At 33.5% G+C, this 72,089-nt stretch overlaps 3 protein-coding genes and 1 long non-coding RNA gene across 16 annotated transcripts; 1 reads left to right on the plus strand and 3 right to left on the minus strand.

The window, feature by feature from the left end:
• Positions 1-3,425: 3,425 nt before the first annotated feature.
• Positions 3,426-12,716, minus strand: LOC105787008 (polygalacturonase At1g48100). The gene is given in 10 exon segments (XM_052621685.1): positions 3,426-3,626; positions 3,628-3,831; positions 3,909-4,059; positions 9,007-9,049; positions 9,164-9,371; positions 9,610-9,816; positions 9,933-10,064; positions 10,156-10,335; positions 12,231-12,421; positions 12,623-12,716. Coding segments are annotated over 10 exon segments (1,611 nt in total).
• A 3,441-nt stretch (positions 12,717-16,157) lies between these two features.
• LOC128042447 (uncharacterized) lies at positions 16,158-16,878 on the plus strand. Its single transcript, XR_008197940.1, has 2 exons — positions 16,158-16,402; positions 16,552-16,878. It is a non-coding gene; the product is annotated as an uncharacterized LOC128042447 (long non-coding RNA).
• Positions 16,607-19,345, minus strand: LOC105785785 (prefoldin subunit 6). Of its 2 annotated transcripts, none has more exons than XM_052633694.1 (6): positions 19,199-19,345; positions 18,793-18,926; positions 18,600-18,670; positions 18,364-18,488; positions 17,799-17,859; positions 16,607-16,828 (listed from the first exon to the last, which is right to left on the minus strand). In XM_052633694.1, exons 2-6 carry the CDS (start codon positions 18,875-18,877, stop codon positions 16,772-16,774), a joined length of 399 nt encoding a protein of 132 aa, XP_052489654.1. In that variant the 5' UTR covers positions 18,878-18,926; positions 19,199-19,345; the 3' UTR covers positions 16,607-16,771. The 2 variants fall into 2 exon arrangements, with proteins under 2 accessions (XP_052489654.1, XP_012467397.1); XM_012611943.2 differs by having other exon boundaries at positions 18,793-18,931; positions 19,199-19,338.
• A 5,847-nt stretch (positions 19,346-25,192) lies between these two features.
• On the minus strand, positions 25,193-30,487 carry LOC105785784 (probable polygalacturonase At1g80170). Of its 12 annotated transcripts, none has more exons than XM_052633730.1 (12): positions 30,228-30,487; positions 29,145-29,278; positions 29,005-29,056; positions 28,097-28,287; positions 27,667-27,795; positions 27,306-27,476; positions 27,181-27,201; positions 26,856-27,063; positions 26,534-26,615; positions 26,276-26,384; positions 25,890-26,006; positions 25,193-25,765 (listed from the first exon to the last, which is right to left on the minus strand). In XM_052633730.1, the coding sequence occupies exons 4-12, from the start codon at positions 28,223-28,225 to the stop codon at positions 25,451-25,453; spliced, it is 1,281 nt and encodes a 426-aa protein (XP_052489690.1). In that variant the 5' UTR covers positions 28,226-28,287; positions 29,005-29,056; positions 29,145-29,278; positions 30,228-30,487; the 3' UTR covers positions 25,193-25,450. The 12 variants fall into 12 exon arrangements, with proteins under 12 accessions (XP_052489690.1, XP_052489682.1, XP_052489678.1 ...); XM_052633722.1 differs by having other exon boundaries at positions 29,145-30,126; XM_052633718.1 differs by having other exon boundaries at positions 29,145-30,136.
• Between the last annotated feature and the right edge of the window lie 41,602 nt (positions 30,488-72,089).

Raw genomic sequence — 72,089 nt, forward strand, 5'->3', positions numbered from 1 at the left:
TTTTCAATATCGACTAAAGTCGAGTCGTTACATGTCGTCCATTCATTTGTTCTCGGCTTTCCATTACATTTGGGTTATTGGTTCATTATACTTTTTTGGGTTTTGTTGAAAAATTCTAGAACTACAAAAAATACCTTGTCAACTTCCGGCTCACATGAATTTTTTACTTAATTTTAAATAAAATTAAAACTCTACATGAAGATGATACTCTACACTCTAATTACAAACTAAAAAATTTAAAACATAAATACAACCAATCTATCACCGTAACTTTTGGCAAATTTAATTTATAATAAAATATAAAATAATGTAGATACATTCATTCACATGCATAATATCCAAAACATGCATATAACTAAAGAATGTCACATCTTATCAATTTTAATTAAACAACAAGAAAAGAGATAAATTTGATATTCGGTTTAGAAAAATTCAGTTTAGAAATTGATTTTGTTGCATAGCAAAAATAAAAAAATCTAAAACAAAGAAATTGTGTTATTTATAAAAAATAAACCCTAACCAAATTTATACCTATGCTTTGAAGTAGGCGGTTTGATTTATTTCTTGGCTTTCGACCAATACGATCTTCTTCACTATTCTTGAACTCTAGTTTGCTTAGAATGTGACCTCTATCTCCAAGAACCAATTGCACAAAATGAAAACTTTATTAAATTTCCAGTGGGGAAAATTAATTATTTGTTCCAAGAACAAAAACCAATAAATTGAACTCTTAAGAAAATATAATTTAACTTAGAATAAATTTAAACTATTTTTTCGGTAGAGTAGCTAGTTTGTATGTTTATGGCTTGAGCTATGCCCCATTATATAGATAAAAAAATACAAGAGTTCTAGTTGAATAAATAATATTATTTTAATAGAAAAATACAAATATTCCTTACAAGGAATACCTACCTAGTCTCTAAGACTAGAGTTGCCGTCCACTATATGCCAGATAGCCTCCAAGCTCATCTCTTGTATTTGGTACAATTTAATCGATTCAATTGCAAACAATTAAGAGCTGTACTGAGCTAGTAGAGGGGTCATTTGAACATATATAATTAGGGCTCAAATAATTTGTAATTAAATTTTGACTCTTCGCCTATTAATTACAATATTATTTAGTCATGAAGTCATTGCACTAAAGTATCATGACAGGCTCTTTCTTATTATATATTGTTATGGAAGTAACTAATCAAGTGCTTGTTTAATGACCTCGTCATGAGTGTGTTACCCTCACAGGATATCTTTAATCTCTTTGGGTTAAAATCGTCTACCCAATATGATCATATTTTGTCTCATGGTAATCATTACATTTTCTTATATGAAAAGTCAATTACTAACATATAGTAATTAAATCATTTGTGCTAGACAGATGACCCGCGACCATATTAGTTTCTTATCTATCATGTAATGTCAATGAGAGGATATCATTTTCCCTTTATTGGGCTATGAATTACACTACTGTAAGTGAATCTATGTCATGTTCAATTTTTATACCCAATATACCAAATTTGACTCTATAAACCATTGAAATCAGGCTTTCAATACATCAAAATATACGATTCACGCACACATAGTTTACCACTTACTTAGGATTGAGGTAAGTCACACTATGAATATTACAAGTGAAAAAATACATAGTGAATTTAGGGTTTATTCTACTTACGTCATGTCTGATGTACTATTAGTCCAGAAAATCACATTTATGTCTCTATCTTCTAGGATTATCCACTCCGATACGCAAGATAAAGTATCTCTCTAATTGGACTTGATAGACGACGTAATAGTCTTTTAATTGATTTTTTCAATTTTGATTAAACTATGAACCATTTAGATTTCCTACTAATATAAGTTGTCTTCTTCCATTATGATTCTACCGCATAATGCAACTTAATCTTAGTTAAATGCTAGAAAATTATTGAGCTAAAATTTGTATTTTTCTTTGTGTGAAAAAATTATTGAGGATATTATATAAAATATATTAATGTGCATAATGAAATATTATTAAACCAATTTGTTTAAAAAATTACAAGTACATTTAACGATATCACTACACTAAGGGCGCTAGATCCCAACGGACCTAGATGATATTATGGGCATGTGTTGACCCATATTGAAGATTGATCTTATGAACCAACAAATCCTTAAAGATTGGATCAAATTGAATCAAATCAAATTGAATCAAGTAACAAGAATTCCTGATTTAAGGAGATTGGGTTGGACAACATGGAAACAAATCTTAAAGATTCATGACTTATCCTAGACTTAATGAATATATTCTTATTGATAATTGTGTTTCTATTTTTATTGGGCTTTCATTGTAGTTGATCTTTATCTTAACTAGCTTTAAACTATTACATATTGAAAAGCTTGTGTAAGCAAAAGAGTGTGGAGAATTTTAACACATATTCTATTCATTAGGAATTTATTTTTTAGATGTGCATTTTGTAAGTAAACGAGTGAACCACTTGGTTTACACATTAAGTTTTCAGGGGGAAAATTATAAGAGAGTGATCTAAATCTTAATTGCAAAACTAAGGTTACGATACCAGTGCGTGATAGGACTTAAATCATTATTTGTACGACATTGAAATATAGTGAATTCTCTCCCTAGTAAAGTCCTTTAAATGTAAAGAAATCAAACTGTATAAACAATTGCATTGTGTTCATCATTCTTCTTTCACAATAACAAAAGTAGAGAGTACCACTCGTAGCAATACTTCCTATTCTTGCAAATTTTGACTGGTTTCATCAAGTTCTATGTTAAAAGACTAGCACAATAAAAGGAAGCAATAAAGCTTTGCTTCATTAGACTAGCAAATATCGAGTTGCAGACAAGTAGGTCTTCATCTTTTTTTGAGAACCACTGGTCATGGTTAAAAGGCTATTAGAAGAGAAAACTTTAAGGACTGTAGTAGAGTAAAAATGATGGTATAATTGGCAAGTCTTTCATTTCATTCTTTTACTAAAAAGACCCAATCTTTTGAAATTGAGTAGGAACAATTCTCATTCATCTATATGTAGATGTAGTGATGCCCCTACTCATAATATATATAATTTTATTTTGTTGTTTTGTTTTTTTCCTAGCTTGTACCTTTTCTATTATAATCTCTTTCAAATTTTCTTTCCACATCTCAACAAATACTGGATTTTGTGAATTGATAGTTACACCAGAAGAAGAAAAGAAATATATTATATATTGATGTATTGCACATGTAGTGGATAACAAATACATTTGTATAATATGTCACAAATTTGTATTAATATATATGGTTTAACAAACAAGCCAGTATTGACTCTAGTACAATGATCCCATCCTATGAAAGAAGAATGTAAATAAATATACACTTGGTACCTAATAAACCAATGGTGCGAAAGAGCTGAGTGAGAAGCATGGATCACGTCACCCACACTAAGCTCAGCAATCAGCACATATCACGATTAGATTGGGCTCTGTTATTTAATGGCTTGTCAGTCTTTAAACACCCGATTGGTGGCACCGTAGGGGTGGTAAATTCAACAAAAGCTTGCCAATAGAATGTATCATCCGTACGGGTCCGTTCATTGGGCACTAGGGTTAGCTCAATGGCCGATAATGTTATACCCCTATATGGAACATTATCGCCTGCAACCTATTTCCATAGCTTTGTCTTTATACGTTCCTCTTATTTTTTCAAAGGTGATTCCTGATAGAGCCACGGCTGTTGTTTGGTTTTTGCATTCTGTTTTCTGTTTTTCGCCACAGTAGAATTTATTTATCACAATTGGACGAACTACCTCAAATACTTGTATGTTTGAGAACACAACACCCTGAACCGAACCGCGTCCACCCTGCATGAAAATATAATATCAGAAAAGTTACTAAGAATGTCAAGCAGTCATACAAGAAGCCTTCCGTAACATATTACCTGCCATGTCTTTATTCAGTCACCATTCGTTGTGTTATGCATAACTATATCCCGGATAGTGATGTTCGAGACACGGGCTTTACAGATGTAATTCCTTCCCAAGCCTCCAATGTTGATCCCATGCCCTGGTCCACAGCTTACGTTGAAAATGGATACATTTTGTTGGTGTAAAGAACAAATGAAAGACAAAAAACAGCTTGTGGCTTCTACAACAAGGCTCGATACTTGCGGAAGAAACAACCGAATTTGAAAAACAAAAGAAAGAAAAAAAACAAGATAAAATGGAGAGTATGTGGAAGAAAACAAACTGATTTCATTCAAATCTGAACAATGGCGTAATACCAATACATAAACTAAGCACTAAGCTTGTCAAAAAACAGTAAGTGGTCACCTAATCAACACCTACTACCACTAATACATTGAAACTTGAAAAACAAAGCTTGTACACATAGACAAAGCTGAGTTAACAACTCATTCACTATTAAATTACATCAATCATTAACCTAACATAGTTCAAAATGAACTAGATTATATACATCATCCTAAGCTTACAAAATGAACAAAAATGAATAGCTGCATTAACTTCAGCAGCTCCTACATGGCCCGATCTTCATGGTCTGCTTGACTGCTTTGTTACATGCTAACCAAACTTCAACACTCCTCCTTGGTTAGCATGTTACAAAATCCTAGTCTTTTACTCAAATGCTCAAATCTTGTTACACAAAGAGGCTTGGTTAAAATGTCAGCAAATTGATCCTCTGAATTGCAATGAACTAGTTTCACTTCTTGAGCTTGCTCCATTTCTCTAACAACATAGAGTTTAATGCTGAAATTTTTTGTTCTTCGATGGAAAACTGGATTTTTGGCAATTGCAATAGCAGATTGATTGTCACAAAAGATCTTTGTTGCTTCCCTTTGTTGTACATTCAAGTCAGCCATAATTTTTTTTAGCCAAATGGCTTGGTTGACACCACTTGCTGCTGCAACATATTTGGCTTCAGCAGTGGATTGAGCAACTAGTGTTTGCTTTTGAGCTCCAACAGAACATGGCTAAACCAAGATTGAAAGCATACCTAGAGGTGCTTTTCATGTCATCCATCGAACCAGCCCAGTCATTGCCAGTATAGCCAACCAACTTCAGGCTTTTAGCTTTGCTGTACATCAAGTCATGGCTCAATGTACCCTTGACATACCTGAGCACTCTTTTTCCAGCTTGAAGATCCTTCTCATTGCTGCAATACAGGAACCTTTGAGAGAATCTCAGGTCTAGTGGCTGTTAAATACAACAAACAACCAACTAAAATTCTATAGGTTGTTTCACAAACCCTTTCAAAATCACCATGGCTCGATAGCTTTTCTCCAACAGCAACTAGAGTATTTGTTGCTTTGCTATTTTTGCATTGAGAAATTGGTCAGAATCTTGGAAGCAAAAGCTCTCTGACTTAGGAATATCCCATGGTGTGTTTGTGTCACTTCCATGCCAAGGAAATAGTTCATCCTTCCTAGATCAAACATCTCAAACATCTACTGCATTTTGGTTTTGAAATCAGTCAGCATTGTTTGGTCTGCTCCTGTCACTACGAGGTCATCAACATACAGAGATACAATGAGCTGAGTTTGTGCACCTTCCTTCTTGACATACAAAGTTGGCTCACTCTTGCTTCTTTCAAATCCCAAACTAACCAGGTAGCTATCGATCCTGCTATACAAGGCCCTTGGAGCCTGTTTCAAGCCATACAAGGCTTTCTTCAGTTTGTAGACCATATGTTCTTTACTGGCTACTTCAAAGCCCTGTGGTTGTTCAACATAGATTTCTTCCTCAAGAAATCCATTGGGGAAGGCTGACTTCACATCGAGTTGGTGGATTTTCAACTGTATTTGTGCTGCTAAGGCAATCAGCAATCTGATGGTGTCTAGCCTGGCCACTGGTGCAAAGGTCTCCAGGTAATCTAGACCATACTTCTGGCTAAACCCCTTAACAACCAGCCTTGATTTTAGCTTATTCAAGCTCCTATCAGCATTGTACTTGGCTCGATAGACCCATTTCACCCCAATGATCTTCCTTTTGGCTGGTCTTTCAACCAGTTCCCAAGTCTGATTCTTCTCAATCATGTTGATTTCATCAGCCATTGCTTGCTTCCACCCTTGCCGAGCTTCAGCATCTTTAAAATAGCTTGGTTCAGCTATGGCTACTTGAGCTCTTTCATAAATCTTAGCCAATGGTCTAGTACCCCTGACTGCTTCATCATTAATGTCCATTTCAAGACCATTTTGATCTGGCTCAGTTTAGTCTGTTACTAGGTCTTCAGAAACTACCTGTGGCTCATTCTTTTCCCAATTCTAGCATGACTTCTCATCAAACACTACATCTCTGCTTATAGACACTTTGCTTGTTGAAGGATCCAAGATCCTATAGCCCTTTTTCACTGTGCTGTAGCCAACAAAAATACCAAGTCGAGCTCTTTTAGCCAGCTTATCCCTTTTAAAAGCAAGCACATGTGCATAGCAGATGCAACTAAAGACCTTTAGGTGAGCCAATGATGGTTTGAATCCAAACCAGGCCTTAAAAGGAGTTTTGTGATCCAAAGCCTTGGTAGGAAGCTTATTTTGGATGTACACAGCAGTGTTAACTGCCTCAGCCCACGAGGTTTTAGGCAAATTCTTCTCAAATAGTAGGCATCTAGTCATATCCATCAAACTCTTGTTCTTCCTTTCACTTACACCATTTTGTTGAGGAGTATAGGTGTTGGTAAGCTGGTGTTTGATGCCTGCCTCATCACAAAGGGCCTGGAACTGAACTGAGGTGTACTCAGTCCCATTGTCAGACCTTATGGTCTTGAGCTTGCAACTTGTTTTAGTTTTAGTAGTAATCTTAAACTTTGAAAACATTGAGCCTACCTCTGATTTCTGTTTCAAAAAATAAGTCCAGCAAAATCTTAAAAAATCATCAATATACAGAATGAAGTACCTGCTTCCATTCAGTGACTTAGTCTTCATAGGGCCATACACATCAGTGTGCACGAGCTGCAGCCTTTTAGAGGCTCTCCAGGCTTGATTTGAAGGAAATGGGAGCCTAGCTTGCTTTCCTAGCTAGCATACTTCACAAACTTTCTATTTTTCAACAGAACCAATGAAGTTTTCAGCCAAGTCTTCTTTGGATAGTTGATCCATTGATCTGTAGTTAACTTGACCAAGTCTTTGATGCCAAAGCTTGGATTCATCAGTTATGGCTGTATAGGCAGTGTCTGATTCATTTGTCCAATCAACAACAAAGCTCTTATCAGCCATAGTGACTGCCATGAGCTTGGATCTACTTGGATCACTGATTTGGCACTCCTTACCCTTGAACACTACAGAATACCCTTTCTCTAGCAACTGAGTTATTCTAAGCAGGTTACTATCAATTTCAGGTACAAACAACACATTCAAAATGAGCTTGTTACCTGTAAGAGTGCATATCAACACATCTCTTTTACCTTCTGCCTTTATAAAATAACCATTACCAATCTTAACTTTGGTTCTGTAGCTTCTGTCTAAGGACTTGAAAATGGCAGCATATGGTGTCATGTGGTTTGTACAACCACTATCCAAGAGCCAGCCATTTGTAAGCTTCTCCTGAGCAACTGAGCATGACACAACAAAAACTTGCTCCTCATGGTCACTACCTTCTTTTGCTACTCGAGCCTCAGCCTTTGGCTGCTGGGGTTGGTTCTGCCTTGGCTTGCCCTTCTTTTTGTAGACTTTTTCAACATGCCTCATCTTGGTCTAAACCAGCAATTTACTTCTGGATGACCAGGTCTTTTGCAATGCATGCAGGGTTGGTCCCTTCTTTTTGCAGCATCAAACTTTGGTTTGCCTTTCCAAGTCTTTTTACCTTTGTAGGCAGTATTACTCGAGGTAGGTTTGGTTTTTTCTTAAAAGGCACTTTCTTGGCGCTCCACCAATCTGCTAGCTCTTCTCTGCTCTTGTGCATAGAGAGCATTGATTAGCTCTGTCAGTGAGATGTTGGTCAGGTCCCTTGAATCTTCAAGGGATGAAATTTTTGCCTCATACCTCTCAGGTAAGGTTGAAATCACCTTCTCCACTATCCTTGCTTCATTGAACTACTCACCAAGGAGCCTTATGTTGTTTACCACAACCATAATCCTGTTTGAGTACTGTTTGACATTTTCTTCTTCCTTTATTTTCAAATTCTCGAAGTCCCTTCTTAAATTTAACAATTGTTGCTGCCTTGTCCTCTTTGTCCCTTGAAACTCCTCTTTTAATTTGTCCCAGGCCTATTTTGGTGTCTCACAGGCCATGATCCTTGTAAAGATGACATTTGACACTGAGTTTTGGATGCAAGACATGGCCTTGTGCCTCTTGGTCCTTTCATCAGTATGCTGCCTTATCTGAGCCACTGTTGGATTGGCTCTGAGTAGCTCTGGTTCAACATCTGAGTTGACCACCTCCCACAGATCGAATGCCTGCAGATAGGTTTTCATTTTGACCATCCATATGTGATAGCCTTCTCTATTGAAGACTAGTGGTACAGCTGGTGAGAAGCTTGATGAGGCTATTGTTTTATATAACAGGTCCCTTAAGATTAAAGCTCTAGATACTAATTATTGGTGTAAAGAACAAATGAAAGAAAAAAATAGCTTGTGGCTTTTGCAACAAGGCTCGATGCTTGCGGAAGAAACAACTGAATTTGAAAAATAAAAGAAAGAATAAAAACAAGATAAAATGGAGAGTATGTGGAAGAACACAAACTGATTTCATTCAACTTTGAACAATGGCATAATACCAATACATAAACCAAGCACTAAGCTTGTCAAAAAATAGTAAGTGGTCACCTAATCAACACCTACTACCACTAATACATTGAAACTTGAAAAACAAAGCTTGTACACATAGACAAAGCTGAATTAACAGCTCATTCACTATCAAATTACATCAATCATTAACCTAACATAGTTCAAAATAAACTAGATTATATTACATCATCCTAAGCTTACAAAATGAACAAAAATGAACATTTGCATTAACTTCAGCAGCTCCTGCATGGCCTGATCTTCATGGTCTGCTTGACTACTTTGTTACATGCTGACCAAACTTCAACACATTTGAGGATCGTGATTGTATGGAAATGCAGTCATCACCTGTAACAATTACTTCACTTCAGATCTGATTAATTTGATTTAAGTATTTATTTCCTACTTAAGGTCTTACCTCGTTTTGTTTATTTACTAGCAAGATAGAGTTGAAATAGTTACCACATGAAAGATTACTGTAATGGATTAGCACATCTTGACAGTTGTGTAGGTGCATCCCATTTGTGTTAGGACTGTCCCCAGGAGAGTCGGCAGTCATATCGTGCACCACAACTCGCTAGTAATGATTGAACTTGAGATGGAATTGAGGACTGTTTCGAATTGTTATGCCCTTCACCGCCACATTGGTGCTTGCATTAAGCCTTAGTGCCTGTGCCACAGCAAGACAGATAAAACATCATAAGATTGCATCCCATGCATAGTCACGGAAAAAGTTTGGTTTTTCATGGTTTTTTGAGGTAGTCCTTACAATTGGTTTTTTTCTTGGCATGTTTCCACCGAATTCATTTCTGTCCTATCACCCGAACTTAAAATAGAAATATGATTAGTTACAAAAAAAACAAAACAATCAACCTTAGGGGTCAGTGGAAACTAAAGTAGGTAATTACCTGTATTGGTGAGATTTGTTGAAATGGAGTGTTTAATGGAATTTTGGGTTCTTTTCCATCATCTTTCCACCACCTTGAGCCTCTTCCATCAAGGATACCTCTTCCCTGAACTGTTACACCGCCTCTAAGATATGTGAATTCAAGCCATGGTAAAGAACCATTCCCCCAACATTGAAAGTAAGTGGGAGCAATAATTATACCATCCACCTGAAAACAAAAGTCAGCAAATCGACTATTTACTACTATATATTTATGTAAGTGCAGCAGCTAGCAGGCAGATCATCAAGCTGCAATTATTATTTATATACTTCAAATGTTTTTACCTGAAATACAATGTTTGGTTGACAATTAGCACCAGAGAATGAAACGAGTCCTACAAGGAACGTGAATTTGGACGGAACGAGAACTGTTGATCCCTCCACTTTACATGCATCTGACCATGCATCTTGGAATGCCTGTGTTGCATTAGATTAGAGTTGAATGGCATGAGTTTTTAAGCAAACAATTCAAAGGCTTGTTATGCAATAGTGAAGAAGCTATCATCACCTTGGTATCGTCAGTTCTGCCATTGCACGTCAAAGACTTTAGGCCGATGGAGATGTGGGGGAATTGAATGTGTAGGAGCTTTAGGCTTAGGAGTAGTTTTATGAGGAGGATTCCACTTTGATCTTCCCTTTTGGTAATTGCCTTTTCTAGCAATGCACGTTCCAATACTTGAACACCACACTAAACAAGCAATCACAAACATAAATGTAAGCCTTTTCAAGTTAATACAACTCATGTTATTTTCCTTTCTTTTTTTTGTCTTTTAGTATCTTTCAATGTGAAAAACGGAGAGAATGTTTGATGTTTAAATAGGGAGAGGGCTCCAAAACAAAGCTAAAACAACTACTGAGACGCAAGCCTAACTAACTAAATAATTGGTTTGAATTTCTAGACATAGCTAAAATGAATTTTACAAAAGAATTATGAAATCTGTGTATTGTTTATGCCTCGGCCTCGTCGTGGTATGAATTCTTTTAACTCAAAAATATTACAATTTTTATTAATATTTATATATTTTCTATATTGAAGAATATACTGTAACACCAACTTAGTCATACACTTAAATAATAATATAAATATATAAACAATATAGGAGAAATAATTTGTGTAATAACGTTGAAATGTATAAAAATATTAAACGAAAGTTTTGGTTGACTCATTAAATTTTTTTCATAAATGTTAGTGGCATGAGTTCAAATATCAACATTTATATTACTTTTTATTGTTTTTAAAATAAAAAAACAAAAGTATTCTTGTAATAATACAACTTATTTAAATTATGTAAGGTTGTTTTAGTAATTTCATTCATCGAGTTGGTGACACCAACTCAATCACACACGTAATTATAGTATGGATTAACAAGAGAAATAGACATCTAAGCAATTTTATCTACAATTCCATATTTGTTAAGTTACTCTCTAACATTAGACATATACCCATTATTATCGTCTATTGATTATTGCCCAACTATAAATAATTAATAATAAATATTACATAATTTAATCAATTATTTAGTAGGTTAAATTGTGTAAAAATTATATCATTAATAAAATTTTAAATTATTTAAATGAAGTTTGTAAAATAATATGTAATTATATTTAATATATATCATAAAATTAGAATGTTATTATTATTGTATAAAAATAAGTTTTTAAATGTATGAACATGTTTGTAAAGCCATAGAATAACTAGATTTGAATGTAATTATTTGTAATTACTCACGATAATTATTCCAATTCACACCCCTAATAATTAGAAAGTGTAATTGGGGTGCTCCAATTACATCTAGTTCAATAGAATCCACTAATTACAGTGATTACTTAAACATGCCACATGTGCATAATTACACTAAAATTCAATTATTAGGTCACTTTTCAAACATGCCCTTAATAATAAATAGTTTTAATGTCACATGCATTGCATGTGAGTTTACACATTTAATTTTTATTTAATTTTCTAAATATTATATTTTAATTATTGTAATTAGTGTCCAATAATATTCCATAGTTGAATAGTTCAATATGATTAAACTATATTAACTTATTTAACAATTCGATATAATAATAATAAATCAAATCATAATTGAAACATTTTTACATATTTAATATACAATATAATTTTACTTCATGTAATTAATATGTTAGGGATAAACATGATTAAGTAACGAACAAGTAAAATAACAAAGAATTTAAAAAGATCAAATACAAATATTTTACATAGAAAAATCTCTCCGAAGAGGATAAAAAATCACGTGTAAAGATAATTTCACTATAACGAAAAAAATGAAGAGTACAAAAATGAAGATAAAACTAAACCCCAAAACCCGAAATAAGAATCCTCTAAACGTAAACACAAAATAGTCTAAAAACTTGTAAAAGTTAATACCTAAATGGGTAATGGGTTCAATCTTTCTAGGGTAAAAACTGTCTATTTATAGGCTAAATTCGTAGGTCAAATAATATTAAAATAACGTACACTAATCAGAGTTTGACTGGGACAAATAATCAGAATTTGACTTGAAGAAGAAAATCGAGAAACTTGCATGACACATTGCTACGTTGTGACATGGCTATTGCCTCATCAAGACGCCCTACATCGCGTCGTCCGGACTTAGTGAATCTTCTCGTCGTGACGTCGGTGGTCGCGTTGTCGGGACGACGTTTCTTCATCGTCAGGACATCAACTTTTTTTTGGTCAAAAAATGCAAGGCGCATTCCACAAATCTTCAAGTTGACTCGTATTTCCACAATGTCGTCTTTGTCAAAGCCTACCACGGGCTATCTCGAACTACGCAGGATATTAACTGATTCGAAATTGTGCTTAAACATGGAAGGTGGAAGACTTCTAGTCTTTGACTTGTACACTACCAAATAAAAACTGACCTAGGTCTAATTTTCACGAATACAATGCCCTATCTTTTCAAAACCTACACCCAAAAGAGAACCTCTCTTATACGAAACTATCATACATTTTTCCCTCATATGACCAAGTTGTCTCCGCTTCAAACGAGACGACTTAGACTCTCTAATAGATGAGGAACGTCCTGTTTCACTGGTAACCATTGATCCTTCCAAAACATAAAGACTGTCAATCTTTTTACCTTTCATCAAAACAAGAGCCCCACGAGATACTTTAATTCTATTTGACTCGATGTTAATTCTACAACCCTTCGAGTTTAAATTTTCCAAGGAGGTGAGATTTCTCTTTAAACCAGGTACATACCTGACGTCTATAGTGTCCTAATTTCCCCGTCGTACATCCTGATCTAAGCAGTACTAATACCGATTACCTTACTTAGTGAACTATTGCCCGTACACACAACTCCACCTTCAATTGAATTGTATGTGGAGAACCAGTCCTTGTTGGGACACATGTGGAAAGAACACCCTGGATCCTAGATACACTTGGACGTAAGCTCAAAGCTTTCGCTTGTTTACACCAAAAAGAAATCATCACCCTTATCATTGGCTAAATTAGCACCAGCTAAATCTTCCTCGTTGCTCTCAACAGCCCTTTTATTTCGCAATTTGTAACAATTTGCCTTGACGTGACCTAACGTCTTACAATAGCAACATCTCTTGTCTCACTTCCTTGATGCTACCAAAATCGAGGCTTGCCCATCTGACTTACTATTCAAACCAAACTCATTGTCAAGTTTTCCTTTGCTTCAAAAAAGACCCTTTACATCCTCGAATGAGAGATTATTTCTTCCACAAATCAGGGTCTCCTTGAAAGACTAGTATGAACGGGGTAAAGAGCACAATAATAGAATAGTTTGATCTTCATCATCAATCTAAACCTCAACATTCTTTAAATCATTCAAAAGAGTAATAAATTGACTGATGTGAGCTCTAAGATGCTCACATTCATTCATGCGGAACATGTATAGCCGATGTTTCAACAACAATCGGTTAGCTAGAGACTTTGTCGCGTAAAGGGTTTCTAACTTTTTCCCCAGGGTGTATGTCATTTTGTCCATCAACACCTCCTACAATACATTATTCAAGAGACATAACTGAATTAAGGATAGGATATTCTCATCAAGATCTTCTCATTCTGACTGTTCCATATCCGCAGGCTTCTCCCTGTAACAACCTTTTCAGACCGTTCTAGACTAGTATTATCGTCATCCGAACTTGCAACAGATTGAAATTTGTGATGCCATTGAACTTCTCAATGTCGAACCTTGTTGTTGTCATCTTTGAATGGGTTGAATGTGGAAATTGACCAAGCTTTGATACAAGTTTGTTAGGGATAAACCTGATTAAGTAACGAACAAGTAAAATAATAAAAAAATTGAAAAGATCGAACACAAATATTTTACATAGAAAAATCTCTCCAAAGAGGATAAAAAATCATGTGTAAAGATAATTTCACTATAATGAAAAAAATGAAGAGTACAAAAATGTCTATAAAACTAAACCCCGCAACCTGAAATAAGAATCCTCTAAATGTAAACACAAAATTCTCTGAAAGCTTGTAAAAGTTAATACCTAAATGGGTTATGGGTTCAATCTTTCTAGAGTAAAAACTGTCTATTTATAGGCTAAATTCGTAGGTCAAATAATATTAAAATAATCTACACTAATTAGAGTTCGACTGGGACAAATAATCAGAATTTGACTTGAAGAAGAAAATTGAGAAACTTGCATGACACATTACTACGTTGTGACATGGCTATTGCCTCATCAAGACGCCCTTCATCGCGTCGTCTGGACATGGTGAATCTTCTTGTCGTGACGTCGGTGGTCGCGTTGTTGGGACGACGCTTCTTCATCGTCAGGACATCAACTTTGTTTTGGTAAAAAATGCAAGGTTCATTCCACAAATCTCCACATTGACTCGTATTTCCACAACGTCGTCTTTGTCAAAGCCTACCACGGGCCTATCTCGAACTATGTAGGATATTAACTGATTCGAAATTGTGCTTAAACATGGAAGCTAGAAGACTTCTATGGTACGTTTGGTTCACTATAATTGAATAGAGCTGTAATTAAATAGAGTTGTAATGAAATAAAGCTGTAATCAGTAATTCAATTGTTTGGTTGAATGGAATGGAATAGAACTGTAATAGTATTCTTGTGTTTGGTTGAATGGAATGATGTTGTAATAGCATAAGGAAAAAAAAAACAAAAATGGCTAGAATACCCTTAGCAGAATTTTTTTTAGGTAGATGATTATTGTTATTGTTATTAAATTTTAATAAGATTAAAAATAATAACTAATTTAATCATTTTAAATATAATTATTATTAAAATATGAATTAATACATAATTGATCTTTTCAATAAAATCATCACGTAGTAAATCAACAAAGCCCAAAGTTATGTCCTTTCTCCTTCAAGTTTACCTACTCTTGTACCGGTATGAATATGATCTCCACAGGACATATGTAAGGCTTTAGCTAGTACACGAAATGCATACCATGATTCTTCTGTCTATCAATAACTGCGTGCATTGCGCGATGGATGTAAAGAAGTAGATACAATCACTAGGGTTATTAACGAACAATGAGTGAATATTGAAAGAAAAGATTCCCTTTTCTGAGAACCTGGAGTAGCAGTTCATTATATATGATAGGAGAAAATTTTATTTTTTCTATTTTTTCAGTGCGGATTTTACACAACATAGGGAAATCACTATTTCTAATTTTCTTTTTTCTATTTTTTCAGTGCGGATTTTACACAACATGGGGAAATCACTATTTCTAATTGAAAAATTGATATTTCTAATTCAAAAGAAAAAAGAGCTATATCATATATAATGAACTGCTACTCTAGGTTCTCACAAAAGGGAATCATTTCTTTCAATATTCACTCATTGTTCGTTAATAACCCTAGTAATTGTATCTTCTTCTTCACATCCATCGCTCAATGCACACAGTTATTGATAGACAGAAGAATCATAGTATGCACTTTTGTGTACTAGCTAAAGCTTTACGTATGTCTGGTGGAGATCATATTCGCGCCGGTACAGTAGTAGGTAAACTTGAAGGAGAAAGAGACATAACTTTGAGCTTTTTTGATTTACTACGTGATGATGTTATTGAAAAAGATCGAAGCTGTGGTAATATGTATTAATTCATATTTTAATAATAATTATATTTAAAATGATTAAATTAGTTATTATTTTTAATCCTATTAAAATTTAATAATAATAATAATCATCTACCTAAAAAAAATTTGCTAAAGGTATTCTAGTCTTTTTGCTTTTTCCTTATGCTATTACAACATACTTAAACTAGATAAATATTATTTATTTTATTAATACATGTTTTGTATATCTAAATTAATTAGATTTAATAATAAAATAAGAATATTATGATAAAATTAATATCAAGAGATATTTTATAAATTATACTTCAAAGATTAATTTGTTCAAAATTTCTTTCGGGTATTTTTTATTTACATACTATATTAAAAAAATGCATCTATTTATATTTAAAAAAAATTATTTTTAAAAGTGATTTAACACCCACCTAATTATAGAAAATTTAATATCATTTTTTAGTGTTTTTATTTCTCTTTTTTTTATCGTGCCTCCCTCTAAAGTTCATCATCACTCTTAACCACTCATCTTCTTCATCTAATATTTCCTCTTAACATGAATTGGAATCAATTACGCGACAGTCGACCACCGGTAGTGCCATCATCCACTATTTCATCTGCTCCAAAAACCACTGATTTCAGCTTTTTTTTTCATCTTCTTGTTTTCCCCCTTTATTTATCTGTTATCTGTAAGAAAAATGGGTAAGACAGCTTCCCTCTCCAAATCACATTTTATAGATCTATTATTAAGAAATGAGTTTTAGTTTTAGATTTTTTGTTATCTTCTGGAAATTGATTGAGAGTTGAAACTGTTGAGAAATGAGTTTTTATTCTTTCTTGTTATGTTCTAGAAATTGATGGAGTGCAGAAGAGAATGAGGAGTAAGATTAAAGTAAAAACAAGATGGAAACAGAAATGGGTTCTGCAATTTTTATTTTTACAACTGTGGTTCAAGAACATTCGATTACAGCTCCAACCAAGGCATGCAATCATGATTTTACAACTATGGGTCATAGAATATCATGCCACTAGAATGATAGTGTTCACCAAGGCAAAACATATGAAGATGGGCTAAGCCTTGGCTTTTCTGGCTTGATGAGATTGAATCCTCTGCTGCACCTTCAATATCTAGTGCATACAAAGCCAATGGATCAAATTCAATTTTTGCTTTTACTCAATACTAGCATTTGTTAGGCTTAGCAAGAAATGCATACTCATGATGCAACTTTTTGCAAACTATAAATTAGAAACGTTGCATGAGAGGGGGTAGAAAAGAGCGCAAAGAAAATATGGCTTATAAATCTAATTACATCTTCTTAGAGTTCAACTTAAACGGAAAAAGACATTTTCTAGTATACCAAAACACACTTTGATTTCATATCGACATTTTCTAGTATACCAAAACACACTTTGATTTCATATCTTGTGGCTTTAACAGGAACTTATATGATTGTTGTATTCTAGTTTACCAGGAGGCAAGTAGGCAACTTTCATAAAAGCCAAACGGCAAGATGCATCCATGTAAAAAGCAGTTTGTAAAATGGCCATGGTCTTTTAGAGAAAAAAAGATTGAAATTTAATCCAAGATGTTAACAGCTAAGTCTCTGGAATGCAAAAGGCAAACCAACAAACTTGTAAACAACAAAGAAGTTTAAAATAAGAACAAATTTAAATGAAATTGGACCTTGATGAATCAGGCAAAGCCAACTGAGTAAATACTGCAAGCTAGGACCCAAAAGTAGACATACAGAGTATTAGCAAATTAGCACCCCGATGATATCACCTATTTCAGGTACTCATCAAGACCCAAAAACCCTTGTAACAAGGATTTAGTAGCAAGCAGGAGAAATCAAACCTTGCTTAATGCTTTTGAACCATACTAACAATCAATCTTAGTCTCACGTCAAAATTTTCATGTCATAAATAATCATGCCTCTGAATGATTATCCAACAGCCTTCAATTGTTTAATTAAACACAATAGAATTCTTTCACAATTCAGAAACATGTTGTGCCAGTGTTGTTTAGAGTCAAATAGAGACAAATTATATAGGCATCAAAACAGCACAAGTAAAGCACTTTAAAAGAAAGAAAACCAACCGCTTCTCTCTTGCTGTGTTGTTTCTCTTCCAAATCTTGAAGAGATCCATCAAGTCGCTTCCTGTTGACAGAAACAAAGTCTTAAAGTTCATACACATGCAACTATGGAATGATAATTACAATATCATGATGCACATTGCAGATTAAAAAAAATGCAGATACAAGGTTACTGCTTAAGCATGTCAAAAGAAAAAAGTAACAGAGGAAGTACATCAGGTTACAACTCTAGAAGGATCAGGGTGAAGCATACCCTCTACTTTCAAATAAATAAGAAATCGACTTTTAATACTGAAGCCCAGACAAACATGTTATTATGGGAATATATCCGCATGGAACGAGATACTACTTAAAATGAAACCAACTTAGCTTAATTTGGAATTTTAGTTGGGTCGCAAAATTCGGGTTTGGAAACCACATTTGAAAACCCACTCATTTACAGTAAAAACTCATAATCCGAACACCACCCTAACCCCGACTTTGTATCTGAATCATAGTGCTTAACATTGCCTCAAAATGTCCCGGCAAAATAATACTATCAAAAGATAAAATGTGAAAGGAAACGTACAATTCAGCAGAGATGTACTCAATTCTCTTACGAACGTTGGCGTTAGCCTCCGCTAAATCTTGTTTCACAAGCACTGGACCTATCGACTTGTACACATTTGCATCCTCGTTTAATAAATCCAACTCCTAATAACATTTTTTTTCCAGCAAAAGAACTAATAATCATCAAAACTCATTTGAAAGCTAAATAATTAATCAATCAATTCAGTCAGCAAAATAACGAAAACCCAAGGAAACCTTGAGGACTAGCTCGTTCTCTCCTAACTGAATAGTGTACTTCTTCCTGACTTGATGGTTCTTGGCTATATCTGGCGAGAGGCCATTCAACAAATACATAAATAAAACTATAGGGCTTCTCAATCGTAATATTTGAAAGCAAATAGGAAATAAAGAAAAAAAAAAAGCTGAGAATGGGTCTCGTTTGGCTTGCCTTTCTGGAGCTTGCTAAGATCGTTGGCTTTGTTTTCGAGGTCCCCCCACAGTTCTCGAAGAGCTGTGGAGGAGGAACTGTTCATTTTCCTCTTTCAAGTGTTTAATCTCGGCAGCCTGTTCATCTGCTGTTATCTGCACTGCAAAATGCTAAGATCAAAACTACAGAAATCATGGCAATCATAAAGTTCCACCATTGCGCTTTTGCCTATGCTTTTGATTTAATTTTGATTTAATTTTCCTCTTTTGCTCCTTCCAACAATTGATGGAATTTTATAGATCAAGAAAACAAAACGAAAGAGAGGAAAAGAAAAACTCTATTGAGAGAAAGAAAAAGAAAGCAGAAAAAGAGGGCAGAAAATTGGGAGAGAGAAATATGGAAGGAACGGAGCGAGAAAATATTTTACCTTGCCCAGCGATGAAGGTGATTGTGATGATGTGAGAGAGGAGCGTTTTTGCGGTGATGTCTCCTTAAACACCGAATCAATAATCGTTGGTGAGGAAACATAATAGAAATCAAACAATTTTATTACATAGGCCGTATTCCATTGAACCAAATAGGTGTTTAGGGTGGGCTCACGGAATAGAGTTGTAATGGCTATGACATTATATTGAACCAAACATGGCCCTAGTCTTTGACTTGTGTATTGCCAAATCAAAACTGACTCAAGTCTAATTTTCACGAATGCAGTGTCTATCTTTTCAAAACCTACACCCAAAAGAGAATCTCTTATACGAAACTATCATACATTTTTCACTCATATGACCAAGTTGTCTCCGCTTCAAACAAGTCGACTTTGACTCTTTAATAGATGAGGGACATCCTATTTCACCGGTCACCATTGATCCTTTCAAAACATAAAGATTGTCAATCATTTTACCTTTCATCAAAACAAAAGCCCCACGAGATGCTCTAATTCTGTTTGACTCGATGTTAATTCTACAACCCTTCAAGTCTAAATTTTCCAAGGATGTGAGATTTCTCTTTAAATCAGGTACATACCCGACGTTTGTAGTGTCCTAATTGCCCCATCGTACATCTTGATCTAAACAGTACCAAAACTGATTACCTTACTAGGTGAACCATTGCCCGTACACACAACTCCACATTCAACTGAACTGTATATGGAGAACTAGTCCTTATTGGGACATACGTGGAAATAACACCTTGGATTCTAGATACACTCAGACGTAAGCTTAGAGTTTTCGCTTTTTGACACCAAAAAGAAATCATCACCCTTATCATTGGCCAAATTAGCACCAGCTAAATCTTCCTCGTTGCTCTCAACAGCCCTTTTATTTCGCAGTTTGTAACAATATGCCTTGACGTGACCTAACTTCTTACAATAGCAACATCTCTTGTCTTACTTCCTTGATGCTATCAAAACCGAGGCTTGCCTTTCTGACTTGCTATTCAAACCAAACCCATTGTCGAGTTTACCTTTGCTCAACAAAGGACCCTTCACATTCCCGAATGAGAGATTATTTCTGCCATAAATCAGGGTCTTCTTGAAAGACTAGTATGAAGGGGGTAAAGAGCACAATAATAGAATAGGCTGATCTTCATCGTCAATCTAAACCTCAACATTCTTTAAATCATTCAAAAGAGTAATAAATTGACTGATGTGACCTCCAAGGTGCTCACATTCATTCATGCAGAACATGTATAGCCGATATTTTAACACCAATCGGTTAGCGAGAGACTTTGTAGCGTAAAGGATTTCTAACCTTTTTCCTAGGATGTATGTCGTTTTCTCCATCAACACCTCCTACAATACATTGTTCGAGAGACATAACTGAATTACAGACAAGGTATTCTCATCAAGATCTTCCCATTCTGACTGTTCTATATCCACGGGCTTCTTCCCTGTAGCAACCTTTTTAGACCGCTCTAGGTTAGTATTGCCATCATCCGAAGTTGCCACAGATTGAATTTTGTGATGACATTGAACTCTCAATGTCGAACCTTGTTGTTGTCATCTCTAAACGGATTGAATGTGGAAATCGACCAAGCTTTGATACAAGTTTGTTGGGGATAAACCTGATTAAGTAACGAACAAGTAAAATAACGAAGAATTTGAAAAGATCAAATACAAATATTTTACATGGAAAAACATCTTTGAAGAAGATAAAAAATCACTGGCAAAAATAATTTCACTATAACGACAAAAATGAATAGTACAAAGATGGAGATAAAACTAAACCCCAAAATCTAAAATAAGAACCTTCTAAATATAAACACAAAATCTCCAAAAGCAAATACCTAAATGTGTAATGAGTTCAATCTTTCTAGGGTAGAAAAGTGTCTATTTATAAGCTAAATTCGTAGGTCAAGTAATATTAAAATAATTTGCACTAATCAGAGTTCAATTGGGACAAATAATCAAAATTTGACTAGAAGAAGAAAATTGAGAAAATTGCATGACACGTCGCCATGTCGTGGCGTGGCTGTTGCCTCATCAAGATTTGGTGAATCTTCTCATTGTGACGTCGGTGGTCGCATCGTTAGGACGTCAACTCTAATTCAGCCAAAAAAAATGTGAGGCACACTCCATATAATGCAAAGTAACTGTTTAAAATAATAATTGATTAGCATATATCAATTATTTTGATAATTCAAATATAATGCTAATAAAAAATTTGAAATCGTTGTTAAAACATTTGTAAAATCTATAAAAAAATTTGAAATCGTTGTTAAAGCATTTGTAAAATCTATAAAAAAAATTTGATATAAATTAGACTCTTCACTATTTAATTGTTATTTTTTAACAATTAATAATTTGACCATAATAATTTGTAGATAATATATAATTAATATATTGAATTATATTATAAAAGATACTATTCATAAAATTTTTTATATGAAATATAAAGTTATTTATCTATAATATATATACATATAAAAGCACGAGTTTACGTAAAATAGAATGGTAACTCAATTAAAAATTGATGTAAAATTGAGTTTTAATTTGAATAATTCTAAGTATAAAAAGAGAAAATATTTTATCTATTAGTAATTATCACTTAATCGATAGTTATATAACAATTAAAAAATTAAGTTTAGCTCTATAAATAGCATCCAATAGTTAAGTATGTTCAATCATGTAACATCTAAAAAAAAATACTTGTAAAAGAGTTGAGATTGTTAGCATTAATAAATTAGAATTATCTTAAAAGAATGAAACATTGAAGCGATTGTTTTTGAAGAGATAATATCAAATTATATTCAAACCAAAACGGCATTGGAAAAGATGAAAGATTATTTTAATTAATGATGAGATAATACAATATCACGCCTATTTTTATTTTTTCATTTTAGTTCCAAATTTATACATTAATTTTAATAGTATTATGTATTAATTCATTGTTAATTAATTTTTAGTTAAATATTGATTTTAATATTTAATTGTTCATAATAAATATAAATTGTAATTGATTTTTATCTCATTGTTAAAGCAGCAACTTCTTCAATTTATAAAAGTGTTCAGTTTTATGATTTTGTTTCATTTCATGATATAAAAAACACATAGACAAGTAAATTGGTATAATTTTATATTTTTGTATTTTTCTAGATATGATTATTAATGTCAAACCAACGTTTCAATAAGGAAAAAAATAAACGAAACAAAATAGATAAAAAAGAAATTGGGATAATTAATATATATTTTTCTTTATATGTTTAGATTTTCCAATTTTAATTTTATATAATTTTAATTAGAATGTTGCATGATAATTAATATTTTATTATATGTTTTAGTTTCTCTAATATAAAATTTATGTATATATATATTTAAATTAGAATGCTGAATATGCCATTCATCTTTGTATAAAAATACTTTTTTTATAATATTGTATAATTACTTAATTACAATTTTCAACTTCTTTTATTATTATTATATTTTTTTTGTTAATGGAAACATAATAATGCCAAATATATCATTATATAAATTCATTTCATAAACGTCTTTTAATAGAATTAAAAATTTGATTTATAAGTATGGTCATTTTTCTTATTTAAGTATATTTTAAACCAATCAATTTAGTAAAATCAAGATTTTTATTTATAAATATGATAAATTTTAAAAATAAAAATTATTTAAAATGAAAAATTGAATAATATAATGAATAATAAATGTTATATTGATTCGTTCATATTTTTATATGTATATTATAGATTATAGATAGGTTGTAAATAAATAATAATAAAAAAATAAATTGTAAGGAGAGAAATGCATCCCTCATCTATAGTGTGAATCCTCCCCATAAACTGCAACAACTCACATGTATCCAACCTAATTTACATCAAACCATTTATATGAAGTTAAGCAACATTTTAAAATTTTGAAATAAAATAATTTATATTCAATTACTATATATATATATATATATATATTTGAAAAAAATACAATTATTTCATTTAACCATTGAGAACAAAACAAAATATACATCAATCAAAACTCTGTGTAAAAATGTAGCAATAAAGTAGATATGTTTTAGCTAATTACACAAACAAATCACATGTACGTAAACTAATTTTCATCATTTCAGTTATGCCACAATTTACCTCATTTATTTGAAATCAGCTAAAGTCGTCTCAACTAATATTTAAAAAAATAACACTCAGGAATATGGAAATAAACTATCTATCTATATAAAACACAAGTTTAGAAAAAGTTTTGAAATGAGGAAATATCTTTTATTATTTTTATCATATTAATTAAACTTAAAAGTAATTATAATATTTAATTTAAAATTTTAAAATAAAATAGAAATTATGATCATTATAATTTAATAGAAGTTGTTATAACAAATTTAAAAATAAGGAAAATATTTGGTATAGTGCCATTGAAGTTTTAGACTCTACCAAGAAGGTTGGGGTTGATAAGTGTCCTATAAGAGTATAGTAAAATATTAAAAAATAGGCATTTAACAAAAGAAGAAGAAGAGAAACATAAAGCTTTTTGTGAAATAAAGAAGTACCAGCATATACAATATTCACCCTAAAATAATTAGAATTTAAGTTACAATTATATTAATTTTAAAAAGAATTATTACTTAATAAACTTTAAGCAAGAAAAATGTTATGATAATTATAATTATAATAAAAAACATTATTAATTTGAAAAAAATAGTTAGATAAAGTCATAGTAATAATAAAATAAACTTATAACTTAAATTACTATTACAATTACAATTATATACATATTGAAATTAAGATTTACTTTTAAAATAAATACATTCATATTAAATTATATTTATTATTTAAAATTAAATTACTATTACAATATACAGATTAAAATTAGGATTTAATTTATAGTAGTTCATAGTGGCCACTATTATTGATAACAATCATCAAACATGTTCTTCCATTGGTGTTGGAATTGTTTATATTGGTGTTGCTTGGGCTAGTCGCTAATGGTTGTACGAGGAACATAATTACTTCATTTTAATATTTATTCACTATAAATACCTTATTTAATTAAAATTGTTCGTATTATTTCTTAAATTTCTCTCATCATAAAATTAAATTTGATTTTACACTAATTATAATATTTAAAAATTTAAACTCACATGTCACATTAAAAGTTAATAAAATAAAAAAATATATAAAATTCACCTTAAATAGCGTAAATTAATGAACCCTCCTGAAAAACTTGAATCTTACTTTGCTCCGTAAAAGTTCACAAATTCAACAATCCTAACTATTGAAAACAAGATCAATATATATGTCAAACTTCACCCCACAAAATTCTAAAAAGAAAATCATCTATACAATTTATATGAGAAAATATTTAGTACGCTATCAATAGAATTATTAAACTCCATAAACAGGATCAGAAAATTAATAGGTATTTTATAAGGGTATAATAAATTATTTAAAAAAATAGAGATACCTATTAATTTTTAAGATTACTTGAACAATAAAAAAACTAAACTCCTATTATACCAAATACTCAACCTAACCCTATATGTCGAACCAAATAAAAAATCAAATGCTTAGTTGAGAGATAATAAACAAATAGGGAGTAGTGAGTTTGATAAAGAAAAAATAAAAATCAAATAGCGACAGCTTCAGAAACAAATTCATAAAAAATAAGGGGCAAGAATCTGGTTCGAATTTTTATCTTAAAGGCTTTGTTTTCATAAAAAATAAGGAGTATTATTTTTGAAGTCCGCCTTCTGTAGGGACTGTTTACTTGTGTTGCAAGTAACAAACTGGACAAAGTGGCATAGCCCTTCTCACCTCAAGATGTTTACTAAGTTAATCTAATTAAATTGATCTTTCTTCTTCACTGTAACTAGATACATACATTAACTGCATTTTACATATCCTTGCTATATTGTCTGGACTAATTTCAATGCAGGATAAGCAGTTGACATTTTTAGTTCCGCAAATGGAGTTAAGAAACATCATGTGTTCTTAATATTTAAAAAGAATTAAAAATAAATAAGTGAAACACATTGAGGCATTTTTATTTCGTTCATGGAGTTAAATATCTCCACCGCCACTTTTCCAAATAATAGTCCTAAGAATAATGACATCTGCTATTTCCAATAAAAATTTGACTCGTGACTTAAACCTCACCGGCCTCAACTGTGCTAGTTAGCTCTTGGTGCAGTAATACTATGCCATCATTTTTCATATGCCACAGGGAGCTTTAGAGTTCAGTGTGAATAATATGATCTCCAGTGGGTTCGGTAAGCTGAGCATTGTCTTTCCTGTCAATAAGAATAAAGCCTTTGTCTTGGGAACTGAGGCAGTCGGCTGAAGGATGAACAAGCCCGTAGCCGAAGCCTTGTGCAGAGTTGCAGTAGGTCTCAACTGTGCCATCTTTCTTCTCCAAGTTTACATTGCTTAGGACTAAATTGCTACAGGGAACAGTATTACTGCAGGCAAACTTGATTGCTTGCTTGCTTTTCGTTGTCCCACTAATATTTCGGTATACAATCTGGCTTACTTGCACTGCTGATGTCTAACAAATAAAAAAAGAACAATGAATTCATGCGAGCAGTATTCTAATTGGATGAGAGGCTCTTTCAAGAATCGGGACTCTAATACAATCATCATACAGATACTGAGTAACTTGGATTACGCACCTGGTTTTGGCAGGTTGTTGGTGAATCACAGTAGAATTGATCAATAATGATGGGGTTAGCAACATCTTCCATCCTCACATTTTCGAAACGCACACCACGAACATAACCAGAACCACCCTATATCAAAGAATCACAAAGAGACAGATGTCATTCTCAAACCCGAAGTGTCTCTAACTACAAATTGTGTTCAAGCAAATATCATATCTCATATCTTACTCCTAAACAGCATCTAAATGTTAAAAGTATGCTACCAACTTGTCTTTTTTTCAGATATGTTCACAACTGAAGCCCCATATAGTCCTCTACTTTCTACTTTGCTAATACTGGCTAAATGCTTATTCTTGTTGATAAACGACGCTAGGTTTACAAGATATGCCTCAAAATACCTGCCAAGTTTTAATCCTGACACCATTCGTAGTCTCCCTGAGTAATGCTGTATCCAAGACCACGTTTGTGACAATGCCCACCGAGTTATCCTCCCCGAGGCTTCCAATGCTAAGTGGCCAAGTTTTTCATAAAATAGGAATAAGGAAAGAAATGAAACATATAACTAGTTTACACTGTACCATGTGTCTCTGTCAAGTAGATCTAGATACAGTCGGTAGAATTAGTTAATAGAATCTAACTGGAAGTTCGGAACATACCTGACTCCATGTCCTGGTCCACAATATATTCTCTTCATCTTGATAGTCGATGAACCATTGACAATTGAGATGCAATCATCACCTGAATTTCATATACAGTAAGCATGATTGTTTAACCAGTCAGTATGCACACATGTAATAAGTTGAATTATAATTTTTTTAACACATCCTTTCAGCTTCATTGTTAGGCTTTGTTTGTTTGGTGTTTTTTCTTTTCCAATAGAAAGTGTAAAACAAAACTTAAAAATGAAATAAAAACAAGAGACAAATATCAGAAAGTAAAAGCACCAATCTTGCTAGGAAAGACAAAAGATCTAACAACCTGTTCCTATTTTGCAGTCTTGAAGAACAATATTAGTTGATTTAGTGATGTGGATTCCATCAGTGTTTGGACTGTCTCCAGGACATGTGACTTTAACACCAAATACTCGAACAGCTTCAGACTTTGAAATGACGAAATTCATCTGTTGGCTGTTCTGAATAGTAAGGCCTTTCACCTTAATAGATGAGCTTGAATCTATAGTCAGTGCCTGCAACAAACTCATATATTAAATCTAATTCGAGATTTTTTGCTAGTTCAAGTGCACAATCATGGCATGCTACTTATTGGAAGCATGAGTTTTATAATTGTGGAAACAGAGCCTTACTGTCGGTGCCCCTCTGCAAGGCTGCCAAAGAAAAAGCAAACAGAAAAGGAAATACATGTTACATTCTATTTGTTTGACTCGTAACTTGAGCATGAAAGAATTTTAAAGAGAATCATAAGAATTACATTTGACTTGTTCTTTTTGCAAGAAGCTGCCCACCATTTGCTGCCTGATCCATCGATAACTCCTTTTCCTCGGAATGCTACTCCCTGCAGCTTAGAAAAATCAAGCCACAGTCTAGGAAGATCTGGGTCCCAATTCTTGGGTTCATCTGGGGCCACTATTGTTCCATCAATCTGTATAATAACAATAATGATTATGATTTAAGAACAAATGTATAATATATATATATATATATGACTGCTATTAAAGTTAAAAAGTAATATGAAGTTATGAACATGGAATTATTATCCAAGATCATTTAACATGGATAAAGATAAATGAGATGTTATTTCATGTGTTTAGCTTGACGTACACTGAAATTACCTGAACAATCAACCTCTCTGCACATGGCCCCTTAAACTTTGTAGCATTAACTAAATAACGACGTCCAGGAGGAACCAATAAAACTGATTTTCGAGTAGAGCATGCTGTGTCCCATGCTTTTCTAAAAGCCTGATGTAGAAAACATTGCCGATTTATCAAATGAGAAATTAGCTTACTTCTATGACAATGAAATTCTATTTGGCTAAAAGTAATAACACCAAGCATGAATTTCCCGACAGCATGCATATATATCTATTTTCTCAATCCTTGAGAATTGTTATGCTTCAGACCCCCCATGGAAACAGCGACAACAAACTACTGCCCAAACCATAAAGGTAGAGCTTTCAATGTGTCCTAAAAAAACCATAAAGGTAATTTCAGGAGTCGGAAAAAGTACATAATATATATATATATATATATATATATATACCTGAGTGTCATCAGAAACTCCATCTCCAACTGCTCCAAAGCTATCCACATTCACAAGAACCTTGCCACCATGTTCACTTGTCCAAGATGGGGACTCAAGAAAGTCTGTATCTTCTTCTGCAATGTCCATGTCTTCAAGTTCTTCAAGTATGTTAAACTTGTCATATACCACGTTTCCTGCAACTCCATATGCTGCTATCAATAAACCAAGAACGGAAACAAGGAATAATTTAGCCATAATTTGTTCTGTTTTGTTTGTTTGGGAGATTGATTTAGTTCTATAAATGCAATAAGACATTGATTTAATTTATATATGCAGATTAGTTTAGGAAATGAATGGTTTTGAGAGCTATCTGTCTTGGCTTAAAAGTAGACTAAGGTGCTACATTTTCTACATGCCCACACTTAAAGTACAAGGGAGATTTTATTTTAAAGTTCTTTGCTTTACTCTTCAACCAGTTGCCAAAGTTCACCAGTCAAATGTTATGTATTTAGTACAATCTATCTCTCATTCATATCAGTGGATAAAATAATTAGCAGAGGAAAGTAGATATATATATATATATATTAACTCAATTTTATAAAATGAAAAATGAAATATCACCAAGCAGGCATGCAGGGATATATTTAACATGAAATATGGCAATACATACCTACATAGAAAATTTTTTGCAACTACCTAAAAAGAAAATTGAATTAGCGAATCAGGGGAGAAAAAAGATTCTTTCCTGTTACAAGCCAAGAGCTTCAAGCTAAAGTAACTGCATTTTGGAAGATTAAGCAGAAGATGCAGACTTCACAAACAGGTTTCAGTTTCATGTAAATAAAAGGGGAACAAGCTCAAGTGTTGTCCCCAAGTTCTCAGTTGGATGAAACAGCAAGTCTACAATGACCCTAAATCTTAGATACCTTACAGAATTGACCCCTCCTGGTGTCTGTTCTTCAGTTTCACAGAGCAGACCTGCGAGGCCAACAATAACATATATCATACATGCAAAATACTAACGTTCTGGGCAAATTCCATAAAAGGATTTCATTAAGTTAAATACCAACTTTCCCTCTTTGGCCAACCCTGCATGATTACACCCACTTAAAAGACGTAAAGATGTCACTTCATCTGGTATCAGACCCTTATGCACCATTGCTTCGTACAGACTGACACCTTCTCTCCCCATCCCGTTTTCTGCATATCCATTGATTATAGATGTGAAACAGAAGACATTAGGAATAGGAAGTGTCTCAAAAACCAGGCGAGAGAGTTCAGAATGGGAACATCTTGAATACCCCATCAATAAGAGACCATGAAACTTCAATATCAGATTCAATAGCCAGATTTTATAGCAAAACAGTGCACGAGCACGCAGATTCGGCTGTGAGTGCCTGAGGGGAGGGGGTATCCTCAATTTTTTTCAAGATTTCTATATTTGGAGAGCATTGGGAGGATTCCATTATTTTATATCCATGGCAAAACATATGCAGAATATGTCAAACACAGATATTTTAAGAAAAATGAAGAATTAAAGCATCATAAGAACATAGAATTAAGGGTGCAAGCATCTCATTAATCCTTCATCAAACATTAAACCATATCTCAAACAAATATTCAGTGGTACCACAGTGCCACAAAGAGGGTTATTAAGGAGATACAAACACCAAACTTATCTTTGGCGTACATATCAATTAGCGCTGACTGAATATCCCCCTACTTTCGTAACAAAAGACTGACTTTGCCTGCCAAAGGAAATATCCCCCTCTTCTACTGGATAAATTCAAGAACCTCAAGAAAGAATGAATTAAAGGGTTTTTTTTTTTTACCGCAGAAATGCATCCTCTTAACTAATTCAAGAGCATCAGACAGCACATCACTCTCGGAATATGCAGGAATGATTGAATCCCATGATATCAAATTAAAATGCCGGTCAGGCAATTGATCAAACAACTTCAAGGCCACGTTACCGTCCCATATGCAGATGAAGATTCATAAGTGAGCTTCCAATAAACAAAGTCAATCCGAACCCAAGTGAAATCACCCTGCAATGAACTTGAATTCCTTCCATATAAAACCCTCCACTCCCACAAGCAGTTATCACATAAGAAAATGTAGGACCAAAAGACCAGTTTCTTTGACTCACCATCTCGATATATTGTTGGAAATTTGATGAAGGGAAGGATTGAAACAGAAGCAAAAATAGATAAAAATTGAGTGAAAACAAGATGAACTAGTGGTTCATTAACACGAAAGGATTATGAATCTGATCAGCTCAAATCCAATGAAGGCCAAGCAAATCTAAGTAAGATTGAATAGTACCATCCAAGACTTTATTACTAATGTACTAGATGCGCACACGACCAAAAAGAAAATCAAGATTCATTTTCTTCTTTTAAAGAAACTGAATGTTGATTTGGTCCAAGAAACCAAATGTTGCTGCTAAGGCGCATTGGATTTCATATATGAGCTTGAACGAGCAAATTTCGAGAGCAAATGGATCAAAAGATGTCTACAAGCCCATCCTGAAACTTGAAAAGTAATTTAATTGAATATTAAATCAATATATCAAAGTGGCCTAAATTGTAAAATATTTAAGTTACAGGTTCAATTTTATTTTAATAGTTGGGTCATCATGTAAGAGTTTAGCCCAATGAGCCCATTTAATTCATTTGACCGAATTCCCATTAAAAATCCACACTTAGAATTATTTTATTTTTTTGTTTGATGAGTTGTCATGTTGGTTATTCCATTTGGGTTAGAAAAACTTATTTTGGGGGCCTACAAGTAGCATGAATGTTCATTCTTATACACATACAATTGATTTATGTTTTTTTTGAGTTAATAATAATTCTCTTTGAGTTTTTCTTCAATAATTGCTCTTGAGTTTATTTTAGAAGTTGTTTTAACAAATTTTCAGGTTGTGGGAACCATCTTCAAGCTTTTTCTTGCCAAGATTTTTTCTTGGAAGGGGAATTAGAGCCATTGAAAGGAGTTGTGGATTCTTAATGTTTCTAAGGCTTCTTAGGACGTCATCTTCTCTTTTATATCCTTAATTTATCGTTTCTTGCTGTTTTGACTTATTGATTTTATTGATTTTCGTTCTAAGTTAAAGTTGCTTCAAAAAAGACGTTCTCCTATCTTGTTCCATCAAGAAATACATTAAAATTAGGAGTTTTAATATTTTCTTGTTGTTTCAAACATTTTTGCACAAAACAATTTGCTTTTGTCTTTAAAATCACTTCTATCAAATCCGTTTGTGTTTTGTTTTTTCAAATCTAGTTGGGGCGTTTTCTTAAGGCCCATGGACGATTTCTTTCCATCCAAGAAACCCTAATTTGTTCTCTTTTGGACTCTTTACCAGCCGGTTCATCTCTCTTTTATTTTAATTTCGTTTGACTCTCCTTTGTGACAACTAATCTATTTTTGTTGTTTCTCATTTCAATTTAAGTTCGTCTAGAGATCTAGGATAAGTTTGCGACTTTGACAAACTTTACGATCCGCTTCCGCATTCATCTATCTCATTCTTTATCAGATTACATGAATTATAAAGCTTAAATAAGCTAAAAATAATAATAAAATAATTACAACTTGGCTTAATCTAGTGATTAGATTCGTATAACTTTTTTTTCATTGGTTGGTTTCTGTCTAATCATCTGCCAAAATGTCTAATAAAAATTTATCACAGTTTCAGTGCAAGTTGGCAACTTGCAGAGTGAAAAGCTCGCATGTGAGCTGTCAAGTTTAGTGAGCTCGTAGTCTTGGTGAGCTCATATATTTGGTGAGCTTGCAGTCTGGGTGAGCTCGCACTTTTGGTGAACTCACAGTTTTGTAGAGCTCGCATATTTGGAGCTCGCAGTTTGCATGGATGGTCATTTCGCAACACTCCTCCTTGACCTCCATGCTTCCAACTCCAATATCATAACTCAACTTTTCAAAGCTCATCTTTCCAAGAGGTTTTGCTAAAATGTCAGCCAACTAATCTTGTGAACTATAGTGAACTTGTAATGCCCCAAAATCTTTAACTTTTGTTTTGGCTCAATTTTGTTGTTAGTTGTCACTTGCTTCGGTGGTTCAGTATCTTCAATGTGGCTTGAAGGTCACTAGTTTGAGTCTCTGCATGGGAATGGGGCTTTTTGTTTTGCTAAATATTTGGGGGCTGCTTAATTGGAGAGTTAGTGTTTAAGTTGAACTCCATTTAATTTGTAGGGGTTTAATTATTGTTGGATTTTAATTAGTAAATTAAAGGGTTAGTTTTTATTTTAGCAAAACCATTTTACCATGTTCCTGCTTTTGTTGTTTTTTATTTTCACAATTTGTTCTTGTTTCTTTTTTTTTCTTCCAAGTCCCCAAGCCGCCATTCTTCTCTAGAGATGTTCTTGGATTTTCTTTTCTTTGTTCTTTTTTGTTCTTTCATTCTTTCTTTTCACAACATCGCTCTTAGTCCTTCTGCTGTGCATTTCGTTCTTAGCGTCGGTGGTTTGTGTGGGTGCTCTTGGATCTTTTTTTTTTTGTATTGTAAGTGGGGGTTTTCCTTACTTTTTCTTTCTTTCTTTTCTCATTTAATTGTTGGGTTGGAAGCGTTTCTTATGTTAATCAATTGCGTTTTAGGTGAGGTTGGAGAAGCGACTGATCTCGCGGCAATTTAGAATTGTTGGTTAACTACTATTTTTCAAAAAGTAAGAAGTGTATTTGAGGTTTAATGTCGAATATTGATGTTAGTACGTTGAATTAGTTTTGTCGTTTATGGTGAATCGGGTTCAATAAATCATTTTAATGGATGTTTTTACGTCGTGTTTAGGTTATGGATTCTCAGGAGTAAATTTGCATTAAAATCAGACCAGGTGTGTATCGAAAAACACAAAAAACAATGATTGAAAAAAGCCAAAAAAGTTTACTGTTGACGCCATACGGCCATGTGCCAAGCTGTGTGGTAGGCCGTGTGTCTATGTGACAGACTGTGTGCAGGACTGTGTGGGCCCAAAATTCTAAATTTTCCCCTATGGCTATATATGACATTTCGATCGATCGTAGGTCTTCCATGGCGTCTGTTTGTGATCTGATAAGCTATAAAACATGAAATTCGATCATTTGTTAGTACTAAGTCTATTATCTGTTGAGTATTCAAAACGGTATATAATTAGTAAACTTTGGCTATGTGAAATCTGAGAAACTGTTATTTATGCTCAATATTTGTTATCTTATGCAAGTATTTTGGAAACATGTCTGACATCTGTTATAATCTGTTTCTATATTTGGCATGGGTTATGATATGTGGAGGAAGTGCTTCTGTAAAAGGCGATACCTCATCTATTTATTTGGCAGCCCAGTTGCAGCTACTCTGTAAAGTGTCCTATCGACACTAAGTGGTATGTAGGGTTGGATGGGTGTTTTTATACCCATATGGTGTGTTGGGATGGTCTGAGTTGGTGTGTAGCGGTTGGGGGTAAGATTATATATCTGTATCTATTCTGCCCCGTTATGTATCTGTTTCTGATAAATCTGCATGATATTCATTAACTGTTTTAAGTTATTTGTTATGCATTGAGTTTCGAAAGCTCATTTCTATTTGACTGATATTTTCAGGTAGTCCTCAGACTTAGGCGGGACGGTGCAATCGGGAGCTCGGTTAATGTCATAATCTATTTAAATTTGATTTTATTTAAATTTTGGGATTTGGGTTCTATAAATTTTGGACTCTCTTGACTTTTTGAACTGTTTTAGATTTTAAAACTTTATTTTTGTATTTTTCTTAATACTGTTTAAATGTTTTATATGATGAAACTCGTTTTTTCTGCAAAAATTAAAGGCTTTCAAACAACAAACCATGTTTCTCAATTATTCCTTTTTAAGGAGTTTCCGCTGTGAAAATTATAACTTTTGGAAATTAAAAAAAATCAACATTTTTAATAAAATGGTACGCTAAGATATGATTTTGAATATTCTGGGATTTTGAAAGTTAATGATGATTTTCAAGTTATACAAAAACCAAATTTTCAATCATGATACGTAGTAACTCCAAATTTGGCCATATTGTCTAGGTCGAATTTGGGGTGTGACAAAACTAATTTGACTTCCTTGGCTAGCTCCACTTCTCTCACAAAGTGATACTTGATTTTGAAGTGTTTTGTTCTTCCATGGAACTCTGGATTTTTTGCAATTGCCATAGTAGATTTATTATCACACTTAATCTCTGTTGTTTCTTCTTGCTTCAAATTTAAATTGTTCAGTAGTTTCCTCAACCAAATGGCTTGATTTATAGCTATTGTAGTTGCGACATACTCAGCTTCTGCAGTTGACTGCACCACAGTTTCTTGCTTCTTCGAGCTTTAACAAAACACACTTGATCCTAGAGTAAAGAAATAACCTGAGGTACTCTTCATGTCTTTAGTGGATCTAGGCTAATCACTATCTGAATACCCAAGTAGCTTGATCTTTTCAGTCCTCATAAAATTCACTCCATGATCTAGAGTTCCTTTTATGTATCGAAGAACTCTTTTTGCTACTTTGTAGTGGTTCACATTGCAGCAATGCATGTACCTTGACAACAGACTTACAACAAACATTATGTCAGGTCTGGATGCTGTTAAGTAAAGCAGACATCCCACCAAGCTTCTGTAGCTTGTTTCATTACCCTTTTCAGTATTTTCATTGTTGGTGAGCTTCTCACCTTAAGCGATGGGAGTGCTCGCAGGTTTAAAATTCTCCATACTATATCTTCGAAGGATTTTTATTGCGAACCCCTTCTGATTTATGAAGATTTCATTGCGAGCTTAGTTCACCTCCAAACTGAGGAAGTATGTCATTTCTTCAAGGTCTGACATTTCAAACTTGTCTTGCACCTAATCTTTGAATACAATTATCAACATATAATGAAATAATGGGAAATATTTCACTACCAGTTTTCTTCACATATAAAGTGGGTTCATCGATGCTTCTTTCAAAACCCATCTCTATTAGGTGACCGTCAATTCTTTCATACCATGCTCTTGGTGCTTGCTTCAAACCATATAAAGTTTTATATAGTCTGCAACACCCCTAACTCGTATACAACATCAGAACAGAGTTACGGAGCATTATCAAAGTTTAAAGATCTTATAACAGATATTTCATATCATTAAGCATTTAAAACAAAAACTAATCAAATTCAATCATAATGTCTCGTATATGAGTTATCGAGGCCCAAAATATACATTAAAAATAAGTCGGGACTAAATCGAGTACTCAGAAAATTTTCACAAAATATCAAAATTTTTCCAAGGTGTAGGGGACACACGCCTGTGTGGTCAGGCCGTGTGTCTTACACGGTCAAGAGACATGCCCGTGTCTCAGGCTGTGTGGGCGTTCGAAATAGGGACACACGGCCATGTCCCAGCCCGTGTCCAAATTAGGGTACTCACTGACTTGGGTCACACAGCCAAGCCAAACGCCCGTGTGTTAGACCGTGTGAGCATACTAACTAGCATTAAATAGGTGCAAGGGTCACATGGCCAAGCCACTCGCCCGTGTGCCAGGCTGTGTGAAAATTTAAGAGCATTCTATTTTGAAATTTTAAAGATGCAGGGGACACACAGCCAAAACACACGCCCATTATGCTAGGCCGTGTGTCACACACGGTTGAGACACACGCCCGTGTCTCTGCCCGTGTGGACGAAATAGGTCATTTTCAAGCCACATTTCTTACCCAAACTTGCCTTGCACCTACATTAACACTTCAACACATTCACAAGCCAATATAAGACATTTAAATCAAGCCAAAAACCAAGTCTTATGCATGACATATCACTTCATAAATCCATATATATCCAAACTTACCTATTTGACCAAAAATGCATAGACATATTTATAAAAATTACTATCAATCAACCATACTAAACACTAATATCAAACATGACATTATCTCTTAGATATACATCAAAACATGTTCATCACAAGCCATTCCAATGTCTAGTTACAACCAAAACATTTATATGCCAATATTGGCCAATTTACCCTATACATGCCATTATATTCAAAATTAGTTTTCTATATGTACCGAAATGGGTCAATGGATAGTGTGAAATATCTCCGCCAAGCTTCCAACCCAATGAGCTTCCGAATTACTATAAAATAGAGGAAATAAAATAGAGTAAGCATTTAATGCTTAGTAAGTTCGTATAACGGGAAATTAACTTACCATTCATTTACATTTAAGGTAAGCATACAAAATGCATCCAAAGCAATTTGGCCTATAGCCTAAACACATATCCTCATCAAACATGTTAGTCATGCATTTCACATGAATTTCAAGAAACATGTATGAGCTCATCAAATATCAAATTTCCATACTTATAAACTTTCCACGTCTTGTGTTCATACGTCATTTCCATATATTTCGAGTATATAATAATATAATTCATTTCAAATTTCATGTTATCTCATGTCAAAACTTTGCCCGTTGAATCATTCAAAGTATCGATGGATACACTGGTAGTATACACGAAGTGTACAAAACTGTAATTCATCAATTCATGTATCATCCGTCAATTCATAGTCAGGAATGCTCATACGAGCACATAATTGGGAAGCTCTCTCTCGAGCCATATAACGGGAAACATCATGTGAGCTATGTAACAGGAAGCTCATAAGAGCCATATTCGGGAAGTTCAAGCGAGCCAGTATCAGGAAGCTCCGGAGAGCCTTATATCGGGACGTTCATAAGATCTAAGGTGTGTCCACAACACATGCAGGAACACAACCAATCGGGATACTCCAAAGAGCTATTAACGAGAAGCTTGCAAGAACCATATAACGGAAAGCTCGTGAGAGCCAAATATCGGGATGCTCATGAGAGCTAATAACGAGATGCTCATTCGAGCTGTGGTGTGTCTGCAACATATGTAGGACCACAACCAATTCAGGAACCTTGTATCCATCGAATTTCATTTATTCCAAACGGAACTTTATACTTGCCAGTCATCGTTGGATATGTGATCACTATCATATACATGGCATTTATACATTCCAAATGCATATTATTCAATTTAAAACATATAAATATACAATCTAGTTACACGAAATTACCTCGACATGTGTTGTGTACGCAAAATCTACTAATCCGACACTTTTTCTTTTCCACGATCTAACTCTGTATTTGGTCTATCCGAATCTATACGAGTAAATTTAGCTCTGGATCTATACGAGTAAATTTAGCTCAATTTAATACAATTCATATTCAATTCAATCCAACTCACATCTTAGGAAAAATTACCATTTTGCCCATATACTTTTGATTAATTACAATTTCGTCCCTAGGCTCGGAAATTGAAATTGATGCAATTTAATTCTTATTCCAAGTCTAACCAATTTTTACATGTAACAATAAAAACCCATGTATTTCATAAAATTAAAAATTTTTCCATGAATTTTACATCTTTTCAATTTAGCCCTAAATCACAATTTCATCAAAATTCACTTTACAAAAGTTGTTTATCTATCAACAACCTTTTATTTTCCACCATAAAACTTCATAATTCATGCATACTCATCCATGGGAAAACCCTAATACTTTGATAACTTTACAAATTAATCCCCGAGATAGCTGGATTAAGTTATTATGAACTCGAAAACATAAAAATTATTAAAAACGGGACTTGAATACTCACCTAATAGAGCCAAAATAAGCTTGTCTATCTTCAAGCTTCAAACTAGGGTTTCCATGGATTTTTATTTTGGAAAGATGATAATATGATGATTTTTTTATATTATTACTTATCATGTTTAATTATTTTTACTTTCCAATTTCATCCTTTTTTTTATCAAATTTTTCGTTGATGACTAATCATACTTATCTACTAATTCCTATAAATGGTCTATTTGCCATATAAGGACCCCAAATTTTGAATTACATAGCTATTTGATCCTTTAGCTGATAGAATTCAACTTTTACACTTAATGCAATTTGGTCCTTTTCATCAAAATAAACATGTAATCAGTAAAATTTTCTTTATGAAATTTTCATACGATATTTCTATCATAATGCAGACCATGAAATAATATTAAAATAATTTTCCTTCCGAACTCAAATTTGTGGTCCCGAAACCACTGTTCTGATTTCACTAAACACGGGCTATTACAACTCTCCCCTTTAAAGAATTGTCGTCCTAAAAAATCTTACCAATACAGAGGTCTGGATATTGATTTCTCATAGTTTCCTCCGGCTCCCAGGTAGCTTCTTCTATTCCATGTCGTTGCGAGAGTACTTTTACTAAGGGTACTTTTTTATTTCTTAGTTCTTTTATCTCACGTGTCAGAATTCTGATATGTTCCTCACTCTAAGTCATGTCAAGTTGAATCTCAACCTCTGTCAGGGATATAACATGTGAAGGGTCTGACCAATATCGTCGTAACATAGACACATGAAAGACATTGTGAATCTTTTCTAGTTCTAGTGGTAAAGCCAACCGATAAGCAAAAGGTCCAATTCTTTCGGTAATTTCATATAACCCGATAAATCGTGGACTCAATTTGCCTTTATGACCAAACTGAAGAACTTTCTTCGATGGTAAAACTTTGAAAAATACTTTGTCACCAACTTGAAACTCTATGTCTTTACGTTTAAGATCCGCATAGGATTTTTGATGATCAGAAGCTGTTTTTAAACTGTCTAGAGCTACGGAACTCCAAATTAAGATCCATAATTTTTTCCTGAAACTAGACTTATATATATTCTTAGCTTAAAATTTTCAGAATTTTTGCTTTAGCCAATTAGTATAGTTTATTCTTTAAAGTTTCCCCTATTTCACTGCTCGACAGCTCTGACCCCTCTTCACTAAAAATTAATTATATATTTGTACAGAATTCAAATGATGTTCCTATTTATTTCTATTGAAAATAGACTCATTGATAAATTTAAAAATGTAAATTACAAACCATAATTATTTTTGTACAATTTTTAGTGATTTTCCAAAGTCGGAACAGGGGATTTCGAAATCATTCTGACCCTGCCTCACTAAAATTCAAATATCTCAAAATATTTAACTCTTTTGCTTACTCTGTTTCCTTTATGTGAAAATAGACTCATTCAGATTTAATTCATATCTCATCAAACCTCTAATTCAGTTTCAACCATTTTTGGTGATTTTTCAAAATCACACAACTATTTCTGTCCTAAACTGTTTTGTCTTTAAATTTACTCTTTCTTAATTTCATTACTTCATTTCATCGTACCAAAGGGTCGATTAAAGATCAAACACATTGTTCATCACATATATTTTCACTTAATTAGTTTTCGATGAACACTTCGAAATAATCTCAGTTACACGGTGGATCAGCACATAGCACCCCCTTATAGTACTATCGGTGAAATCAACACATAACAACCACCTTTATACTCAATGGTATAGAGTGAAATTAGCACATAGGAACCACCTATATAACCATTGGTATCTGGTGAAATCAGTACATAGCAACTACCTTTATTTTCATTAATATTGGGTGGAATCAACACATAGCATCCACCTATCTTTCCAACAATATCCGGCCCATTCTGAAGGTTTAACCATGAATTCTCACTCTTTTTTTTAACATTTTTCCAACTCTTTCATATTCAACCACAACTCATAATTCACCTCAAGAAATTATCCTATATTCAATCATATCTTATAAAAATGTTAAAACATAAGTAAAAACAAGGTATTAATCACATGCAAACTTACCTCGGTGCAAAATATAGTAATTTTGCAATTCAGTCCATAATCTTTTCTTTTCCCCTATCAAGGTCGATTCCACGTATTTCTTGATCTATAATAGCAGATTTAGCTTATTTAATACGCACATTCATCAAAACAGTCCTTGACTCAAACTTTGGAAAAATTATGATTTTGCCCCTAAACTTTTTCATATGTACACTTTTGCCCCAAAGCTCGAAAATTAAACTTCATCTCTTATTCTTATGTTTTATGACATGATGAACATTTTTCCCTTCTATGGAAAGATCAAATTTCCACTCTAACACTTATGAACATTAGGTATTTTTACCGATTATGTCGTTTTACTAGTTTTCATTTAAAATCGCTTAGCAAAAGTTGTTTAACATAATTTCTAGCTTCATATTTTACCATAAAACATCAAAATAAACACATTTCACCTATGGGTATTTTTCCAAATATAAACCCTAGCTTAAATTATTGCTAGAATAAGCTAAATCAAGTTACCGGGACTCTAAAAACGTAAAGAACATTAAAAACGGGGCTTGGAATCACTTACTATGGAGCTTGGAAGCTTGAAAACCCTAACTATGGCTTCCCCCCTTGTGAAATTTGGCCAATCTTGAAGATGGACAAAAATTGGCTTTTAATTTTGTTTTTAATTCATTTTAATAACTAAATGACCAAAATACCCTTAATGAAAAACTTTGGAAACATGCCTAACCATGTCCATTTTTGTCCACCAACTTAACCAATGGTCTAATTACCATATAAGGGCCTCCAATTTAAAATTTCATAACAATTGGACCCCTCTAACATGTAGAACTCAACTTTTGTACTTTTTACAATTTAGTCCTTTTTCCTAAATTGAGTGCCCAAACGTTAAAATTTTCGAACGAAATTTTCAGAAAATCATTCCATGAAATGGTAGACTACAAAAATATAATAAAAATAAATTTTATCACGTCGAATTTTTGGTCTCAAAACCACTGTTTCGACTAGGCCCAAAATCGGTATGTTACACCATGTATCTTTTTCTCACTAAAATCAGTTCAATACAATGGAGTTCTACATTTGCGTCCATATAAAGATTCATATGGTGCCATCTTAATGCTTGAATGATAGCTGTTATTATATGGGAATTCGACTAACGGCAAAGTTTTCTCCGAATTGCCTTCAAATTCTAAAACATAACATCGACCATCAATCTAAGGATGAAAAGCGGTACTGAAGTGTAATTGCGAACCCAGTGCCTCTTATAACTTATTCCAGAATTGGGATGTAAATCGTGGATCTCTATCAGAAACAATAGAAACTAGCACACCATGTAATCTGACAATCTCAGAAACATATAATTATGCTAATCTGTCCAAGGAGAAATCCATACGTACCAGAATAAAATGTGTGAACTTCGTCAAACGGTCGACGATTACCCAAATGTCATCTTTCTTTTAAGGATATTGGGGTAACCCTGACACAAAATCCATGGTAACTCTTTCCCATTTCCATTCCGGTATCGTGACTGGCTGTAGTAATCCTGAAGGTACCTGATGTTCAGCTTTAACTTGCTGACATGTCAAACATCTATATACGAATTAAAAAATATCACGTTTCATTCCCGGCCACCAGTACATCTGTTTCAGATCGTTGTACATTTTATTACTCCTCGGATGAACAGATATAGTACTACTATGAGCTTCGTGCAAAATCTTCTGTACAAGCTCCAAATTCTTCGGTACACAGACTCTGCCTCAAAATAACAGACAATCATCGGGTCCAATCTGAAATTCTAAATCGGAAGTTGATTCACACAGTACCCATTTAACTTGTAATTCATTATCATTTTTCTGGGCTTTGCAGATCTACTACAGAGACATCGGTTTAGCTTTTAACTCAGCTAAGATTGAGCCATCATCGAACAATGACAATCGGGTATTCATTGCTCGCAAAGCAAATAGAGACTTTCTACTCAAAGCATCTACAACTACATTTTCTTTTCCCGGATGATAATGGATAACCAAATCATAATCTTTCAACAAGTCAAGCCACCTGCGCTGTCTCAGATTCAAATATTTTTGCGACATTAGATATTTTAAGCTTTTATGATCGGTGAATATATAACACTTTTCACCGAACAAGTAGTGTCGATAAATTTTCTGAGCAAATACAATAGTTACTAATTCAAAATCATGTATCGAGTAATTCTTTTCATGTGGCTTTAGCTGTCTAGAAGCATAGGCTATTACTTTACCTTCTTGCATTAAAACACAGCCTAAACTATTCAATAATGCATCACTGTAAATCAAAAATTCCTTACCAGATTCAGGCTGAACCAAAACTAGTGCTTCAGTCAACAGGGCTTTCAATCAATCAAAACTTTACTGACATTTATTAGACCATTCGAATTTCACATCTTTTTGTAATAGCTGAGTCATCGGTGTTACTATCATCGAAAACCCTTTTACGAACCTTCAATAATAACCAGCTAATTCTAGAAAACTTCTGACTTCAAATACATTCTTCAATGGTTTCCAGTTAATAATTGTTGAAATTTTATTCGGGTCCATTCTGATGCCTTTAGCAAATACTATATGTCCAAGAAAACCAACTTCCCGAAGCCAAAATTCACATTTTCTAAATTTAGCATACAATTTTTTATCACGCAGAGTTTGCAGAACAATTCTCAAATGATCAGTATGTTCATTTTCATCTTGGGAGTATACCAGAATATCGTCAATAAACACCACCACAAATTTATCTAGATATGGTCTGAAAATTCTATTCATTAAATCTATAAATACTGCAGGTGCATTTGTCAAGCCAAATGGTATCACAAGGAATTCATAATGCCCATACCTGGTTCTGAAAGATGTTTTTGGCACATCTGACTCTTTCACCCGAAACTAATAATAACCAGAACGAAGATCGATCTTTGAGAACACTGTAGCACCTTCAAATTGATCAAACAAGTCATCAATATGAGGCAGTGGATACTTATTCTTAATTGTGACTTTGTTGAACTACTAGTAATCAATATATAATCTCAACAATCCATCTTTTTTTCTTAACAAACAGAACTGGTGCACCCTAGGGTGAAAAACTAGGTCTAGCAAAACCTCTATCAGTCAATTCTTGCAACTGTATTTTCAACTTTTTTAATTCTGTCAGAGCTATTCTGTAAGGAGCTATAGATATCGGTGTTGTCCCCAAAACAAGATCTATAAAAAATTTAACTTCTCTGACCGGGGTAATCTAGGTAATTCCTCTAGAAACACATCAGGATATTCACAAACAACTTACACTAATTTGATCTTTAATTCAGACACTTTAGTATCTAACACATAAGAAAGGTAGGCATCATACCATTTTCTGACATATTTCTGTGCTGACATGGCTGATGTTACATTAGACAATCCGTCCAAGTTATCTGATTTAATATAGATCATTTCACCATTCTGACATTTCAACATAATATGCTTTTGCTTACAATTTACTACAGAATCATGTTGAGTTAACTAGTCCATACCCAGAATCACATCAAATTCATTAAATGGTAATAATATTAAATCAACTGGGAAACAATAACCCCGTATCATTAACGGACAATTCTTACAAATTTTATCCACCATCACGTACTGGCCTAGAGGATTTGATACTTTAACCACGAATTTACCACAACATCATGTTGAGTTAACTAGTCCATACCTAGAATCATATCAAATTCATTAAATTGTAATAATATTAAATCAACCGGGAAACAATAACCCCGTATCATTAACGGACAATTCTTACAAATTTTATCCACCATCACGTACCTGCCTAGGGGGTTTGATAATTTAACTACGAATTTAGTGGACTCAACAAGTAAATTTTTATTAGACACCAAATTTGTGAAAATATATGAATGAGTTGAACTGCGATCAATTAATGCAATTATATCAGTATCAAGAAGAGAAAAAGTACCAGTAATAACATCGGGTGCAGAAGCATCCTCACGTGCACGAGTAGCATATGTTTTGGCTAGTGCTCGTGCTTCAGATCTTACAGTTGAATCTTTTGTCGTGCCCTGGCTACCACTCACATTGTCGGGATTACAAGGTGGTCTACCTCTTCTAGCGGGGTTAGTCAGCCTTGAAGTTTGGACGATATCTTTCTCAAGCTTTTCTGGACAACCTCTAAGATAGTGGTCAAAAGAACCACATCTAAAGCAAGCTCTGCTTTTCATACGACATTCACCGAGAAGCAGTTTATTACAATGCTTGCATCTGGGTTTGGTGTTTCTAACACTATCTGTACTTGCTACAGATGTAGCCTGAGATATAGAACTAGAAAGTTGAATCTCTCTCTCAAAGTACCCTGCAAAGGTGGTAGAACGGTCATGATATTTCTTTGATTTCTTTGATGCCGACTGATATAACTTTCCAATAAATCTTTTATTTGAAGTCCGGGCTTCAATCTCAGCTTGTCTTTTCTCTTTACTAAGCTCTTCTGCTTTATAAGCTCAATCAACCAGTACAATGAATTCTTTCAACTCAAGAATCCCTAGCAATGATTTTATGTCTTCATTTAAACCCTCTTTAAATCGCTTACACATTGTGATTTCAATCGGGACACATTCTCTGGCATACTTACTCATTCGGACAAATTCTCTTCCATATCCAGATATTGTCATATGCCCCTATTTAAGCTCTGAAAATTCCTTACGTTTCTGATCAAGGAATCTCTGACTGATATATTTCTTTTTGAACTTAGTTTGGAAAAATTCCCATGTAATCCTCTCTTTCGATATAAGAGAAATTAAGGTGTTCCACCACTTGCAGGCTGAATCTTTTAACAAAGACACTGCACATTTAAGACATTCGGTCTGTGTGCAAGATAATTCATCCAGTACCCTGATAGTATTTTCCAACCAGAATTCAGCCCTTTCAGGATCATCCTCAGCAGTAGCTCTGAATTCTTCTGCCGTATATTTACGGATTTTATCAACAGGAGGCTTATCGGCTCTAACAAGTTCTGTACTTTGAGGCATCTAAGGAATCGATTGAGGTACATGAGGGGGTAGAGGTTGTTGCATAGTCGAATTTGTTCTTACAAATTCTGTAAACCACTCATTCATCATTTGGAAGAAGGCTTCCTTTGCCTCTCCGCCTTGACCCTCATATACGAGTCTTCTATTACTTGAGGCTGCTCTTTGAACTGAAGCTTGAGCATTACTCTCAGCTTCTTCAAATTCAGCTCGGTTGGATGACATTACTATATGAAAAATATATTTTTTTAAAATGGTCAGGAGATACCACACTATCACAGGTTATAGAATGACATGTATAGCTAGACTCGTATATGTTATGCTAGTCTAAGAATCGACTAAACTGTAGCTCTGATACCAATAAATGCAACACCCCTAACTAATATATATCATCGAAATAGGGTTACGAAGTATTACCAGAGTTTATAGATCTTATAACATACATTTCATATCATTAAGCATTTAAAATAGAAACTAATTAAATTCAATCATAATGTCCCTTATATGAGCTTTTGAGGCCCAAAACATACTTTTTTTTTATTTTTTTTATTTTGAGGCCCAAAACATACATTAGAAACAAGTCGGGACTAAATCGGGTACTCAGAAAAATTTTCACAAAATATCAAAATTTTTCCAAGGTGCAGGGGACACAAGTCCGTGTGGTTAGGCCGTATGTCTCACATGGTCAAGAGACACGCTCGTGTCTCAGACAGTATGGGTGTTCGAAATAGAGACACACAGTTGTGTCCCAGCCCGTGCCCAAATTAGGGTGCTCACTGACTTGGGTCACATGGCCAAGCCACAAGCCCCTGTGCTAGGACGTGTGAGCATATTGACTTGCATTACATAGGTGCAGGGGTCACACGGCCAAGCCGCACGCCCGTGTGACAATTTTAGAGCATTCTATTTTGAAATTTTAAAGATGCAGGGGACACACATCCATGTGCTAGACCGTGTGTTACACACGGCTAAGAAACACGCCCGTGTCTCTACCCATGTGGACGAAATAAGCCCTTTCCAAGCCACATTTCTCACCCAAACTTGCCTTGCACCTAGATTAACACTTCAACACATTCACAAGCCAATACAATACATTTAAATCAAGCCAAAAACCAAGTCTTATGCATGACATATCACTTCATAAATCCATATTATCCAAACTTACTGTTTTGACCAAAAATACATATAGACATATTTATAAAAATTACTATCAATCAACCATACTAAACACTAATATCAAACATGACATTATCTCTTAGATATACATCAAAACATGTTCATCACAAGCCATTCCAATGGCTAGTTACAACCAAAACATTTATATGCCAATATTGGCCAATTTACCCTATACATGCCATTATATTCAAAATTAGTTTTCTATATGTACCGAAATGGTTCAATGGATAGTATGAAATATCTTTGCCAAGCTTCCAACCCAACAAGCTTCTGAATTACTATAAAACAGAGGAAATAAAACAGAGTAAGCATTTAATGCTTAGTAAGTTCGTATAACGGGAATTAACTTACCATTCATTTACATTTAGGGTAAGCATACAAAATGCATCCAAAGCAATTTGACTAATAGCCTAAACACATATCCTCATCAAATATGTTAGCCATGTATTTCACATGAATTTCAAGAAACATGTATAAGCTCATCGAATATCAAATTTTCATACTTATAAACTTTCCACATCTTGTGTTCATACGTCAATTTCATATATTTCGTGTATATAATAATATATTTCATTTCAGGTTTCATGTTATCTCATGTCAGAACTTTTCCTGTTGAATCATTTAAAGTATCGATGGATACAAGGGTAGTACACACAAAGTGTACAAAACTGTAATTCATCAATTCATGTATCATCCATCAATTCATATTTAGGAATGCTCATTCGAGCACATAATTAGGAAACTTTCTCTCGAGCCATATAACAGGAAGCATCCTGTGAGCCATGTAATAGGAAGCTCATAAGAGCCATATTCGGGAAGTTCAAGCGTGCCAGTATCGGGAAGCTCCGGAGAGCCATTAATTGGAAAGCTTATGAAAAAAACTTTAATCGAGAAGCTCCGGAGAGCCCTATATCGGGGCGCTCATAAGAGCTATGGTGTGTCCACAACACATGCAGGATCACAACCAATCGGGATGCTCCGAAGAGCTATTAATGGGAAGCTCGCAAGAACCATACAGTAGGAAGCTCGTGAGAGCCAAATATCGAGATGCTCATGAAAGCTATTAACGGGAAGCTCTTTCGAGCTGTGGTGTGTCCGCAACATATGCAGGAGCACAACCAATTCAGGAATCCTGTATCCATTGAATTTCATTTATTCCAAACGGGACTTAATACTTGTCAGTCATCATCGAATATGTGATTACTATCATATACATGGCACTTATACATTTCAAATACATATTATTCAATTTAAAACATATAAATATACAATCTAGTTACACGAACTTACCTCGACAAGTGTTTATGCACGCAAATCTACTAATCCGACACTTTTTCTTTTCCAGATCTAACTCCGTATTTGGTCTATCTAGATCTAGACAAGTAAATTTGACTCAATTTAATACAATTCATATTCAATTCAATCCAACTCACATCTTAGGCAAAATTACCATTTTTCTCCTATAGTTTTGATTAATTAAAATATCTTCCTTAGGCTTAAAATTCATGCAATTTAATCCTTATTTCAAGTCTATCCAATTTTTACATGTAACAATAACAACCCATGTATTTCATAAAATTAAAAATTTTTCCATGACTTTTACATCTTTTCAATTTAGTCCCTAAATCACAATTTCATCAAAATTCACTTTACAAAAGTTGTTTATCTATCAACAACCTTTCATTTTCCACCATAAAAATCATAATTCATGCATACTCATCCATGAAAAACCCTAATAATTTGATAACTTTACAAATTAATCCCAGAGATAGCTAGATTAAATTGTTATGATCTTGAAAACATAAAAATAATTAAAACGAGACTTGAATACTCTCCTAATAGAGCCAAAATAAGATTTTCTATCTTCAAGCTTCAAACTAGGGTTTCCATGTATTTTTTGGAAAGATGATAATATGATAATATGATGATATTTTGTTTTATTTTATTACTTATCATCTTTAATTATTTTTACTTTTCAATTTCATCCTTTTCTTTATCAAATTTTCCGTTGATGACTAATCATACTTATTTACTAACTCCTATAAATGGTCTATTTTCCATATAAGGACCCCAAATTTTGAATTCCATAGCTATTTGATCCCTTTAGCTACTAGAATTCAACTTTTGCACATAATGCAATTTGGTTCTTTTCATCAAATTAAACATGTAATCAATAAAATTTTCTTTACGAAATTTTCATACGCTATTTCTATCATAATGCAGACCATAAAATAATATTAAAATAATTTTCCTTTTGGACTTGGATTTGTGGTCCCGAAACCACTGTTCTGATTTCACTGAAATCGGGTTTTTACACAGTCTGTACACCTTGGCCTCACACCTAGGTACTGTGACCCCATGTGGTTGTTCGACATAAATATCTTCCTTAAAATAACCATTCAAGAAGGTTGACTTCACATCCATCTGATGTATTCTCCAACCTTTTGAGCAACAAGAGTCAGTAGCAGCCTTATGGTGTCAAACCTTGCAATAAGGGCAAAAGTTTCTGTAAGGCCCCGAAAATAGGTCTAGTAGTTTCGGGTAAGTTTACCGAGTTTTAAGTGAAAATTAGGAATTAATCAGATTAATTAGTGATTTATATTCTTAATTAGCTAACTTAATTTCATCTAAAAATCAGTAAATAATATTCCAAAAAATAAAAATATTTTTAGAAAAATTAAGTTAATGGTTTTAAATAAATTTTGGGTGAAAATAAATATTTTGGGTTAAATTGGAATTTAAAAAATAATTTAAAATGGGGGTTTAATTGTGTGATTTAAAATATTAATTAAGTGGGACTAATTTGAAAAACAAGGGAAATGTGTAAGAGGTTTTATAGCAAATAAACCATATTTTTGGAATTTTGGAGGGGAAGGAGCAAATTGTAAAACAAGGGAAAAGAGGGTGTGGCCTGATGGTAAATTCCCCAAAATTTGAAAATTAGGCGGGGTTTTCAGTTTTAACAACTCTACAACTATCTCACTTTTCACTCATTTTTCACCCGAATTGAGAGCTTTTTCTCTCATTTTTTGCTTGTTTTTATAAACCAAATATCAGATAATAGATCTAAACCTTTTCTCTCCCAAAAATCTCTCGAAATAATTTTCAAATTTGGGCAAAAATTCATCCGAATTTCTTCAAGCATTTTGATTCAAACTTCCAAATCAATGATTTGAGTTCAATTAAAGGTAATCCTCATCTCTAAACTTGTTTTTAAGTTGGTTTCAATCATTATTTGTTAATTAAAGTGATTGTAATGGATTTTCAACTTTAATTTCTTCTTTTTTGAACTTGAGGATCAATAATGGTGGATCTTTAATTTTGATTTGGAATCCAAATATTAATGGAAGTCTAACTCAAAATAGGTCTAATAAGAGGCTTTTAATCTTAAACCAAAAGATCCAACACTTTTTATGGATCAATTTTTGAGAAATTTGAATTTGATTAAGAACATGGATGATTTTTCTAGAAAATTATGAAATGGATTAAATGATGACATTAACACTTACAATACATGTTATTGGACTAGGAACGAAAATTAGAAGTGGTTTGAGGTGGTGAAAAGGGATTTTAGTTGAGGAATTCCATATTTCGACTTAGTTGTGCAACATTGGTAAGGTAGTTTAGAGCAATGATTTAGATTCGTATACTTTATCAAATTTTGTGTTTCTTATTGCTATTGTTAGTTTGTAATGCATGCTTTGTCTTTGCTAAAGCTCCACATCAAGATGAGGAACGTGCAAATCAGAATTGAAGCTCAAACTTGCTTGTTTGAACATATTTTTTTCTTAAAGAGCTAAGTGTGGAGGTGAGTGATATTAAGGGAAATTTGGTAAATTGGTCTGATTATGTGTTAAATTAAAGGTTTAATTGGTGTTATTAATGACTTAATTGCATATTGGATGGTTGTATTTGCAAAAATTGGTTTTATTTTATAAAAGAGCAAAATGACAATTGGTTTGATAAGTTGTGTATTATTCTTTTAGCATGATTAAATTGCATGAAATAAATTTATATTTGAAGATTGAATTTCGATTTATTGAACATTTGATAAAGGTGTTCTACTTGGTATATGAATATTGGGAAAATGATATTTGCTATGCTTAATTTAATTAATGTTAAAATTGCTTACAAACATGCTTTTACTTGCATTTTAACATCCTAAAATAAGTGATTAAACAAAAGATTTTATGCCTTGTATGTATGATTATATTGAAAACATTGCATGGTGGACCCATCGGATATAGTTGTCATGCCATAGGAATTGTGAGTACTTACCATTATTTGTGATATTGTGAGCATATGACTCTTGGAGGACTGATTTGTTTGGAGTAGATAAGGGAGTGTCGAGCTTGAGTCTCCACTCATTGGGTTATTTGAGGTGCTATAAGGGAGTGTCTGGCTTTGGTCCGCTTAATTCGGAGGACTGTATTTGATTTGTGGGAGTTTAGAGATTCGTTTATTCAATGTATGATCACACGTTTACTTATTTCCATGGATGTATTATGCCAATATAATTGATTGATTGTGCCAATATAATTCAATGTTTATCTGTTAAATGATTATTTTACATGCCATGGAAAAATTGATTCTTAATTCTTGAAATAACATGTGATGTTATGGTGAAATGTTAACATGTTGTTACTGAAAATTTAATGCTTAATTGATTTGATTTATGTATGATTAGGTGCAAATTAATTGATGTTTTTACTATCATTCACTGAGTTTTTAAGCTCACACCCTCACACTTCGTGCAGTGAATTTCTAGGCGTAAGGAGTCAAGAAGCGAGTGTAAGGGCGATCCAAGAATAAAGCTCGATAGTGGTTTAAGAAATGTACTTTAGAGACTATATAGGGGCCTTGTGATGCTTTTGGGACTAGTGTTATTTTACTTGTAATGGACATTGGACATTAAATTTTGGACTTTAATTTTGGTGATTTTATAATTGCTTTAATACCTGATTTTATGTCTAATTTATGTTTGATTTATGGTATGTTGATGAGTGTTCATACGATGGTTGATAACACAATGTATGAAGCATGTATTTTGTACTGGAAATTTTTAATTGAAGCTTACCATGGAGTGGATTGCTTGCCACTAAGGTATGTAACTTGTGTGAATTAATTGGTGTTTGCTAAGCATGTAATTGGGTATTAAATTTTGATTAATTGTTGCATATTTGTTGTAAATAAATTAAATTGGAGATGTGTGCAAGTTTATGATAATTAATTGTAGCTATTTCAAGTTTAATGGGCAACTAAAATATTTAAAATTGGGTAATTAAAATGAATTTTTGACAAAATAGGTGCAGTGGACTACACATGGGCGTGTGAAAAGGGGACACGAGCGTGTGGAGGCTAGGTGTGATCACACACGGGTGTGTGCGATTGGCCTGAAATTTTTTTGAGATTCAAACATGGGTTTTTAAATGACACACTGGTTGGGGACATGACCATGTGATTTTTTGGTTTTTGTAATCTAGTATTCTAATTTGCTTAATTTATAATTTAGTCCTAAAACTTGATTAGATTAATTGAAGCCTTTAATGATAGGGAAACTTGGTAATATTTTAGGATTAGACTTGTAACTGTTAATATTTGGTAGAAACACTCTTAAATTTTAATTTGGAAAATGTACTAAAATTTTGTAAAAGTTACGATTTTGTCCCTAATAAAAAGTTTGAATTAGACATAGTAAATGAACTCGAATTAAGCTAAAATTTTTAGAGCTTGCATAATTTGGTTAAAAGAAGGTCAAAAACTATTTAGAAATAAAATCGGGATAGTTTAACTTTAGCTGGTAAAATGACCAAAAAAATTAAAAATGGTTCACAAATTGCTTCCGCATTAATAAATAATAGCTAATTATTCATAAATGAGGTGTTATAAGGTTGGGGTGCGTGTCGGGTGGTCGTTAGCTGGACAGTCACTTCGGTGGCTAATGTAACGCTTCGAAATCAGTTCGGCCCGTCCCGGTCAGGTTTGGGGTGTTACAATTTCAATGAAGTCCACTCCATATTGCTGGCTAAACCCCTCCACAACCAACCGCACTTTATATATGTTGACTAATCCATCAAGATTCATCTTGGTTCTGAACACCCATTTAACACCAGTTACTTTGTTGTTTATTGGTCTATCTTCCAACTCCCATGTCTCATTTTTTTATCATGGTAATTTCATCTTTCATAGCTGATCACCATTAAACTTCTTGAGCAGCTTCTTCAAAAGTGACTGGTTTTAGCTTCGCCAATTACACTATTGATAGATTTCTGTGATAGACCTGGTTCTTCGTACTGGTTGTTCATCAAATTCATCATTTTCAGTTTGGTTCCAGTGGTTCGCAGATCAGGTCTTGGACTCCCTTGTTCACACATATCCTTCTTTATTGCAGTCCAATTCCGGATTTTTGTTTCATCAAACTTCGTATCTCTTCTTATGATCACTTTCTTGGTGAAAGGATTATAAATTTTGTATCCTTTCATAACACTAGAATATCCAACAAATATTCCTAGTTGTGATCTACTATCTAGCTTGCTTCTTTCTTCTTCTGGAACATGAACAAAATACGTGTAACCAAATACTTTTAAATGTGAAATAGAAGGTTTAACTAGACTTCAAATGGTGTCTTTCCTTCAACAAATTTAGTAGGTAGTCTGTTTAGCAGATAAAAAATAGTGTTTACTACCTTTGCCTAGAAATCATTTAGCAATTTTCTTTTAAACAAAAAATAGCGAGCCATGTTCATCACAGTTCTATTTTTTCTCACTTACACCATTCTGTTGTGGAGTGTATACATTGCTTAGTTGATGATGGACACCAGCTTCTTCGTAAAATTTTTCAATTTTTTCTGAGGTGTATTCTGGCCCATTAGCTCATCTTAACATTTTGAGCTTGCAGTCACTTTTGTTCTCAACCATGGGTTTAAACTTGAAGAAGATTTCAGCTACCTTAGACTTGTTCTTCATAAAGTACACCTAACAGAACCTTGTACTGTCATCTATGAACAACACAAAGTATCTACTTCCATTTAGCGAACTTGTTTTCATGGGTCCGCAAATGTCAGTATGTACTAAGAGCAATTTTTCAGTGGCTCGCCATGCTATGTCACAGGAAATGAAGACCTCGCCTGTTTTCCAAGATGGCATACATCATCATGATCAACCATATTTGATAAATTTTCAACCAAGTTATTCTTGGGCATTTGACTTAAGGATTTGTAGTCAACATGTTCCATTCTTCTGTGCCACAATTTTGTTTCATCCAGCGAGCTGGTATATGCTGCTGAACTTGCTAAGTTCAAGTTGACAACAAAACTTCTATCTGCCATCTTTATTGATATGAGCTCATATCCACTTGGATAAAAAATTAAACATTTGTTGTCTTTGAATACCATAGAGTAATTTTTCTCGAGCAGCTATCCTACACTTAGTCGGTTTTGGTCTATCTTAGGAACTAAAAGAACATCTGTAACAAGTTTAGTACCTAATGGAGTTTTGATAAAAACATCTCCCTTTCCAAATACTTCAATATACTGGCCATTTCCAACTTTCACCTTGGAATGGAACCTTTTGTTAACATTCTTGAAGATGCTTACTCGTACAACCACTATCTATGAGCCAATTCTTTCTTACTTCGCTAGGGAGTTCGCATGGTGTGGAAAGCTGGGCTTCACAGGAAACTATGAACATCAGTTCTTCTGCTTCCGCTATCTGTGCCACAACATTTTTTTGTTGAGTATGCCTTTTGTTTTTGCATGCTTTCTCTACATGGCCAAACTGCTTGTAAATTTTGCATTGAGATTTAGGCCTGAACCAGTAGAACTTCTTAGGATGCCTCAAATTTTTGCATGGTGGTTATTTTTTCTTTCTTCCTTCTTTCTTTGACTTTTCCTTCTTATCTGACCAAATCTTTTTTTTTCTTTCTGACTTGAGGAGCTTGCAGCATCTCTGTTTCTAGCTTCAAAAGCTCCTTTAGTGTAACACCCCTTACCTGTGTTTGACGCTGGAATAGGGTACGAGGCATTACCAGAACATAAACACATGCAATCGTGAAAAACCAAGAATTATATATATTTTTTAAATTAAAACTTTTCGGTCAAGTCATGCAAGCTTGCACATCCACGAAATGCATCATCATGAACATATAACTTGATCAATATTAGCCAACATTAATGGCTTTATACAAAATAAAGTATCAAATAGCATAGACCAAAATTTTAGGCCAAATCATTTATGACACATAAAAAAATAACCAAACCTTCTATACATGCCATAATTCAAAATATTGATTTCAAAATACCAAAAGAGTATTGATAGTGTGGATGTATCACCGACGATCTCCATACCCCGAGCTAGCTTAGTGACACTATAAGAAAAAGGGGAAAGAAAGAGGGTAAGCATATAGCTTAGCAAGTGAATATATAAATAATAAAAAATTTATTAATATGTTTTTATTAATCTTCACAATATGTTCTCAAAATAATACAATCATAATTGCACATAGTTCCAATATTTACTCAAGTTCATATCTAGTTGTCTACTCAAATCATAGTCACTAAATTATTTATATCTTTAGTTACAGAACTCTAAATTAAGTTCTACAAATTTTATCTAAAACTAGACTCACATATCTTCCTACCATAAAATTTTTAGAATTTTTGGTTTAGCCAATAAGTACACTTTATTCTTTAAAGTTTCCTTAATCTACTGTCTGACAGTTTTGACCTTTCTGCACTAAAAATTCATCTTCTGGTACAGAATTCAGATGACATTCTCGTTTGTTTCTCTTAAAAATAGAATCATTTAAGATTTTAAACATATAAATTCTAAACATTAAATATTTTTTTACAATTTTTAATAATTTTCCAAATTTAGAACAGGGGATTCTGGATCATTCTGAACCTGTCTTACAAAAATTTAAATATCTCATAATATGAAATTATTTTACTGACACCATTTCTTTTATGTGAAAATAGACTCAATAAGCTTTAATTTAATATCTTATTCAACTTATAGTTCAGTTTCCACCATTTTTGGTGATTTTTCAAAGTCACACAACTGCTGCTGTCTAAAACTATTTTATTTCTAAATTTCACTTTTTCATGTTTTCTTTATAGTAACTTTCATTATAACACTTACTCCGTATCAATCTTACCAAAGTTGGATCATATATCGATTACATTGCTCATAAGTATACACACAAATACCTTCAGTTATTCATCACATATTCATATTCGTTTACACTTAGTCATTTCCCATTGAACACATCGGAATAATAACGGATACCCGGTGGCCCACGCATAGTACCACCCTTGTAGCCAAAGCTACCTTCTTCACAAAGTGACCTTCACATAGTACCACACTTGTAACCAAAGCTATCTTTCTTCACAAAGTGGCCTTCACATAGTACCACACTTGAGTCACTAGTGACATGTCACTTGTATCCTATTCTATTCCTAATGTTCAATTGAGAAATTTCTCACTTTTCGATACTTGTCAATTTCATTCAATATTCAGCCACATTTCATAAAAAATAATAAAATATGATAACGTAAGTAAAAGCGATGCATTATTTACATACAAACTTACCTCGGTGCAAGATATGACGAATCTGTAATTTAGTCCACAACCTTTTCGTTTCCTCGATCAAGGCCAATTCCTCGCCTTTCTTGATATATAATAACACATTTAACTCATTTAATACTCACATTATTCAATCTAGTCTCAAATCCTAAGCCTAGCTGATTCATATTCCCTCTTATAGCAGCCCACATTTTTCACTAAATCACATTTTCCTACACATAATTTTACAACTTTTACAAATAGGTTCTTTTATGCACTTTCATCAAAAATCACTTAGTAAAAGTTGTTTATCACACCCCAAACTTTCATATTCTTCTATAAAACATCAAAACACATGCATGTCATCCATGGGTAAATTTTTAAACACAAAACTTAGACCAAAATAATGGTAGAAATACCTAAATCGAGTTACGAGGATCTCAAAAATGTAAATAACATTAAAAAATGGGGTTAGGATGTACTTACTATTGAGCTTGGAAGCTTAAAAAAAACCTAGCTATGGAGACTTAGAGAAATTAGGCCAAGCATGGAGAAGATGGAAACAATTTTGGCCTTATTTTCCCTTTTTTATTTCTTTTATTAACCAGATGACCAAAATGTCCTTCATTAAAAACTATGGTATTTTATCCTTCCTTGGGTATTTTGTCCAAACTAAGTGTAATGGTCTAATTACTATCTAAGGACCTCCACTTTAAAAACCCATTACAAACAAGTACCTTTTTGAACTAGAACACACTTTTCACCTATTGTAATTTAGTCCTAATCCTCAAATTGGACACCCAATCGATAGAATTTCATTGCGAAAATTTTACACAGTCATTCAATCACACAGTAGATATTAAAACTTAATCGCAATAAATTTTTCTACTTTGGATTTTTTATTTTGAAACCAGTATTCCATTTAGGCTCTAATTCGGGCTATTACAACTCTCCCTCTTTTAGGGATTTTCGTCCCCGAAAATCTTACCGAAAAAGAGGTTTGAGTACTGTTTTTTCATGGCTTCCTCCGGTTCCCACGTAGCCTCTTCTACTCCATGTCTTTGCCACAAAACTTTCACTAATGCTATACTTTTATTTCTCAACTGTTTAACTTCCCAAGCCAAAATCTTTATCGGTTCCTCATCATAGGTCATATCCTGTAGAATCTTAATCTCTATCGGAGAAATTACATGTGAAGGATCAGAACGATAGCATCTCAACATCGACACATGAAATACATTATGTATCCTTTCCAACTTTGTTGGCAAAGATAACAGATAAGCCACGGGTCCAATCTTTTCAATGACCTCATACGACCCAATAAAACGCGGACTCAACTTGCCTTTTCGACCAAATCTCAAAATCTTATTCCACGGAGATACTTTCAGAAACACTTTATCGCCAACTTGATACTCGATCTCTTTTCTTTTGAAATCCGTGTATGATTTTTGTCGATCTGAAGTAGCTTTCAGAAAATCACGGTTTACTTTCACTTTCTCTTCAGTTTCTCTAACCAAATCAACCCTGTGAATCTGTTTCTCACTGAGCTCAGTCCAATACAAATGAGTTCTACACTTGCGACCATACAATGCTTCGTACGGTGCCATCTGTATACTTGACTGATAACTGTTGTTGTAAGAAAATTCAACCAAAGGTAGGTATTTTTCCCAACTACCCTCGAATTCTAAAACACAATATCGGAGCATGTCTTCAAGAATTTGAATTACTCTTTAGATTGACCGTCGGTTTGTGGATGAAATGCGGTATTAAAATTCAATCTCGTACCCAAGGCTTCTTGTAACTTTTTCCAAAAAACGCAAAGTGAACCTCAGATCTTTATCCGAAATAATAGACATATGCACTCTATACAATCTCAGAAGTTCAGCAATATACAACTCAGCCAACTTATCAAGTGAGTAGTCGGTACGTACCGGTATAAAGGAAGCCGATTTTGTCAATTTGTCAACAACAACCCAAACAACATCTTTCTTTTTAGGAGTCAGAGGCAAACCTGTCACAAAATCCATCGTGATTCTGTCTCATTTCCACTGGGAAACCATCACTGGCTGAAGTAAACTCGAAGGCATCTGATGCTCAGCCTTCAATTGTTGACAAATCAAATACTTCGATACAAATTCAGAAATATCTCTTTCCATACCTTGACACCAATATAATTTCTTTAAATCATTATACATTTTAGTACTACCCGGATGAATTGACAAACAACCATTGTGTGCCTCATGTAAAATTTTTTGAATCAACTCATCATTCTTCGGTACACATATCTTGTCTCAGAACATCAAACAATCTTCTGAACCAATCCGAAAATCTGAATCTCTACCCGATTCACACTGAGCTATTTTAGCTTGCAATTCCTTGTCATTCTTCTGAGCTTCACAAATCTGTTGAAGGAATAACGGTCTAGCCTTCAACTCAGCTAATATCAAACCATCATCAGACAATGTCAAACTCGTACTCATAGCTTTCAAAGCATACAGGGATTTTCTGCTCAAGGCATCTACAACTACATTTGCTTTCCCCGGATGATAATCAATCACTAGCTCATAATCTTTCAATAATTCGAGCCACCTCCGTTGTTGCAAATTTAAATCCTTTTGATTCATTAGGTACTTCAAAATTTTGTGATCGGTAAAGATTCGACATTTCTCACCATACAAATAATAATGCCAAATCTTAAAAGCAAAGACGATGGTAGCCAATTCCAAAATCTTTCTCCGACTCAGGTTGTACCAAAACCAGTGCTTTAATCAATCGTGCTTTCAACTTCTCGAAACTTTGCTGACATTTTCTGTCCACTCAAAATTTACATTCTTTTGCAACAACTTAGTCATAGGAGTAGCAATCATCGAAAATCCCTCAACAAAACATAGATAATACCCGGCTAAGCCCAAAAAGCTTCTAACTTCGGTTACATTCTTTGGCTGTTTCCAATCAATAATTGCCAAAATTTTGCTCGGATCAACCCAAATACCATCACCCGAAACTATGTGTCCCAAAAATCTGACCTAACAAAGCCAGAACTCCCTTTTACTGAATTTAGTAAACAATTTCTTCTCTCTTAGAATCTGCAACACGGTCCTCAAGTGTTCGGCATGCTCGGATTCATCTCGAGAATAAATCAACATTTCGTCTATGAACACAACCACAAACTTATCCAAATACGGTCGAAAAATTTAGTTCATCAAGTCCATAAAAATAGCTGGAGCATTAGTTAAACCGAAAGGCATCACAAGAAATTCATAGTGTCCATACCTTGTTCTGAAATTTTTCTTTTTCAACTTTCTTAGAGCAATCTTTAGTGTAGTGCTCTCAAGAACCACACTTGAAACAAGCTCGACTAACTAACCAACCCTCAACAAAATGTTACCTACCACAATGCTGACACTCGGGTTTATTAGACCTCACATTACCCACACTTGCTATTTAAGTAGCTTGAGCTTTAGAACCCGAATATGATCTCACGGTCTCGGTGCGAATGCCCAACTGAAACAGTTAATCGAGGATTCATCTCTTTGGACTTCTTTGACTGAGATTGGAATGACATACTCATTGGCCTTATTCTTACATCTCGGGCTCAATTATAGCTTTTATCTTTTCTTTGTTCAGTTCTTCGGCCTTGCAAGCTCGACCAACCAGTAACACAAATTCTTTCAGTTCTAAAATCCCAACTAACAATCTGATGTCTTCAGTTAACCCATCCTCAAATCTCTTACACATGATAGCCTCTGTGGACACGCACTCCTGAGCATATTTATTGAGTCTAACAAACTCTCTTTCGTATTCTGCCACAGACATTCGACCCTGCTTTAACTCAAGAAACTCTTTGCATTTTTGATCAATGAACCGTTGGCTTATGTACTTCTTTCCGAATTCCTCCTAGAAGAAATCCTATGTAATCCTTTCTTTCGGAACCACAGATACCAGTGTCTTCCACCAATGATATGCTGAATCCCTCAGTAAAGATACAACACATTTCAAGCATTCTTCGGGAGTACAAGATAGCTCATCAAATACCCGAATAGAATTCTCAAGCCAAAAATCTACTTTCTCGGGATCATCATCTATATTAGCCCTGAATTATTCATCCCCTTACTTTCAGATTTTATCAACTGGAGGCTTATTCAGTCTTACCAAATCAACACTTGGGGAGTTATGGGGACCAGTTGGGGAATAGGAGGGGGTGGAGGAGGTTGAGCATTCGGATTCTCTGAAAAAAATTTTGTATACCAATTATTTATTATATAGGGGAAGGCTTCCCGAGCCCCATCTCCTTGACTGTGTGTTTTAGGTCTACTATCCACTGGTGCGGTCCCTTGTGTGGGATTTGGTGCATTACTCTCTACGTCATCTGCTACAGCTCGGTTGGGATCCATTTACTTATAAAAACACAATTTAAATTGTCAGGATTCATTACACTATCACAGTATATTTATCGATTGTATAGATAGACTTTCACACCCATTATGTTAGTCCGAGAACTGACTAAATCATATATCTGATACCACTAAAATGTAACACCCCTTACCTGTGTTCGATGCTGGAATAGGGCACGAGACATTACCAGAACATAAACACATGCAATCGTACAAAACCAAGACTTATATATATTTTTTAAAAATTAAAACTTTTTGGTCAACTCATTCAAGCTTGCACATCCACAAAATGCATCATCATGAACATATAACTTGATCAATATTAGCCAACATCAATGGCTTTATACAAAATAAATTATCAAATAGCATAGACCAACATTTTAGGCCAAATCATTTGTGACACATAACAAAATAACAAAGCCTTCTATACATTCCATAATTAAAAATATTGATTTCAAAATACCAAAAGAGTGTTGATAGTGTGGATGGATCTCCGACGATCTCCGTACCCCGAGCTAGCTTAGTGACGCTATAAGACAAGGGGAAAGAAATAGGGTAAGCATATAGCTTAGTGTAACGCGTAGGTTTGTGCAAGTGTACATAGTCGCTATCAAGTAATAAGTAAGTATCAAGTTATCGTCTCCACAGGGATTGTATTTGTGCTAAGTCACTTAATTTGTAAAATTATATTAACAATTTGGTAAATAAAAACACAATATAGTTGAGAAGTGGTGATTAAAATATATTAAACTAAATGCTATGATCTCTAATACAAATTATCCTAAGTATGCAAACTATACGAATGAAATAGATTTTAGTAAAATTAAATACAATCTACAACAATTATAACATAAATAAACTAGTACAATTACTTTAATTAAACTCAATTTATTATCAACATGCTTAATAACTTTCGGAAAAATATTCCATGGCAACTCGATCTTTAATGAGTTTGGAAATCACATTAGGTCCTTTTGGAATCCTTTACTTAGTAAATACGCATTTTACTGATCCATTTTTACAAAGGGTTTCTTAGCATTTGTGTGAGGAAACAGGGACGTATTAGGTTTGAAACAATTTAATCACACAAATCTAAAAACTATGTAGATAACAAAGCTTGGTTAGAGTTGTTATGCAGCCTACAATTTAATTGGGTTAGGATCTAAATTGAGCATGCACATTTCTATTATGCGTCCATTAGTCGTCGTCTGGTTAGGATCGCTCAACTAATTCAGGTGCATTTCAATCACGTATGAACGAAATAAAGACTTGATTTTAATTGAAAACACAATTGATTGAGGCACAAACATTATAAGCATGAATCAAATAAATATTATTTAATCAAAGCAATCATCCTAGCTTAAATAAAATCAAGCTAACATTGTTGTAAACAAGAACAAAGAACACATGTCAATCATCTTTAAATTAAATTAAAGAAAAGAAAGATTAAACCCAATTCAGAGTAGCTGTCACCCAAGACTTTGACTGAATAGATTCCTTCGTTCCTTTGCTTTGCTTATTTGCTGATGATTCTCCAAGGTGGCCGACCGAGGGTTTTTTAAGAGGATTAATTGCTAAAATATCTATGAAGAGATGATGCTAGGCGTGGGAATGGAAAAGGCTAAGAAAGAATGATGCTTGATGGGTGATTGAAGAATGATTGTGGGATGCTTGAAGAATGAATGAGAAGGTCTTATTTATAGGTGAAGAGAGGGGGATAGTTTACTAAAAATAGGAGTTTTCATCCTTTGAAGAATCTTCCATGGGTGGTCGGCCATAAATCAAGCAAATTAAGCTGATTTTTCCTTGATTTTTGGTCAATTTGAGTGCCACAAAAACTCAGGACTGAAACTCGGTCAAGTACAAATCTTGAGGTAAATCTCTAATTTCTTCAACTCTTCAAGGGCCTTATGCAATTAAACCAAAGAGTGGTTTTTGGACAGCCATTTGCAGCCGAATTTTGGGTTGACTTGGTCTCAAATTTCAACGGTTTCGTAATCCGAAAAAGCCGTTAGACCTGTCCAGAATAAATCACCAAGTTAGAGAACCAAAGAATAAAATTTATCCAATTTAATTAATTAATTAAAAATCCAAATTTATTAATGAATTATTTAAAATGAATTATTAAATATAATTTTATATTTTATTATTTAATTTAGTCATACATTTCCCACTTTATGTCTTAAAAAATATAATATATTCAAATTATATAAAATAAGCCATTTATTGCATGAAAAGTATATAATAAAGCATAAAATCACATTTTAATAATTTCTATGTCCTAATTTCATATTTTCACATATTTCATTAATTTATTGAACAATTACTTAGTTTTAACAATGGATTTAAGTAAAAAGGTGATAATTTACATTGGAAAAATCTTATATATTTTTCCGTTTACACACCCCTAAACTTAAATCATTGCTCGTCCCGAGTAATGTTTATGCACAGCAAAAGATCTTGCTAAGGCAAAATTGCTAATTGTGCAAGCAGCATCAATCTTTGTCCCATAATCATGCATTAATAACTTTATGCTTATAGATCTTTTTAATTAACAAGTAATTTATATGCAAACATTCTTTAAGATTATACTAAGTTTCAAAATATGCCAACATGAATCATAGTTTGCATGTATGTCAAAGCCATAAATAACATTCTTTAATCAACAGAATTTCCTATCAATCAAGAAAACAATCTTTATTCAACATAATTTCCTATCAATCAAGCAAACAATCACAAGGTTGATTTATGATCTTCATATGTTGAACTTAGGAATTCCTCTCCACTAATGTAGGTGACATAATCATCAAATCAATAGGTCTTTTATAATGTTGTAATGGGGCTCGATTAAAGGTAGGGATTTTAAGATATGGGATATTTCGATTTAAAAATCTTAACCTTTAACTTTGTCTTGGTTTTCTCGTAATACAACCTTTTCCTTTTCCTTTAAGTGAACCTTTTGAACACCCCCAAACTTATTTTGAGCTCAAGCTCATACATTTTTCCTTTTTTTGGAGACTAAGTGAACTTTTCTTCACTCTTTTTTTTATAGCATGAGCACATACATCTTTATGAAAATTTCTTCAAATGTTGATTCCCAAGACAACTTTAGTTAAGATAGGTGCACAAGATTAGGATAAAAAAATGGTAACTGGCTTATAATGTAGGTTTATTTCAAAAGCAGGCGTTTAAGCTAAAAATTACAGTTTCAAAGGTCTAATATCATAGGGTTGGCTCGAAAAGGCTCAAACGATCCAAAGAAATAGTGCCTATATCATTTTAGATTTTTATGTCCCCTAGGATTTTGCCTCAAGAAAGTTACTAAGTCAATTCTAAAGATATAAACCTTCATGCATGTCTAATCTCAAAAGAAACTAAGTTTTCATGGCAAACATTACTAAGGCTAAGATCATACAAGCATTTTATTCTTCATGATAACATACTTTCACTTAGATAAAATCATCATTCATACTTGCATACAAACAATCTCAGTAACAAGAATATCTCTAAACATTCATTTATTAAAACATACTTATGAAAGAAATGATTAAAACATACTTGAAAAAAATTTAAACTTTGAACAATTTATTTGCCTTACCTCCCCTTTCAAAAGAAGCAATGTCCTCATTGCAAGAACAAAGTAATGAATGAAAACTGAACACCAGGTAGGGTTGTAAAGAAAGAGAGGTGAGTTATTAAGATTGCTTAAATACGAAGTCTTCCTAATAACCCAATCCTAGACATGTTCATTCCCATTACCACATCACTTACTCTTTATTCTTTCTAAAGACGTGTTAAGTTGTTCATGCTTGCTATGTTTTATTTTGCAGAAATTAAATCCTAATTACGAAAGAAATAATTTCCTAAAGACCTAAAAATAATTAAATGAATAACAGGACAAGAATCCCCCCTTTTATTTTTCTGACTCATTCCCCTTGTCTTCTTTAGCTCCATCTCCACTTGCATCGTCAGTATTTTCTGTCCATGTCTCAAAGATAGCATTTGGGAACTCAGGAACAAAAGTATTAGAGATATTCTTAAAAGTATTTCGAATTGAATCATCTCTAATTTTTGCATATTTCCAGTAAGTTTGTTGTTGATTGTGCATGAACTTGCACATATCTATCAAAATTGACAACTGGATTTCCTTGAAGTACTTGCAGAAGTTGGCATAGGAGTTGTATATTCAGGTTCAACACTTATCTTGACTGGTTCTTCTTCTGGCTCAAACCTTGGTTCAGGAATGTTCGGTTCCTTATCAGATTCTTCCTCTTTAGTGTCTGTGACTGAATTAGCTTCACTTTCAGTTCCATCTGTTAACTCCTTTGTATCCGGCTCAGTTGGCTCTTCTTACTCACCTTGATTCAGCTCATGCACCCTCTCTACTAAGCTTTCAAGATCATAATTTATAATGCATCCTTGAACATACCGCCCCTTCAAATTTGCTTGTGTTTTAACACGGGCCCTTAAGCAAAGTGAAGTGATTAATGATGGGAAATAAGCACTTCCTGCCTTCTTTTTAGCACAATTCTGTCAAATTTTCATATAACAAAAGCATCCGTTCCATCGAGATGGTGGAACTATGTGAGATAGACATAAAATTGTACCGAACAAAATAAAACCATACCTTTGCTACTAGTTTTAAGTATTCTCTTCGACAAGAATGACTCCCATACTTTCTTATAATCTATTGAGATCCCGAATTTGTCACAACATCAAGCACTTGTTGAAGAAAATCCCAATTGATATTGTTCATCATTGGGTAGTACTCATCTTCTTCAACATCAAGTAAATTAAACAAATCATTGATGGACTTAGAAGCAAGAGGTACCTTTTTCTTTCGAACGATGACTTCAGTAGCATCTTGCGTAGTCAAACTAACAGAGAATTCTCGAACTAGTTCAGCATCGGGAAGTGAACGAGCATCGCAAAATCATTCCCACTTGAGAGCATTGATTTTCTTTCTAATCAGTATAGGAACAACCATCAAATCATTATTCTTCAAGTCAAAACCTTTTTCTGGAATCATAGGTTGATGCTTGAAGATTGAATCAAATCTCTCTTTCACTTCTTCATCGATCAAAATCAAGTTTTCAGGAGTAGTCTTTGAAGATCTGGTTCTTTTGCGAGACATGGTATCTTTTCTTGAAAATTCGACAGATTTTCTGCATAAGAGAGAAAAGACAAATCGGCAAAGTAAGTAGAGCTTTCCATGGAAAAAATCTTGCGACGACAAGGATGGAACGGCGGTGACCTCTTTACTACGGCAATAGGGAATTTTAGAAAAAAAAGAGAAAAGAACTAAGGTTTCTTTCAGGATTTGAGGTTGATGGTACAAAAGGGAGATTTAGGGATTTTTAGGGTGTAAGCAAATTACTTTGAGGGATATGAAAATTAGTAGAATGGATAGGGGTTTATATAGGGAAAAATTAGGGCAACATGTAGCAAAAATTTAGCTACATTAAAGTTACTTGGGCGGAAAGTAATGAGTGTGACGGCAAGGCATAGATTTTTCCTTCCTTTTTGCTGTCTTGGGCCTCAAGCTCAGACTGTATCTTAAAAAAAAGCTGATTAGTACTTGAGCCAAATTTGACCCCTTTTATTAACATAAAAATTTTAAATTTAAACTGAACAAATGAAACTTAAAAATTTTAATTAGAAAATTTCTTCTTAACAAATTACATTAAATTAATTCCCAGGAAAGGTTGGAGAGGTCACAAGGTTCCGCTTAAGTTCCAATATCCTTAGATAGAATTAATTAAATGTAATAAATTAAGAAAATAAGTTCTAATTATTTATTTATTTACACAATGAGTTCATGAAAAATTAAGGGTTTGGTAGTTTGAGTGAGGATTCAATTCGCTCAACTTCTCCATCCCAGTAGTGTTTGAGACGTTAACCATTAACTTTAAACGTACCTCTATAATTGTCGTATAAATTCAATAGCTCTATAAGGATAAACTCGGTAGATGGTATAAGGACCTTTCCATCGGGATTTAAGCTTCCCAGGAAGTAACTTCAACCTTGAATTAAACAAAAAAACTTTCTGACCTTCTTTAAACTCGCGAGGTCATATATGACTATCATGCCATCTCTTTGATCTTTCTTTACACATTTTAGCATTATCATAGGAAAGCAAACTCAGCTCTTCAAACTCATCAAGTTGTAACATCTTTCTCTCACTGGCTAGCTTAAGATCAAAGTTCAACTACTTCAAAGCCCAGTGAGCTTTATTTTCCAACTTTAGTGGAAAATTACATGCCTTTCCAAAGACTAACCGATAAGGAGTCATTCCTAACGAAGTCTTAAATGTTGTTTGATAGGCCCATAATGCATCATCGAGCCTTCGAGACCAATCTTTTCTACTAGGGCGTACTACCTTTTCAAGGATACCTTTGATTTCACGATTCACTCTTTCAACTTGTCCATTAGACTGAGGGTGATAGGTAGTAGCAATATTATGCTTCACATTATATTTTTCAAGCAACCACTTAAGCCATTTGTTCATAAAGTGAGAACCTTCATCACTAATAATAGCTCTTAGTGTCCCAAATCGTGTAAACACATGCTTATGTAGGAATCCCATGACTGCCTTAAGATCTAACATCTGATCCATAAAAGGCAACGGAAAATGGTCCTTTAGAGTGGCTTTGTTCAACTTTCTGTAATCAATATAGATTCTCAAACTGGTAACAGTTCTCATTGGAATTAACTCGTTATGCTTATTTTAAAAAATTGTGATTCCACCTTTCTTCGGCACACACTGCACCGGACTTACCCACGAACTATCTGAAATAGGATAGATGATTCACGCATCTAACCATTTGATCACTTCATTTCTCGCAACTTCTTTCATAATAGGATTGAACCTCCTTTGCCCATCAATCTGAGCTCTTTGACCTTCTTCTAAAATGATTTTATGCATGCAAAAAGAAGGGCTTATACCTCGAATATTAGCTATGGTCCAACCAATTGCTTTCTTAAATTCTTTAGAATAGCAATTAGTTGCTCCTCTTGATCTTTAGTCAGTTTCGCTGAAATAATCATAGGAAAAACAGAACAATCACCTAAATAAACATGTTTCAAATGGGAAAGAAGTACCTTTAGTTCGAGTTCAGGTGGTTCTTCAATTGACATCTTGGGTTGCACAAGTTCTCTGACTTCCAACTCCAATGGTTTAAACCGTGTGGATTGAATAAAATTTCCCGGATTGAATAAATAATTTCATGAAAAATGACTGTGGCAATAGTTGACAATCCCCGGCAACAGTGCCAAAAACTTGTAACGTGTAGGTTTGTGCAAGTGCACATAGTCGTTGTCAAGTAATAAGTAAGTATCGAGTTATCGTCTCCACAGGGATTGTATTTGTGCTAAGTCACTTAATTTGTAAAATTATATTAACAATTTGGTAAATAAAAACACAATATGGTTGAGAAGTGGTGATTAAAATATATTAAACTAAATGCAATGATCCCTAATGCAAATTATCCTAAGTATGCAAACTATATGAATGAAATAGATTTTAGTAAAATTAAACACAATTTGCAACAATTATAACATAAATAAACTAGGACAATTACTTTAATTAAACTCAATTTATTATCAACATGCTTAATAACTTTCAGAAAAACATTCCATGGCAACTCAATCTTTCATGAGTTTAGAAACCACATTAGGTCCTTTCGGAATCCTTTACTTTGTAAATACGCATTTTACTGTTCCTTATTTACTAAGGGTTTCTTAACATTTGGGTGAGGTAACAAGGACGTGTTAGGTTTGAAACAATTTAATCACACAAATATAAAAACTATGCAGATAACAGAACTTGGTTAGAGTTGTTATGCAACCTACAATTAAATCGGGTTAGGATCTAAATTGAGCATGCACATTTCAATTATGCGTCCATTAGCCGTCGTTTGATTAGGATCGCTCAGCTAATTCAAGTGCATTTCAATCACGTATAAACGAAATACAGACTTAATTTTAATTGAAAACATAATCGATTGAGGCACAAACATTATAAGCATGAATCAAATAAATATTATTTAATCAAAGCAATCATCCTAGCTTAAATAAAATTAAGCTAACATTGTTGTAAACAAGAACAAAGAACACATGGAAATCATATTTAAATTAAATTAAAGAAAAGAAAGATTAAACCCAATTCAGAGTGGTTGTGCTCCTTTGCTGATGGTTCTCCAAGGTGGCCGACCAAAGGTTCTTTAAGAGGCTTAATTGCTAAAATCTCTATGAAGAGATGATGCTAGGCGTGAGAATGGAAAAGGCTAAGAAAGAATGATGTTTGATGGATGATTGAAGACTGATTGTGGGATGCTTGAAGAATGAATGAGAAGGTCTTATTTATAGGTGAGGAGAGGGAGACAATTTACTAAAAATAGGAGTTTTCATCCTTTGAAGAATCTTCCATGGGTGGCCAGTCATAAATCAAGCAAATTAAGTTGATTTTCCTTGATTTTTGGTCAATTTGAGTGCCACAACAACTCAGGACTGAGACTCCGTCAAATGCAAATCTTCAGGTAAATCTCTAATTTCTTCAACTCTTCAAGGACCTTGTGCAATTAAACCAAAGAGTGATTTATGGACAGCCATGTGCAGCCGAATTTTGGGTTGACTTGGTCTCCAATTTGGACGGTTTCGTAATCAAAAAAAGCCGTCAGACCTGTCCAGAATAAATCAACAAGTTAGAGGACCAAAGAATAAAATTTATCTAATTTTATTAATTAATTAAAAACCCAAATTTATTAATGAAATATTTAAAAATAAATTATTAAAGATAATTTTATATTTTATTATATTATTTAATTTAATCATACATGACCCACTTTATGTCTTAAAAAATATAATATATTCAAATTATATAAAATAAGCCATTTATTGCATGAAAAGTATATAATAAAATATAAAATCACATTTTAATAATATCTATGTCCTAATTTCATATTTTCACATATTTCATTAATTTATTGAACAATTACTTAGTTTTAACAATGAATTTAAGTAAAAATGTGATAATTTACATAGGAAAAATCCTATATATTTTTTCGCTTACCCTTGTGTTCGACGCTGAAACAGGGTACGAGGCGTTACCAGAACATAAACACATGCAATCGTACAAAACCAAGACTTATATATATTTTTTAAAATTAAAAATTTTCAGTCAAGTCATGCAAGCTTGCACATCCACGAAATGCATCATCATGAACATATAACTTGATCAATATTAGCCAACATCAATGGCTTTATACAAAATAAATTATCAGATAGCATAGACCAACATTTTAGGCCAAATCATTTATGACACATAAAAAATAACCAAGCCTTCTATACATGCCATAATTCAAAATATTGATTTCAAAATACCAAAAGAGTGTTGATAGTGTGGATGGATCTCCGTACCCCGAACTAGCTTAGTGACACTATAAGACAAAGGGAAAGAAATGGGGTAAGCATATAGCTTAGCAAGTGAATATGTAAATAATAAACTATTTATTAATATGTTTTTATCAATCTTCACAATATGTTCTCAAAATAATACAATCATAATTGCACATAGTTCCAATATTTACTCAAGTTCATATCTAGCTATCTACTCGAGTCATAGTTACTAAGTTATTTATATCTTGAGTTAAAGAACTTCAAATTAAGTTTTACAAATTTTCCTAAAACTAGACTCAAATATCTTCCTACCATAAAATTTTCAGAATTTTGGTTTAGCCAATAAGTATAGTTTATTCTTTAAATTTTCTCATGTTCTCATTGTCTGCGGTTTCAAACTTTCTACACTAAAAATTAATTATCTTATCGTAAAGAATTCAAATGATGTTCCCGTTTGTTTATCTTGAAAATAGACTCATTTAAGATTTTAAACATATAAATTCTAATCATTAAATATTTTTTACAATTTTAATAATTTTCCAAAGTCGAATAGGGATTATGAATCATTCGACCTTATCTCAAAAAGTTCGAATATCTCATAATATAAAATTATTTTGCTAACACCGTTTCTTTTATTTTAAAATAGACACAATAAAATTTAATTTCATATCTTATTCAACTTCTAATTATATTTGTACAATTTTTGGTGATTTTCAAAGTCACACAACCACTTGTCCAAAACTGTTTTATTTCTAAATTTCACTCTTTCATGTTTTCTTTATAGTAATTTCATTGTAATACTTACTCCGTATCAATCTTACCAAAGTTCAATAATATATCAAGTACATTTCTCATAATTTTACACACACATAACCGCACTTATTCATCACATAGTCATATTTGTTTACACTTAGTCATTCCCCGTTGAACTTATCAGAATAATAACGGATACCCAGTGGCCTGCACATAGTACCACCCTTGTAGCCAAAGCTACCTTCTTCACAAACTGACCTTCACATAGTACCACACTTGTGACCAAAGCTATCTTTCTTCACAAAGTGGCCTTCACATAGTACCACACTTGAGTCACTAGTGACATGTCACATGTATCCTATTCTGTTCCTAATGTTCAATCGAGAAATTTCTCACTTTTCGATACTTGTTAATTTCATTCAATATTCAGCCACATTTCATAAACATAATAAAATATGATAACATAATTAAAAATAATGCATTATTTACATACAAACTTACCTCGGTGCAAGATATGACGAATTTGTAATTTAGTCCACAACCTTTTCTTTTCCCTGAACAAGGTCAATTCCTTATCTTTCTGTATCTATAATAACACATTTAACTCATTGAATACTCATACTATTCAATCTAGTCCAAAAATCACACTATGGTAAAATTACATTTTTGCCCCTAAAGTTTCACATATTTACAATTTTGCCCCTAGGCTCGTAAAATGAAAAGCACTTATTTTCCTCAAATCCTAAGCCTAGTTGATTCATATTCCCTCTTATAGCAGCCCACATTTTTCACTAAATCACATTTTCCTACACATAATTTTATAACTTTTACAAATAGGTTCTTTTATGTAATTTCATCAAAAATCACTTAGTAAAAGTTGTTTATCACACCCCAAACTTTCATATTCTTTCATAAAACATAAAAAAACATGCATGTCATCCATGGGTAAATTTTTAAACACAAACCCTAGATCAAAATAATGGTAGAAATATCTAAATCAAGTTACGAGGATCTCAAAAATGTAAGAACATTAAAAAGGGGCTAGGATGCACTTACTATTGAGCTTGGAAGCTTGAAAAAAAACCTAGCTATGGAGACTTAGAGAAATTAGGCCAAGAATGGAGAAGATGGACACAATTTTGGCCTTATTTTCCCTTTTTTTATTTCTTTTATTAACCATATGACCAAAATGTACTTCATTAAAAACTATGGTATTTTATCCTTCCTTGGGTATTTTGTCCAAACTAAAGTATAATGGTCTAATTACTATCTAAGGACCTCCACTTTAAAAACCCATTACAAACAAGTACCTTTATGAAATAGAACACAAATTTTTCACCTATTGTAATTTACTCCTAATCATCAAATTGAACACCCAATCGATAGAATTTCATAGCGAAAATTTCACACAGTCATTCAATCACAAAGTAAATATTAAAAATTAATCGTAATAAATTTTTCTACTTCAAATTTGTGGTTTCAAAACCATTATTCTATTTAGGCCCTAAATCGAGCTGTTAAATTTAGCATGTCATTTTTCTGTAATTGTCCTTCTTTGCTTTAGAGCATACAGAACATTGATTAACTCTAAGAGTGAGATGGTTGATAGATCCCTTGAATCTTCCAGTGAGGATATCTTTGATTTGTATCTCTAAGAAAGTGTGGTAATCATCTTCTCAACTACTTGGCTATCCGCAAACTTGTCACCTAACAGTCTTATTTGGTTTACCACCGCCATGATTCGATTTGAATATTACTTTACAGTCTCAACTTCCTTCATCTTAAGGTTTTCAAAATCTCGTCTGAGATTGATCATCTTCTGCTACCTTGTCTTCTATGATCCCTGGAACTCCTCATTAAGCTTATCCCAAGCTTGTTTGGGAGTTTCACATGTTATGATTCTTGTAAAGATCACGTCTGAAACACCGTTTTGTAGGAGAGAAATTGCCTTATGTTTTCTGGCACATTCCTCACTATGCTGTTTCATTTAAGTAAGAGTGGGATTTGGCCTCAACA

The sequence above is a fragment of the Gossypium raimondii genome, chromosome 1 (assembly GCF_025698545.1).
Source record: "Gossypium raimondii isolate GPD5lz chromosome 1, ASM2569854v1, whole genome shotgun sequence".
NCBI lineage: Eukaryota > Viridiplantae > Streptophyta > Magnoliopsida > Malvales > Malvaceae > Gossypium > Gossypium raimondii.

Excerpts from the sequence above, each read along its gene's own strand:
- LOC105785785 (XM_052633694.1), bottom strand. The coding sequence starts at position 18,877 with ATGAACAGTTCCTCCTCCACAGCTCTTCGAGAACTGTGGGGGGACCTC. Across the intron at positions 18,489-18,599 it reads AGAACGAGCTAGTCCTCAAG|GAGTTGGATTTATTAAACGA; the intron begins GTTTCCTTGGGT and ends AAATGTTATTAG. Across the intron at positions 16,829-17,798 it reads AACACAGCAAGAGAGAAGCG|ATATTGAAGGTGCAGCAGAG; the intron begins GTTGGTTTTCTT and ends TGTATGCACTAG.
- LOC105785784 (XM_012611941.2), bottom strand. The coding sequence starts at position 28,393 with ATGTCTTATTGCATTTATAGAACTAAATCAATCTCCCAAACAAACAAA. Across the intron at positions 27,796-28,096 it reads GAGTTTCTGATGACACTCAG|GCTTTTAGAAAAGCATGGGA; the intron begins GTATATATATAT and ends TTTCTACATCAG. Across the intron at positions 27,064-27,180 it reads CTTGCAGAGGGGCACCGACA|GCACTGACTATAGATTCAAG; the intron begins GTAAGGCTCTGT and ends AGTTTGTTGCAG.